This window comes from Spea bombifrons, chromosome 10 (genome assembly GCF_027358695.1).
Source record: "Spea bombifrons isolate aSpeBom1 chromosome 10, aSpeBom1.2.pri, whole genome shotgun sequence".
NCBI lineage: Eukaryota > Metazoa > Chordata > Amphibia > Anura > Pelobatidae > Spea > Spea bombifrons.
Window position 1 is genome coordinate 32,871,459 of NC_071096.1, and position 60,948 is coordinate 32,932,406.

Here is a 60,948-nt window from a genome sequence, read left to right on the forward strand (position 1 = left end):
TATTAAAATGTAACAAACATTTATACCATAAATCTGGAAGAGATTTACACAATTATAGCCTGGAATAGGCCATGTTCTTGCATCAAAGCTTCTGAAATAAACGTAAATAAACATTTTTAAAATTTGTAAAGCACCCAGCCCCCCCCCCCAGTTTTTATTCCCCCAATTGTTAAATATTAGATGTTTGACGCTTAGAAGTCTTTATTTAGGTCTGATCTTCCGGTGACCACTGCTTCCTGCATCTATTTATATCTCCAGCAATTAGACTAGTGGATTCTGGCCCTGCAGAAATTAGAGTTGTTGTGAATACAACGTGGTAAGTTTAATGCCACAATAATGTAGAAACAATGTATATATTATCTACAGAAAGAAACTGCTGTCAAAAGTTTCATTAAAAAGGACAAGTCTAATGAATAACCTGCAGTGGTCCGCTATGCTGGAAAAGTTGTAGCTAAAATGAACACCGTGGAAAATAAATGTAATTGTTTCCGGTATTTATTCCTTGCGTGGAGATCCCGATAACCTGTTGGTTTAGGTACAGCAAAGAGAAAAAAATATATATTAAAAGCAATATTTAAAGAAAAAGTACATTACAAAAAAGTAAAGTTGTGTATATACCTTCATGTTATATTTACCTGTCATGCCCCTTACACAGGTTTCCTTTTCATTTACCTTTCAGGCTCTGCCCTACGCACAGACCGGTGTATCATTGCTCCCTGTTTAAGCATCTTTACACACTTCCATGGGCATTGCTTCTGGTTTACAGAGTCAGTAGTACCTTGCCTGTTCTATGAACCATGTATCAGAACATTCGCAGGCCTTCCAGTGTTTGAATATCAGATGTAGCTTAATGCCATTCATTTCCCTCGCCGCCCGACTCCAGCTACAAGGACCAGGCAGCCAAACAGACCCAAGGGCTCAACCTGAGGGGGACACAGCTGTTACTGGTGAAGTTCAGTACTGATTATTGCATATCACTTCATTGAGTTTCCAATTTTATAAATCATAAAACCTAAACAGGTTTGTGTACTTCAGAACGCACTACAATATGCTACAACTCCTTTAATAATCTTTTTACAGCAGTTCTATTGCAATGACTCAATGGTGGCAAGTAAATGGTTCTGATGACCGTCCCTATGAACACCATGACTTGTAGGGAGCTACAGGTTTTCTATACTTTTCCACCTGTATTTAAGTTGATTCCAGCTGTGCTATACAAACCAGAATATAAAGGCAACTCTGGACTGCATGACCAGGAGACCCTGCCCATTCACATTTGGACCTGGAGATTGCCATCAACACCCTGATACAGGTGTGTCCAAGGTTCATATGGCTGGTGGGACTGTGACCCTACAGTGGTACTTACAGAAGGTAAGATGACGAGGCAGTACATACAGAAATAAGTAAATACATTCAGGTTCTGGTGTCTTTTGCATTTGATCTTTTTTATTTATCTCATTCCCCGGCCAATTCTTCGGTAATAAGTGGTGGTAGATGAGCTGGTTCTTAAGTCTTTACTCACATGTTTGTGTATAAAATCAGAAGACATTTTAAGAGCTTCAGTCTCCTTGGGCATATGGCAGGCATCCAAAATCCATTTGCGTTCAACATGCACAAAATAACCTATTAACTAGCCTTTTTTGGAAACAAATTGTATAACATGTTACATTTTATTTATAAATATTTTACAACAAACTCAAATAATTTTCTGACTATTCTATTTAACAATTAAATTCTTTTTATTTTAAATTTGTATATGTAGAACTCTGTAATAAATATAAAATGTGTTAAATATTCAACCTACAAACAAAAAGCTTGCAGATGACCTGCAGAGAGAAAATTGAATATTTTAATATACAGAGTTGGCAGTGCTGCCTGCGAAACTTCAACTGTCTGGTTAAGAGCAAAGATCATTTGTTTGGAATACATTATAATTAAAAGCCTGTACAAACACACGCCTTTATACACTACATAAAAAGTTTTTTTCCTCTGCTTAAACTTATATTAAGGGGGATCAAAATGAATTATGGCAAATATTTTCTAGATTTAAAGGTCAGAGGACACTATGATTATGCAATGAAGTTTATGTAATAGTGCATTAGTTCTGGCCGTGACTTTTTTTTAAAGTTACCAACAAGGAACACTTTGTGCTAATTACAAGTAAAAGCACAATGTTACAAACACAAGCTGGCAACAAAGCTTTGATTTTCATTCTACACAGAACACTTGTCATTCCCACTTTCATTTTAAGGTAGAGCCACCCCCCACTGAAAATATGAATAGTAACCTTTAGAATGCATTCTGTCTGCATAATTTATAACAAGTGTACAAATGGGCCAAAAACAGATTTCCGGTTGGTTTTTGGCTCATTTGTTTTTGTGACATTACATTTTTGGTGCTCACATTTACTCTCAATCACTCTTGCACTCCCTCATTCACTTGTTCATTCATGCTCTGAATGTCTCCTTACCTTCTTCTGCTGACCACTTTCGCTTCCATGTGTCACACGTTCTTTCCCCTTCTATCTTTGTCAGGCTAGTGTTCAGGAATGCAGTCAAGGATACCGAGTGCTGGGATTTAGCACAGAGAAGAAAAACTGATACACCAAATTTAGATACAAGAGGGATAATCCGCAAAAACAGTCAATAAACAGTCCAAGAGTCAAATGCAAGCAGAAGGAAATGTAATCTAGCCGAGGTTCGTAAGCCAAGAAGTCAATGGGGATACAATAGGACCAGGACTGCAGTGTATAAACATCAGAAACTGAGCAGACTTGGCTCAGGAAGTTCAGGGAGGCTTATATACAGGGTAAAGAGGTTGCAGGTTTTGGCCATTATGAGACGACCAGCAGGTGAGTATCACAAATGCAGCAAGCAAAAAAAAAACAGTTTGGATATATATATGTGCTGAAAAAAGCTCTGGCATGAGAAGCACCGGTGGCAGACCAACAAACAGCACATATTCCAGAGTGAACCTTGTTCAGGACTGGGACAGACAATATTTCTTTATCTGCACCCCCATAAACATGACCGCCTCACAAACTTCTGCCAAAAAAGTGGAGCTTCCAGCTATGTCCTCTCCTCCAATATTGAACTTGAGGGGAGAGATCACCAGAAGCTCCACCATTGTGGCAGAGGTTGACACAGGTTTATCTTCGGGTAAAATGTCATCTTCCGGTGACTTCCTCATGATTCTCCAATCAAGAAGAGGCTGACAACAGAGGCTCCATTTAGGTGGAGGTTCCTCAGGAGGTCATGTCTACAGAGTGGTGAAAGGAGGAACATGAAGTGTTAGGCATAGTAAGAGCAAATTTGGTAAAGATTATTCCTTTAATGGCTACAAGCTTTTGGGTCTAAGTATCTTCAGGCATTTTATAATTGGTACAATATACCTGAAACAAGGGTGTAACTATAAACCACAGGGCCCTGGTGCAAAAAAATTGCCCCGGGACCCCCCCAACTTAACTTGTCTGTGCCCCCCTTCCAACACCCCCCCCACTTACACACAAGCACATTTACACACATCCCACCCGCGTGACTATGCTCCGTTCTCCCTGTGCCAGTTCAAAATAGTCTAGGAACCAAACTTTTGAATCGGCACAAGGAGACAGGAGACCAGGTCAACCCCTGTAGCGACACCAGTGGCTTGGAGACCCAGTCTCAAAATTTGCATCCATAAGTCATTGGCCAATAAACACAATGGTGTGATTAAGGGTATCTATTCATAAATTGATAGATCAATTGGTAGTCAAGAACCTAAGCCTTTTCAGAATGCAGGTCTATAATAGATAGCTACAAGAAATAGAACTAACCAGACCCTGCAATGTTGAAAACAATACATATTTGATTAGAATTCTAAAAATTCTTTAAAATTGACTTTCCTAAAGATTTTGAATAGCCAGAGGAATCTCAAAAGTGTAATCTCAATAGAAAACAAGAATTTGAAATTTTCTTACATTCCAGAGGATTTAGTGTGCTTTGGCTGGAACTGTTGTGCTTAACATTTGATAACAGGCCATCAAAATTTGACATTAAATGTAGCTTTAGTGAGGCTATAGGGAGTGCAGGAAATCTGTGACTTCTCTAACTTCTCAGCTTCAATCACAGCACATGTCCTTATGATGGAATATCCATTCAGCATTTTCATCTTTTGGAAAAGATGTGCATCTGCTTTTTGCAGCAGTTATGTATTTCTTTAAATTATCTTCTATTGTTTCTCCATCTCAATAACAAATGGTCAAGGGGAAGAATGGTGTGTGTTCTGGTCGGAACCAAATCTCTATTGGCCATCTCTATTACAAATATGCAAAATGTAACAAAAATCCATTCATACAGCTTCCATATAGACTTGTGGAACCTAATCATTGCTTATTTATTGTAAAAAAAATTACTGATCACCTATAAGACCAAACCTTGATTGTCCCGAAGTCTAGAATTACACATTGGCAATTCTACATCTCCTCTGGTATTTCTAACTGGAAGTAATACAATCTGTTTCTGTAGTTTTATTTGGAAACAAATGTTACTGTAGTTAAATGTCAGACGGTTAAATTGTTTGGTTCCTTTCATCAACTTCAGTAATAATGTTATTGCTGGCTACAAAGTGATAAGCAGTAAAAAAAAAAAAAAATCAAAGTAGAATACATGCAACATTGCATTTTACCATTTTGACAATACTGTCACCTTTGTCCTGTAACGGAGGTGATGAGACCACCCTTACATTCTTAATTACAAGACCCTAATGATCCCCTGAAGGATGGTTATTTAAAAGGGGTGGATTATCCATTAGGCATGTGCCTAGCAGCTCCCAAGGTCTGACGGCCCTGGCGGTATAATACCACAGGTATACAATGGTATACACTGCCATAGGGTGAATAGCAGTAGCCTAGAGATTTACCCGAGATGAACGTTGCGTGTACGGAAGGATCTATTCATCTGATTTGCTACTTCACTTAATCACTACAATCAATGTGCCATTTAATAATCCTTATTGTATTTTCCCGGTAAGATCTCTATGTACTTTTTCTTTTACAGAACGTTCATATAATTTTGAAACAGCACTGAAACAATCCTGATTTTAACACCTTTGCCAAGACAAAATGCTAATTAGGGACAGAATGTCCCAAATACTTTACTGTTCTTCAATAAACCACCGGCACGTTATTGGGATTCTTTGCTTACAAAAAGGTGGGTGATTTGAACACTAGAACATTTTTAATGACGAAACATGGAAGATATACTACACATGTAAAGAATACCATGCTAATAATGTAACAAACATTTTTATGAATCAAGCATTTGGAAATGCATTATAGGTGAATTGTTAACTGATCATTTATGATGGGGTCATTAAAATGATTATATTGCATCACATTCTGATACCTCAAATTTTGTTTTTAACCATATCTACCAGAATCTGGGCTAAATATATGCATGAAGGGACAAGGGCTTCATGGACAGGCTGGAACATCTATGGGATTTGGACAGCGAAGGTGGTTGGAACAGATCTTGGCAGTGATGGATACATCCAAGTCACTCTACCCTCTTCGGAATAGTTTCATTGTGGCCAATACGGATAATTTGATAGGTATGGAGCAGACCAATCAGCTACTAGTAATCTAGACAGCCAATCAGAAAATAGTGCTGGTGTTGCCATTTTTTCACCATTGCCAGGTGGAATCCAAAGTAGTTTAACCATTGTAATTGTCCAAACAAGGATCAGGACTATACCTGTTCTCACGTCATTTAAAAAGCAATGGAATTTCTATAAATTCTCTTAATTTCAATAGGCGCTGGGGAAAAGGCTATGCGCTAATTTTGTTCCTAATTTGGCCCAAATATATAACATGTATTCAATAGATTTTAACTATGACTTTACACTTTATTTTAGTAAAAGCTTTGCCATCATACAATTGAGCCATTAACAGCATTCTTGAAAATAGAACATCTAAAGTTATTCATTAAGTTATGGGGTTTACCTCATTAAATTTCCTCTTTAGCCATCACAGGGTTAAAAAGATCATGCCAATTACATTATGGTGATTATGACACATCCCACCCAGGGAACACTACTGTTATTAACAAGTAACTGCTCACATGAAGATCACAAAATGTTCCAAGTGGAAATCTTCAAGTAACATCTGCTCAAGGTCAGAATGCAGATGAAGCAAGTGTCTGAGTAGATAGTAACGCTACTACTTTCAGTTTTCTCTGAAGGCATTAAAACCGATTGCGGACCCACGCTGTGCTTCCTGTTCCATGTCCTGCTGTTTAGGTGCCGCCCTGTCAACGTCAATAAAGTCATCAGTGGAAATTGCTGAAAGCCTCACTCCATACATGTCATGTGATGCCCTGTTTTGATCATTTAAAGGTCTGCCCTATGATTGAATTGCCAGAATTCTTATTTAACTCTGCTGAATTCACCTAATATTTACAGACAAATAAGCTTTTTTCATGCTTTTATCAAAATTACCGATTGGCTGATCCATATTACATGGCTCCGAACCTTTTTGCGAGGCAGTCCATGTTCTTGGACACTATCCTGCTAAGAAGCCCCAGGGTCGTGCTCCAACATGCACACCTTGTGATGCTCTAATGCTGAATATTGCAATTTGGCTCTAAGGAAGGAAGGGGGCAGTCTCTAAACATCTGGTGTCAGCATGCATATATGGGTGGTGTATGGTGTTAGTGTGTGTTGGCATATGGCATCAGAGGTAAGCCTAGTGTTGATGCAAGGGAAAGGAGGGAGATAGTGTGTGAAAGTGTTCTGTGTTAGAGTGAACAAGTGATAGTTTTTAGAGCATTAGTATATGCATGTATTTTAGTTCCAGGGGTACAAAAGGTATACCAGACCAAGGCACCACTAACCCTAGGCTCACTCAACCTTCACATAGCTGTTCTAGGACATCATTAGACTATAAGGCCAGGTCTTCACTCACTGAACATTCTAAATTCTTAAGAGAAAGGATGTACAGATAAAGCATAGTGTGAAAATATTCCAAGCACCATGCTATTACTCATCGCTAAAAATAGGGGCTGGCTGGGGTGGGGGGGCAATTGCCTCCCAGGCCGCCCTGAAAATAAATTAAACTGCCGCCCACTGAAGTGGCCGATTCAACCAAACCAGGGCCATCTTTAACGCAGGGCAAAAGTCTGCAGCACCCACAGTGGGCCGGCCAGTCACGCCGAGATGCCATTTTGGCCATAAGACACACCGGCTGCTTTAAAATCTTTAAGCAGCCAGCGTGCATGCACCATGCAGCTCAGTGCCTCAGTGAGGCTCTTCGTCCCACCCCTTTGAAGACGCAACGTGCTGCTCAAGGGGGTGGCGTCAGTTCCTCGTGACAGGGAGAAGAACACATCAGAGGAGAGCGGTCTGCAGGGAAGGCAGCAAAAAAGTATTTAAAAAAAGTAATTTGGGTGATAGGTGTAAGGGGACCAATATTCAAAGGAGGGGGCTGCCTTGGGACAACAATAAAATACAAAAAGGGGTGGCTGGGGGGGTATAAGTAGACAACAGGGTGGTTGGGGCATCACAAATCAACACACAAGGGGGTGGGTGGCTGGAGGCAATACACAGGTACATCACAAATCAATACACAAGGGTGTTAGGGCATTAATGCACAAAGGGGCCTGGCTGGGGGCACAAATGCACATTGGGGAAATACACAAGGGTGTAACAAAAAAACCAGGGTGGAAAGCATTTTTTTATGCTTTGTGTAGATTAACCTGTACTAATGAGGGTGTGTGTGGCAGAGCCCGTCCTGGTGTGTTTGGGTGTCTGAATGGCAGAGCCTGTCCTGATGCGTGTGTGTTTGGGTGTCGGAATGGCAGAGCCTGTCCTGGTGCGTGTGTGTTTGGGTGTCGGTGTGGCAGAGCCGGTCCTGGTGCGTGTGTGTTTGGGTGCCGGTGTGGCAGAGCCTGTCCTGGTGCGTGTGTGTTTGGGTGTCGGTGTGGCAGAGCCTGTCCTGGTGCGTGTGTTTGGGTGTCGGTGTGGCAGAGCCTGTCCTGGTGCATGTGTGTTTGGGTGTTGGCGTGGCAGAGCCTGTCCTGGTGCGTGTGGGTGTCAGTGTGGCAGAGCCTGTACAGGTGTGTGTGTGTGTTTGGGTGTGGGTGTTGCAGAGCATCCCCTGGTGTATGTGTTTGGGTGTGAGTGTTGCAGAGCCCGTACTGGTGTGTGTTGTGTCAGAGCCTGTCCTGGTGCGTGTGTATGAGTGTTTGGCAGAGCCTGTCCTGGTGTGTGTCGGTGTGGCAGAGTGTCCTGGTATGTGTGTGTGTTTGGGTGTCAGTGATGCAGAGCCTGTACTGGTGTGTTTTGTGCGTCTGTGTGGCAGAGCCTGTCCTGGTGTGTGTTTGGGTGTCTGTGATGCAGAGCCTGTACTGGTGTGTGTTTGGGTAACGATGTGGCAGAGCCTGTCCTGGTGTGTATGTGTGTGTTTGGGGGTCGGTGTGTGGCAGAGCCTGTCCTGGTGAGTGTGTTTGGGTGTCGGTGTTGCAGAGCCTGTACTGGTGTGTGTGTTTTGTGTCGGTGTGGCAGAGTCTGTCCTGGTCTGTGTTGTGTGTCGGTGTGGAAGAGCCTGTCCTGGTGTGTGTTTGGGTGTCGGTGTGGCAGAGCCTGTCCTGGTGTGTATGTGTGTGTTTGGGGGTCGGTGTGGCAGAGCCTGTCCTGGTGAGTGTGTTTGGGTGTCGGTGTTGCAGAGCCTGTACTGGTGTGTGTGTTTTGTGTCGGTGTGGCAGAGTCTGTCCTGGTGTGTGTTGTGTGGCAGAGCCTGTACTGGTGTGTTTTGTGTGTCAGTGTAGAAGAGCCTGTCCTGATGTGTGTTAGGGTGTCTGTGCGGCAGAGCCTGTCCTGGTGAGTGTGTTTGGGTGTCGGTGTTGCATAGCCTGTACTGGTGAGTGTGTTTGGGTGTTGGTGTTGCAGAGCCTGTACTGGTGTGTGTGTTTTGTGTGTCGGTGTGGCAGAGCCTGTACTGGTGTGTTTGTGTGGCAGAGCCTGTCCAGGTGTGTGTTTAGGCGTCTGTGTGGCAGAGCCTGTCCAGGTGTGTGTTTAGGTGTCTGTGTGGCAGAGCCTGTCCAGGTGTGTGTTTAGGTGTCTGTGTGGCAGATCCTGTCCTGGTGTGTGTTTGGGTGTCGGTGTTGCCGAGCCTGTACTGGTGTGTTTTGTGTGTCGGTGTGGCAGAGCCTGTCTTGGTGTGTGTGTTTGGGTGTTGGTGTTGCAGAGCCTGTACTGGTGTGTGTGTGTTTTGTATGTCTGTGTGGCAGAGCCTGTCCTGGTGTGTGTTTGGGTGCGGGTGTAAAAGAGCCTGTCCTGATGCGTGTTTAGGTGTCGGTGTTGCAGAGCCTTACTGGTGTGTTTGTCAGTGTGGCAGAGCCTGTCCTGGTGTGTATGGGTTTATTTTTCCACCCTAGGACCCATGCAAGGGCCAGCTGATTAGTGTAATTTTTGTATGCCTCTCCCTCTAAAGTCAGGCCCTAGGCCTGGATGGGCTAGGCCAAGATACAGCCATGCATACATGGTTTTCTTTAATCAGAGGATATTGCTGAACAAAGTGTTATTGCTCAGTAGTGGCACCTACCGTAGTAGAAGTAATCCTAAATGAAATTTGTTTAATTTTAATTCAGACTTTTACATATTACTGAATTTTTATCTTGTGTTTCCATGGTTTCAAAAGAAAACCTTAGTTACCCTGAAAAGGATATCAATTTGTGCAGGTACATCAAGCACGGAAAAAAGGATAAAGTATTTATACTTGTTGATACTGAAGTTATGTTTGAGTCTTTACAACCGGATTAATGGATAGACTTGATAACCCAAAAGCATCTGATCTGTTTCTAATCACCAATATTGTCCCATTTGTGACCCAAGTCACTCTTCTGCTATAGATTCCACATTTTATTAAGACCTGAGGATAACCAGATAAGAAAGTGTCAGGGGTCCAACTTAATGACCTTCTAAAAAAACCATAAAAGCTTGCATCTCTTGGCAAGTCTTGATATTCAAAAGATCTTCTCAGTTTCATACAATGGTTGTAAGACTTGCATGTACACAGCCATAGCTGACAATCCTATGAGCAGGTTATGAAAGGTCATTGCATGAAGGAAGCCTGGGGTCCCTGTCGGCAGTTCAGAATGGAGTTGGTAACCAATTGGTAACGGACCAATGGATAGCCAAGGAACATAAAAGACTGACAGATTCCTAGGATAATACTTAGAGAGTCAGCTAGACAGATGACTTGGATATAGTAACAATTAAAGGTAAACAGACAGATTGTGAGAAACTGACAGACCTAGGAAGAGAAAGCGTCTCAGTCAACAAAAAAGCAGAGGAAAGCAGACTGGAGGACCGGAAAGCAATATGCCAGTACAAAGACAACAACTGAATTAATATTTGGCAATTAAATACATACAGTTGGTGGTGAGATTATTAATCCTGGCTAGAGAGCAGGTGAGTAAAGGTTCTACAGCCGAGGGCAATCTTTGCTGTAGATGCAATGGCCGATTCATTTATGACTCATGGTGTGTGTGATCAGGGGCCAGCAGCAAATACCCCTTACCCCAGTCTAATATCCCCATCCGCTCCTCTGACTTTAAATGTTAATGTAAGCACAGCATAATTGGAATTTCTTTGTGTTGGCTAAAAGTACTTTTAATATATTTTCCAGTCAGTATTTTGCCACTAAAATTGGATTGCAACCCTCATCTTTTATCAGCAGAGGTGGATTTTCTTGGCTAGAGCCACTGCAGTTACAGACTGCCCCTAGCATGGTACCAAACACCAATCCTACCCAGCAATGAAACCTCCCTTAGAGGTGGCTTAATCAGATTCCCACACATGCTCTGCCTGGACCTGGGACAGCTGACCACATCTATTATATGTAGCAAACAGTTTAAAGTTGACAATAGGTGTCCAAAATGTCCACAGAAATATGCAGTCAGACCAATTACATGGGTTTTTTTTAAAGTGAAGTTTACCTTAAAAAAGAGCCAGATATAGCAAGCTTTAGAGAATGCACAGGCTTGTCTATAAGTAATATTAGAAAATGATTGATCTAGTTGATCTATGATCTATAGTTTCTAAAGGTTGTGTTCTCAGATAAAGTATCCTGAAACAAAATGCCATTGTAAACAAAGTATCTCACATCTAATTACTTTCCACCACTGTTTGATTATCAGAATTCCCCTAATTTTACTCTCCAACCGTAAACAGTTTTGAATATCCCTCCCAGTGATATTTAGTTTTACCAAACAGAATGACTCACGTACTGACTCAATCATAACGTAACAGAATGTGAGATCCAGCCAGTCTCCGTGGGACATCAAGTGAATATCTTACAGAATAATGCTGATCACAGCCATTCTTCTAATTGCCAACAAAATAATCAAAACTGAACATAAGTGTTAGTGACTCAATGCATAAACAAAAAAAACCCATGAAACTAACACGTTAACAGAAGCATTAAGACATGAGCATTAATTGTAGAAGCTAAACTGCAAAAATGTAACTTACTACATTCTGCTTGTTTTTGTTACATTTACGGTATATTAAAGGCTGTTCAGGGATGCAGTCTGTCGATGTGGCTACAGCGCTGTCTACATATTTAGATTTTGACTATTAGGTCCTAATAAAGATAACAGCTGAACAATGCGATAGCATGTGGCTCAATGCTTTCAGTGGGAATTCTCTCTGATAATTGGTAATCAGCCCGAGGCATCCACCTGTTCATTCCGCTGTCAATTAAGTAAACAGCTTCCAGGTTACCTCCTTAACTTATAAAGCAGGAGCTGTTTAAATTAAACAAGAGGTATGTAGGTTCTAGACAACATTCATTAGAATACCTGGGAACCTGCACTGATCCCCCTGAGATACTACAATTCCAATCCATCCCTGCATAGAGTAGAATTAACTGGAGCAGCCAGAAATAATCATATTATAAAAAGGATGGAAAGTGCCACTTACAGCTCAGAAGAAACTTCCACGGCCAGTTATGTCACTTAGTCTTTGGTATTTTTATGTCCTTATTGTCATGTAAACCTTTTTAGCATAAACCTGATTTGTTAAAGGGGTGGTTAAGCATTTTTAATTTACACACCATGCCTTGGAAGTCTCTGGTTTACCCTGAGGCTCTAGGTATTGCAGACGATTATGACTACTCCCGATCTCTAGATTAGCGACCTAGCACTGCCCGCCCGACCATGTGCTTCCCACTTAAAACACCTTGCATCAAGCCACACCCCTCTGTGAATAGCCCCACCTCCACATCTACATCAACTGGGATACCTAGGTCACAAACATAAGTGTTTCCTTAAGTATACATACATTACACTTATGAAATTAACTTAACTAGCAAATAGAGTAAAATATAAAAGCCTCATCATAGTAGCAATCCAATTTAATGACTAAAACAGCAGTCAATATCCTGACTGATTTTTTGTAACAGTTATATATTTATTTATAAATCTGGAGAGGTTCAGATTAAATCCATAAGCAACAAAAAAATTCTAAACAAATGTGATGAGCATACTTTACGGAGTTCCACAAATGCATAACATTAGATTTTTCAGTGTTGGGATCTCATCAGCCAACTGATTATACCCATTTGAACAAATGCACTGATAAAATATACAAGGGGATATTGCTGTAGATACCTCTTCAACTCAATTCAACCTGCTACTTGTTGTAAATCCACACCTTATAAGCCAAACAGGCCACATTATCATCAAACCTTCCAAAAGATATAAGCCAAACATCCCCTCCTTACAGTATACTCACTGCCAGCTCATACAAGAGTTCCAGAGATGTTTGAGATTCTGAGACTGAGATTGTGGACTCTCAAGGTTCTGGGCACCAGATTAGGTGGGCATCCTCCTACTGGAACAGACACACACAGAAGACCCTCCACAGTGCAACTGCTCTCACCCAGGGGTTATGTCCACAGTATTGAGGGCCACAGCAAAGCCTGGTCAATAACGAAGCACCTGCAAGAAAGAATCAGAAGCAAGCTTAGTCAGCAAGAAGACACCTTCATGAACCATAACCAAATGAAACAGAAGCACAGCTAGCAGTAGGTTTTTATAGGCAGCCCTCTAGTGATTAATTGGTAATAGCGCACAGGTGGAAAAACAGGTGTGCCTAAAGAGCTGGCAATCAAATGGGTGGGGCTTACAATACAAAAACACCCACTTGCACCATCAATATCCAGTGGCTACAGGGGTAAAGGAAGAAACCCCAAGACAACAGCTGTACCATGTCCACAGGCTCAAGCCCTGTTATCATAACACACGTTAATATTATGTTCTATTTTAACAAAACTACAATGTATTTATCACTTTGCAGATAATAAATCTTTATGACATATTTATGTGAACCACCAGTACAAGAGGTAGCAAAAACTTCGGACGTGTCTACGGTAAACAGCTAAAATGAAAACAGGCAGACTACTTATGGGACTATTACAGGCTGCTGGTACGTCTCCTATTCGGTAATAAGTATGTCCTGGACCGATCAGTTCTGTAAGGTTTAAGTTGCCAATCAAATTTCAAGTGTAATAACAACCACTTAATCCAATCCACTCAACAGCATCTGACAAAGTCAACTCGAAGTGTCACAAATGCTTCAGTTGCTGCCGAGTTGAGTGCAGGACTTGGAGAGCCAATGTTGTTGAGTTGTTGTTCAAATGGTCATCAAGCCCGTAAGTTGAGCTGGATATGCGAGTATGTCATACAGGGTCGGTGGACAAGTTAATAATCATGCCTGTCAGTCCTATGTAATTTCATGACTTTTGGGAAAATTCACCTTTTTCTTACAACTACAGTTTGGCCGATGTAGCACACTCTACTTGGCCTGAGCCAGTCCCACCGACTATGAATAGACACCACAGTCTTTCCAGATAAGACGTTATATATTTTTCCTTGGAAAGGGGCAAAATCTAATTTTGCTTAGGGCACCAAGAGTACTTCCCTCCTCACCCCACACATTTTTCGTGATTAAAGTCCCATAGACAGCTTAATTTCCTGGTCACTTAATAATGTAACCTTGAGCCAGAAGAGCCAAAGAGAACAATGACTAGTACTTTATTAGTAGCTAAAGTAGATCTGCACAGAAGCAAAAAATGGAAGATGATTGTGTAAAATGCCACCGATCTCAGCTCGGCCGAGGTGGACCTGTGTTTACATTTGCAATTCCAAATACAACCGGAACATTGATTTGTAAAAGTTACTCCAAACATCCAAGGTTCTTAGGTGCCGAGCACTTGCGCCACACTCCATACATGGATGATTAAAGGGTATTAACGATCCCCCTAACCTGTATCAGAATAAGCTGGTAGGGAACACATGGTTGAGTAGCAGTGTTATAGCTTTATAAGATTTATGGAGGAAATATGGCTTATGAGTCATATTTCTTACATGTTAACTTGACCACGGATGTCTACATACGTGTGGTATCCACCCCACAGCATTTCCTAGACATTTCCTAGCCTATTCTGCCTATGCCCCACCATTTGGATAAGGCTAGCTGGAAGAAGTTCTGTGGGCAGCCATGTAACTGATCGCCATTGAGGACACTCAACACATATTAGTCTTTTTTCCATGGTTCAAAACTAAACGATGAAAACTTTGCAAAATACTGGTAGGCAATGAATTCTTCTTTGACATCTTCTCAATGGCCATCTGAAGGATTTTGCTGACAATCGGGACTATCTCCGCTGCTTATAACAAAGGGGCTTATTCACTAACAGGAGAGTTGTGCTTCCCTTCCTTGACTTCACTATACTGTTTCATACTTGGGAGCGGATCCCACCAAGGTCACAGGACACACACTATTTTTAATGGGGCGTAGAGTGGGTCGTGCTTCACCTAGAGAATTTCCAGGTATGCTTGTCAGATTTCAACCCCAGTGAGCTCATGCCGCAGGAAGGGCTTGGCTGGCCCTGTTTAATGTATAGTTAAATCAGCAAAGTCTCCACACAATAACTGGAAACTGTATGGCTCTGGCTACCTGGAGCCCCCTGGCGGGATGAAGGAAGGAGGTCCCGGCGCTGTTGGTTGGCGGTCCAGCTGACATAACGGGACATGCTGCGGTTTATGGGTGAGGTGGGCGTTTAGTGGGGCGCGTCAGAACGCTACCGGGACCAAGAGTTCTCCGATGGTGACCCCAAGAAGAGCTGCTCTTCTCCTGGAGTCTCCGGGCAAGACCTGTTGAGTTCCCAGTTATGCGCCACACCCATTGAATTATGCATTATACAGGGCCAGCTCAACCCTTCTTTCTGGACACCCTTGCTGGTGTTGGCCCCTCATAGTGAAGTGAGTTAAAACCACCTTTAGTGGATGGACCCTGTGGTGTATCGGTTGGTGCTATAGGCATGGCTTCCCAAGAGTTTCTGCAACACCTGAGGCCTGATGAATGTCACACATGCAGGACATGGAACGCATGTTCATAGCTCTTTTCATATAACTGAGTGATGGGGGGCAGATACAGCTGGCCATAAACAACAATCCACGCTCTAAAGTTCTAAATGTGGAGCAGTCTCTATGGAAACCAATGGCACGTTCTCGCTTCCTGCTCCGCATGCAGCCTCTGTGAATAGGTCCTGCGCCTGGAGCTCCCCCTGGCGGCTGTCCCCGCACAGTGCGCAGGGCAGGAGCTGGGACTCCCCGTGGCTGCTCCGCTCCGCTGTGCTCCAGAGCCGGTTCTCCCAGCCGCCTGCGTGTGATTCTGCGCACACTGACACCCGGAGCCCTGTCATTTTCTACGATCGCAGCCCCGGTACAACGCGCAGCCCGGTCCCGGCATGGCTTCTGGGGACCTATACGAGGTACGGCGGCACCCCCGGGCACTGATCATCCAGTCGGGGGAGCAAAGGGGGCTGGAGGGGGTGGTAGTAGCTTGCAGCTTCTAAAGATAGGAGGGAGGAAAAGAGAGAGAGAGAGAGGAGAGAGGAGAAGGGGGGGGTGTTGAATGCACTTTTCATACGCAGGCCTTGGAAGGGGACAGGACTTATTGCACTGATGATGTATAGGGGTGCAGGTAGGAGGTGAGGAGTGGGCTTTTAAAGATCTGGCAAAGTGGGGCATGAGAGAGTGGGGAGAGACTGTCGGGAGAGGGCAGTTATAGCTTTGCGATGTGTTGCTTGCATGCCCATGGACCTTAAGTGATGCCCTTGTGCCCAGTGCTGACCAGTAACAATACCCACCTACTGGTCTGCTCTTAGAGGGCATGTATGGCGGTGCCCGGTAGTTTAGCTGCTGCAGCACCTCTTGTCTTAAGGCTAAGTTCTGCGTTACCCAGAACGGCCGCTTGGAAAGGGCCACCTGCTGCTGCTGCGGCACCTCTTGGGAAGATACGTCCCTTTTTATTTGAGGAGAGGCAGCTTCAGTTACTTTTCATGCAGAGGATTCGAGCTTTAATGCCCAAGGGTCTTTGATGGGTATGTTGGGATTCCAAGAGGTGCTGCAGCATCTGCAGCTTTCCTTTCCTGCGAAGTGGGATGATTAAAGTGGGTACATGCACACCGTACCTCAGTCTGCAGGAGCGCACACCCCAAAAACTGATTGTACTCTACATTTTGACATCACTATCAGCTAGGCGCCCAGCTATGAGGTCATCGGGTAATTAGAGGTTAGGTGGCATGATACAGTCCTGGCATAATAGCCCCGGGGTTGTTGGGATGTGTAAACTGGCTGGGTTATCTTTAGAACTGGTTTTAAGCTCTTGGAGCACCTGAAAGGTGACAGAACCCGGAGACATTGGCTCTTTCAGGGCATTCTAAAGCAGGGACTAGCCAACAGGTGTATCTCAGTCTGTTACTTCACTGCAGCTCCCATTATGTTCAGCCAGCCAAATGCAATTTCTTTTTAGGATCCTGCCTAGTGTGCAGTTACCGGGCAGTTACCTAGATTTTTTTGGGATGTTAAATTTACCGAATACATGTGCCAATTCCTAGCGTTCAGTAGCCACGTGCTCGTTTGCTATGAATGTTTCCAGCTCTGTAGTGTGGAGCCGTACAGATCATCCCCTGCGTGATGTGAATCCCCCTATAAAAAGAACGAGTGGTTTAATGGATACAATCTATACGGCATGGTTTAAATAACAAATAGTAACCCCCCCCGGTGTATTAATAATAAGAACGCACCCAAACCCGGCTACTGATTTTCCATGGGGAGCCACCGGCGGGGATTCCGCTGCAAAGGTTCCGTGTCTGTCGGTTATTTCACAGACACTGGGAGACGAGGGAGGATTGATCGGCTTCCCGTGATGTTCAGTAAACGTAATAATAGTCTGAGCAAAAATCAATTCATCCATAGAAGTATTCGTCACATAAATGCTTCGCGGTTCCAGCCGGTTAACCTTCTGTGTCATCTGGACTTCAAGTGTGCTTAGAGATGTGTCCTGTCTGATGGACCTCATTGTCAAGAATATCAAGTATGACATCATTGGCACCTGTACTAGAATCCTTATATATATATATATATATATATGTGTGTGTTTATAAATAACTCACCTTATTTACTAACGTATATAAGTGCGAATGTTGTTTGTATGAACATATGAATTTGTTACTTATTTTGTGATTGGATTTTCCATATGTTTACATATATTATGAACATACGGACAGCAGATGGATGTGGAGATATATTAAATTATTTAGGAATACATTTATATTTTATAAATGTAAATTATTTGTAAGTAAAGTCTATACAGAAAGGCTTGTTGTATACTTTTTAAAGGTTTGGTGATAAGCGCCCCCAGGATGCTTTATTGACCTTGTAGAACATGTCCTTTGTGAGCTAAGAGTTTCTTGTTGCAAGAGGTGTTGGGATTTTTGGGACAAATTACAAACCCAGATTATGTTTTAGGGACTAGAGCAGAAGTGGGAACCCCTATATAGTTAATAAAGAAATGATTTTTTAGAATGGAGGTGAATAGGTGACGTGGTTTAGCAAATATCGTACATTTCATCTGCCAAGGCATGTCCAGCATGGCTGAGGAGGACGTGTGGGTTAGAAAAAACCAAGAGTCCTAAGATTTCCATAGTAACATTATAATGGATTGAAATAAAGACACATGTCCATCAAGTTCAACCTTGATGAAGATTACACCTAGGGACGTCCATGAAGCGATGGTTTTCCTTTTGAGGAGAAGGTTGGTGGGATTCAGGTGGTCAGGGATAAGAGGAAGGGTGGCTTTATAAGAAGTGGTGGGTCACAGGAGTGAAGAGACTGTATGGGCAGGGCTTTACTCATCCCACCCAAAAAATAAAAGACCAACGAGTATTGGTATGAGAACTCATTGTTGGTATGAGAGCTCTCTTAGGAACACACTAGGAGATACCCTGGTATGTATGTAGAAGTGTTCTGGAATAACCATGACGTGTGCTGATGGTTGGTCTCCTTAAGCTCATGGAAGTAAGACATGGTCTCTAATACCAAGTCCGCCAAATGCTGACCGGTTTAACGTGTCACTTCTCAGTGATGTCACCATTCCATTGTATTTATTTCACGTGATATTTCTAACATGGTGGACAATTTATTCATGCGAAACCAAGGCTGCTACATGGTGCTCAATATGGAATAGCCAACACTAAATTATCATTCGATTTCTATGTGATATGACTCTTTTATGTGAGCTTTCTTAAAATCACCCCGGGTTTAAGTGCTGGAAATTTGCATTTATTTCGTGTATCGGGTGTATAGAGCGCGGAACACTCCGTAATACCTAATGGAATTTACAATTCTATTCTGTGTATTCTATTCCTGCCTGTGTCGGCTAAAATGAATGGTTTAAACACGTTTCTGTGTAGTACTATTACCCAGCAGGAGTAAATACTGCACATCTTACAGCTCATTGTTTAATGAAATTGTGCAGGTATTTACTGTAATAGCTCCCGAAATGGTATAATCAATGCGTCTCTGTAGCTTACAATAAATGCGTTGGCTATACAGAGATTTGTGACATAATAAACCCTTGTAGAGATCTGTATGAAGTCAGAAAAGTGGCATATGGACCCTGTAATCTTGGGGCTTATTCACACTTGTGAAAGTAGTTGGCATTATACCCCTTAAAAGAGGAGGAGAATGTTAGGAGGATTTACGTTATTTTGATATATATTTATATTTTTCACGTATTCGCATATATACCTACTAATTGAGCAATCATTGAATGATTTGGCTCTACATACTCTACATACTTACATAACAGAAATTAAATCAAGATTGCTCAAAACTTTAAGATACTTTGGGTACTTTGTCATAAATTATATTTTCATCACAGGGTGCTAATTATACCTCCTAAGGTGTGCACCCCCCCTACATTTGCTCTACTATCAGTGATAAAACATTCACAATGTCATACTAACACTATAGAAACTACTGATTGTAATGGATACTATGATGCCAGACAAACATAATATAGAATGAATGGAAAAATAAATACACTACATAGTCTGTACGGTTGTGTACATAAGTAAGTGGCATAAGTAGGAGAAACCACCATACTTGCTTGGATTGTACATTAATGCACAAAAGTATTCTTCTGTCTAAGAAACTATGGAATGTTCCAATCAAGCAGAGCATTTGAGTGAAGAAAGAATCAATTCTACTAAAGAAACGTGGACATTTTGGAGAACTTGACCCATTTCAGAAACCTGTTTGGCCAAAAACTATCAAGCTTGGCTGAGAGCAACTGAAGTTGAATGTTTTGATGGAACACAAATGATGGTCACCTGCTTAGACAGTTGCTGGAATATTCTCCATTAGAAAGGGTATCATGGCTGTTACGCCTTGTGAATAGGTTGGCATCTGTTTTCAGAAGGTGGTGAGGTTGGGAGAAGGAAAGACTAGACAATATCCAACTAAAGGACATAAGAGAGACATTTGGCCAACACCTTCTCATGGAGTAGGGTAAGTGAGCTAAATTATCTAGGCTTGGCACAGAGAAGGCTCCAGAAACCAACTATTTGGTTCCATTAAGATGGATTCCAATGAACAAAGATCCTCAATTGAAAATTATTTTTATACTTTAAACAAAATATTTTCTAGAGAGAAAAGCCACGACCTGTGGCTTGGTGTGGCAGTTTAGCTGATCTATATGCCCACAAAAGGTGAGACATCTGGCCTGCTAACAATGTCCTAATTTTATTATGTTCTTTAACTCTAGTAGTTTGCCCTTTTGTTGCCAACAAGTTCCCTTTTTATCATCCACTTTAAGGATAAAACATAACAATTTAGAGAAATATCTAGTGATGACATCAAGCAAAGAAATACCACGGTAATAACTGTAGAAGCAAAGCCCAACAAAAGTCTTGCTGGCAACTGATTAAAAACCAACTAAGTGTCATCGTTGACTTCTAAAGCCCCAGAAGCCTTTCATGTATCTCATGGAATCATACAATTATCTGCACCGTTCCATATTTATAAACATTTTTCATGAAACATGGAATAAAATGCACATATTTAAATGGACTCCCATTTAGTTTTCTGGGCACCGTTCCAATGAAGAAATTGTAAATCCCTCCAAAGGAAGCTTTCTTAATAATCCAGTAGCATCCTTTTCAAAGGCTTTCTGGACTTGTTCATGTCCTCTTTCCACCTTTTTTTTAATAGAGCCTTCCATCCTGGTTCGAATAAGTTTTAATTGGAAAGCTTGATTCAATTTCATTTGTTGTTATAACTCCACAGCATCCTCTTTGTAGCAGATGTCTAACTCCAGCTAATTGAGTCGTGATCAAGCCCTGTGCAACGTATACATAGTGTATTTACACTTTTACTTATCAAATGCGCAGCAGGTAGCCATTCCTTTTCATTTATTACCTTTGCATCCTTTTCAGAGACATCATACACCTTCTGATGTTTGTGATGGCCATTCATCGTTCACTTCAGTACCATTCGCTATGTAGACAAGGGCTTCATCTGCCAAGAGCTTAAATAAGAACACACGGTTCTGTATAGATCACTCCAAACCTGCTACAATGGCAAAAACAAATCAAAAAGCAAGGTTACTTTATCTTGCAGAATGCTTGCCGTCCATCTATTAACTGGTTGCTCTGCTTCTACTTTAAGGTGCGTGGTTCCTGAGTGAATGTGGTCCTCTGGGTGCTGTCATTTCTTAATCCCATGGACCCATGAGTTGGATTATTCACGTGTTAATGTCTGAAACTGTTCAAAAACACAACATGTTTGAAACCCAACGTAAACCCTATGGCTTACGTAGAGGGTCCCATACCATTCCGAGACATTGGCTGGGGTGAAACTTTTAAGGGTGGGATCAGTAAAAAAAAAAAAACCCAGAGGTCCACCTGTTAGACAGTAATGTCTTAGAGGTAATTGTATTTGAATAGCAGCATTTCTTGCTATATTCTAGAATATGTGGGCTGAGTAAAGACACCGTGGGAAACTTTGGTACAGATGATGGCAAGTGGTGATTCCTTGAATCCAAGATATTTATTGGAAAAAATATCTAAAATATTTTTGTAAATCTTGTAAATGTCTTTACATTTTAAAGACTTATTTATCCAACCTTTATATTTTTCTTTATATGGATAGAAAGTTGGATAGATGACTGTACAATGAAATGAGAAGCTTAATGGCGTGAGATTCATTTCCCATCAAACTATATAGTCATTGATATAACTCAACCACTCAGTAAAATTAAGGAAGACAGATCATTCACCAGCTCTTTCCTTTTGTGCCAAGTTCCCTATACATTTTGAACCCCTTACACCTAGTCCATTTCATCCACATATCCCTTCTTGTTTTAAGTTTTGGAGCTCCAGTGTTCCTTGGGTCTAGTGGAACCTAGAATCTGACCCTTGTTTATTGCAACAAGCATAAAACAATATTCCATCGATCCTTTTCTGTTCTGTGATCTCAATAATAGTTTCTTGGCTACTTCTGGAATGCATAGAATTACTCATTACTGAGGTTACTCATCTACGAGTCGGCTCTTTTACAACAATCCATGAAATAATTTACCAAGCGTCATCTACACAAACCCCACCGGTGACCTCCTCAAATAAATGTGCTCCATCGTTATACATACTTTGCACTCAGAGTACGAATAAATGTCATGTTCCTCAGCCATCTAAAAACCAGAATTTATCAATCTGCTCCTCACAAAATAATTTTATTATGTAGACATAAAAAGGACATATGATGTAAATGCAGACGTGAGCATGTCATAAAGAAAGACCTTCGTCTGTGTCTACCCTTTTCAGATCATTACAACACGATACTTAAGTTTACATTGTACTAAATGATTGAATTATAATAAAATATTTATCAGGAAATAAGCCAAATACTATATGTTTGACAAAATGTATACCTCTTCTAGAAGTATTAAGGGTTCCTGTGAATCCTAAACACGGATAGATGTCTTTTCAGTTGTAAAGAAGCGTTCTGGTTTGGAATCCCCTTGCTCCCAGTATATTTCTGTAGATGATCTCCTTTTAATATAGAAAGTGAAAACATAGACATTACATTTTTAAAGTCCGCTCTATACGCTTGACTTTGGTAGGCGTTTAATGGGTGGATGCTCTAAGCTTTCACTGTCCCTTTAAATAGTGAGCGACTGCAGTTTTAGAAAGGTTCATGTGTCATTCTGAAACCCATAAATAGCTGTAGCTTTATGTATTTTTTTTGCTTTAGGATGAGATGTGACTCCACATGCAGTTCTGAAAGCAGAAGCTATCCAGGAACAGAACATAAAATCACTTTCTGTGTCCTGCAGTGGGGTGTCCACGCTCTGTGGCCCTTTTCTTTAATGAACCATTTCACACATTACACCCTACCGTTGGGTACATATGCTCTTAAAATACCCTTTCCGGGGGTAATGAATTTAAATGTCAGACATATAATCAACCTCCTTACACCATGAGTTATTCTGGGTAAAAATACAAAAAAAAATTGTATTGTGTTAAAGCACTAATAATATCCTTAACCATTGTATATAAACAAAGCAACAATATCCACGTGTGTGTGTATATATATATATATATTTACCGTGGTACCCCACTGTACATTGCTTTGGATTATAATGCTATGTAAATCAAAAAAAATATATTATAGCTGACCCTCCGCTCCAGGTATTGGACTGTGATTGCCGTGATTCCCAGTGTTGGGCCAGCAAAAGCCTTGCAAAGGATCAGGGGGACTGGAATGGAACAACAGCTGTAGAGATTCCAGTTGGCTTTTCTGGTTTAAAGGGACTGATTTTAAGATTCCAAAGCTTCTCTGCAAACCATTACATTAATATGAAAGATCAAAGATCAACACAGTTAAGTCCTGTGGCATAGTAAATATTATTTAATAATTTCCATAGCAGAAACTTTGTTATGAGAGTGACTCTAAAACTGTGAATAAATCTGTATATAATCTCAATCTGTTTATATGCTCTCTGCTCAGTAATGGTGGTTGATGATCGGGGAGTTTTAGAAACGGTTGTTTGCCCTATTGCTGTAAATTGATTTATGGAAACATTTCATGTTGATGGCGTCATTCCCAATGTTATTCACGCCTTGACATATCTCCAGTTTACCTGACATTACAAACTCATTTACTAAACATCTACATTCTCTCATTCCCATCCACCGGTTACACAATTATTATTATGATTTTTTTTTATTATTTTTGGGTATGTACCTCAGCTTTACATTGTTGCTATTAACATTTTTATTATCTACAGTAACTGAGTTTTGTGCAGGTTTTTAGGCTCCCCTGTACATTGATTCATTGATCTGGATCTACAATTACCCGGTTGACCTATGTTTTCCTTAATGTATAGAAAACACAGCAACCTCTGGCCCCATTTGTTATAATACATGCCTATCCTATTACCAGTCGCATTGTAAATGCTCAATAATGGACTCCTTGCCTTTGTTCGAAGGGCAAACATCCAGGTTCCTAGGAAAGGCTGGTGAGTTATGTTCAAGCCAAGTCAAATATAGAGATTTGTGGGGCACTAAGGAGGTCCACAAGAGCATAGGTTGCCCACCTACCCTACTTGAGGCAACAATCCCTCTTTCGTCCCTGGATGTCCCTCTTTTCTAAGAATGTTTGCTGGGTATGAGGACATTACAGGGTTCTAAAGCCCTAAAAAATCACTACCATCTGTAGAGCAATAGCGGTTCATAATGGGTTCATAAATAACATTGTTTAAATAGAATGCGTTGTTATCAATGAGTTGCCTGAAAAGTATTGTAGTCACCCCGTCAGAGTAGGGACTATTTGCCCTTATTCATATTACGGTGCTTTTGACTCTTCGTTTTATGATCACGGTATTCAGCTGCGCTTTGACATAAACAGCCTCTTGCTTCCCGTGGAGCCGCTGCAAAGCCGTCCGGTCTCGTGGCAGGTGTGTTTCTGGCACAATTTGTATCAATACTAAAAAAAAAAAGACTACGAACAATAACCCTGATCTGGTTTCTTGATGTCGTTCGGAGAGGTTTCCTTTGTGCTTGGTAACCTAAATGAATTGTAGTTTGCCACCTACAGCTTGGCCCATTTACTGTAATGCTGAAGAGCACCATGAGACTATTGAAAGGAACTGTGAAGGATCTGTAGACTTCAGGGTTACATTATAAGACATGTCGGTAAAGTGTATACATTTTTTTGAAATGGGTAGTCAGACTTCAGCCACCCCAATCAGGGCAACCAACTGGTGACCAAGATAGATGGCCATTATCCATCTAGATGCCTACGTTAACCATGTACACACATCTGTTGCCTTTTTTTAAGGTGGCCAGAGGGCTGAACTGGCTGTAGATATATTCAGTAAGGGTTAATTGTCTTGCTTGTACCCTATATATGTTTCCACTGGAATCGGACTGTAATCACTAGGTCTCTGAGGATCCCTTGTATCTTTCAGTATCCAACTATATGGTTCTTTTATCCAGCCATGAGGAACATTTGGAGAACCAACTGCTGGCTACCTCCCATTTTTTAAGTGATTTATTATATGTTTGTTTTATCTCATTATAAAGAAGGTGGTAATAGTGAGTACACTCTCAGGGTGTAACTCCAGTACAGTTCATGCTAAGGCACTATGGTCACTGAATGGTTCAGGAAGACTTATCCAACAAATAAGGTAGATTGTCGGATTATATTGAAAGTGACATGTCACGTGCCAGTGTCTAAAAGGTATCCCTTGAGGTCTAGTTGAGAAACAGAGACATCAGTGTTTCACACTGGTCTGAACTCTGTTATTCGTCTCCTCATTTGTCTGTGTCCTAAAGGCTAAGGATTGAATTGTGCGATGCCAAGTACTTTGTTTCAATGTTCCTCTGCTGGACCACAAGATTGCAAGGAGCATCAGCTGTGGTCCTGATTCATACTTTCATTGTTACAGCATACCATGGACCTTCTCAACTCCTCCATTCCAAAGAGACAAATTAACTCTAGGGGAATTTCATCCGTCTTGAGATACATTGTAAACATATTTTTTATGACAAATAACGTTCTTTTTTATTAGAACAAAAACTCTATTTTGTTCTCTTGTCATTCTTCCTAATATCTAATGGATGAAAAGATGATTCTCTATTGTAGAAAAGTGCTTAGATAACAGTGCTGTGTCACAACTACAGAAAATGCGTAATTCTTCGCTATAAATGGACCTTGATTTATTTAAATGTCACTGTCTTTGGAAGTTGACTGACATAAGAAACATTATTGTGTTAAACAGAATTATATATGTTTTGTTCAAATGCTGCCTTGCTTCAAGAATTCTATAATTGTTAGCAGCATTGTACAGCACAAGGCTTTGTAATTGATGGCTCGTCCTCGTGGATGAATGAGTGTGCCAGAATGTAACAATCACTTAAGGATAAATGGGAGTTTATGATTATCTATTACGCTCTTATGAATGAAAGTTGATTCTGAATCATCCTCGGTTCTAGTTTACTCAAAATTCATTGTGTTAAGATAAAGAAAAGTGAGAACAACTAAATTCGGTGGGAGTCACGGTATAAGCTAGGGGGTTCGTTTTGATCCCCAGAGTTTGCTGTCTCACCTGCAACCTTAGCAGAAGATACAATAGAGCGTCTTCACTGAACTGAGAGTTTAAGGAGACAATGGAGCGTTTCACCTGAAACATGTAGCCATGAATTATTAAGATCTAACCTTGGTAAGTTTCTCCTGCTTTCAGGACCTAGGTGGACTTCCATAGTGCATTGCTAAATATATGAAGAATTGTCAATAATTACATTTTTCTTAACTCAACTGTTCCATCCACTCTGCTGAAGACAACGCAGATAGCTAAACATAGCACTGGCAATACCAATCCTGTTACCTTCAATCCACAAGCCCTTCCTAAAATTCCTTCTTTGTAGAAACATTTTGCCCCATTAATGCTTTCTCTAGGGGTAAGGGTAGCCTGTGGTCACATAACGAAAGGGCTATGTCATTGATGTGTTAAAAACCATTAAGGGTAGACTACAGTGACAGATATGATTAATGTTGTTAATATAGACGTCCTGCCTGTTGTTTGATTTTAGTTCTTTTTTATATCCCTCATTAGGTTGAAAGAATTGTAGACAAACGTAAGAATAAGAAAGGGAAGTGGGAATACTTGATTCGATGGAAAGGTTACGGTAGTAATGAAGACACTTGGGAGCCGGAACATCACCTGCTGCACTGTGAGGAATTTATAGATGAGTTTAATGGACTTTCCAGAGACAGGAGAGCGAAAACGGGAAGACAGGGAGTCGCTACAAAAATTTTACGAGGGTCTTCCGCCATTACCATGTCCCACAGGGCTAAAGGAACATCTCACAAACGTCGACGGATACACTCCTTCGCAAAACAGAAGAAGGTCTGCGCTGCCAAGTTTTCTTCCGGAGGCCGCGCCACAAAGACGGTGACTTATAGAACTACTCCTAGCGGGCTGCAAATAATGCCGCTGAGAAAACCCATGGAGAACGGGGACCACAATGGTCATAAAGAGCCGACGCATTTTGGGAATGGCTCCGAGAAAGACAAAACTGACATGTACGATGACAAAGGGAAGGAGGACTTGCCAAGCGGGATGGAAGTACCTGAATCTACAGAGGTGAACGGACTGGGTATGTAACGTTAAACCTGGGATTTGTAACTACAGGTCTAGGAAATATATTAACCTAAAATTGTGGTATTTTTTAGCTCTCCTGATTGGCTGCTCATTCTGTATCTTTTTTAAAATCTTTTTAACCGATTTTATTATTGGTGGAAACATAAAGAGATCGGAGCGGGGCTTAGCATATGACCTTAAAAATCCATTTTCTCTTATTTATTCTTCTATTGGTTGATTCAGTTTATGCGCGAATGATTCTGTTATATAGCCTATATCTTTTTGGCTGTTCTATTCTTTATCTAAATGCCTGACTCAGTTACAAGAATAAATATCAATCAATAGGCCACATAGTTCCCTAAAAAGTTATTGGGGAATCGCTAGTCACAACCTTTTAGGTGGCGTTTCACACTGATTGCACTAGTATGTTAAGCAAATATGTAATAAATAAATAAGGAATAAGTCACACAAACACAAAACAGAAGCTTTTAAGAACTTCTTTTTTTAACATTTCTATGGCAACAACCTATCAATGCCAGTTTTTCTGTGGCTTGACAATGAAATGCTCCCAGTAAAGATAATGAATTATGAGTCAGATTTTACCTTTTTAAATAACAGTACCTTTGCTCTTTGGCACATTGAAGGGTTGGGAAGTTCTGCGGGGTTTAAAGAGCTCCATTAGAGTTAACATTTTCTATTATTATTATTATTTATTGTTTTATATAGCGCCATCATATTCCGCAGCGATGTGCAAGTAGGGTATTATTATTTTTCTGATGTCAGCAAATTCAGAACGGAAGGATATTTGGTCAAAAATGTTTAAGACCATGTGTGGTGAGTGCCAAGTAATGTAACCGAAGATCAACCTGAAGTTGTTTCCAGAGACGTACCTACCAGCCGCCGCGGCCAGTGTCTTTCCTTTAAGACATGGAGCGCTGGCATATGATGTCATATCCCGTGTCACTAATGCAATCTATGGAGGCTGGGGTGTAAATGGGTCAGTCGCGATTTGCCCCGGTTTTGCAGCAGGGGAACTGCCACTGCCCTGGACCTAGTGAGCCAGGAGATATCACTAAACGATGCAAGGTCCTTGCGGAAATATCCTGTACCCATCAAAACTTATGTCATCTTAGCTTGCGTCATAAAACACCCCATATGAGTAAAACTTCTGGAAGAAGAAGAAAAAAATCATTTTTACCAGAGATGGAAATTCAGAAGAAATGATGACCAGAAGAACTCCACACAGTGGAGGCTGCAGAAATATCCACTCATGAGGCAGATGGTGGCATTCAGAGGTCCAAGAAGACATCACGTTCTAAAAGAAAGTAACAAGTAGTGACTCAAAGGGTCGATTCCAATAAACTTTGTCCATTTGTTTGTACTTATGTATGTTTAACAGGTTATTTGTTTTTACCAGAAGAGTACTATCCATAAAACAGTCATTAATGTGAAAAAGAGTATCTTGCTATGACATGGGCGACAGGAAACAATAGATCACTGTAGTTGGGATACGGTATTTATAATAGTGATGGACCATGTCAACCATGTCCTCTTCAGATTACTCTGTCAAGAGTATGTTCCTTGTGGCCAAGATTGTCTAAGCGAGTATGGAGTGGACTCCTTATCTCAGTGCAGGTAACACTAGAGTAGGTAGGGGTTAACCGCAAACCAGTGTGTCTAATAACACTCAATAATGGCAGTGGGTAAGGCTATTTGAACCCATAGTATGCTGTCCTTGCTACATGGGAATGAAATGTTTCCAGTTTGTTTACTGTAGCTTGGAACAACACACACAGATAAACTTTTGCCTGTATAACCCAGGAGATCTGTCGTCCCTCGGTAGTTACAAGATCATTCCGGATGAATTAGGGAGGTTTTCATAATAAAACAAAAGGAATTGGTTCAAGTACCCAAGTACGGGATGGCTCGGCTTATTTTTGATGTCATTTTGATGTTTTTAGAATATTATCTTCAACAAGATACCATAATGCTATTTACTGACCTTGGTGGGGTTCATCTTAACAAAGGCTTCTTTATTAATATTCTCCAAGCAAGTTTGGCAATAAAACAAGGCAATACTTTAACTATTTCTGCTTTTTTTTTTTAGTACACTGTTTCTATGTAAAGAAATCTATTTATTGGAAATACCTATAATGTATCCATGTATGCTTACGAAGTCATTTCGGTTATTAGTTTAAATGTAACATACATCTGGGTACAAAATGTTCCAAAATCAGTGTAACAATTTGACTTTCCCGTCTTTTTCTGAAATCAACCCTACAGAGCCAATCTTCTTTCTCCAAAGCGAAGCTTAAAAGTAACAGAAGAGTATGATGAACACATAGTGATTACTCGCATAATGCGAATACTATTCATATCAAGCTGGGTTCTAACCCATATATTGATTATTTTATCTTAAAAAAAATCACGTGGCTTTCGTTGATGCGCAGAACTGTAAGATTTGGGAAAGTAACTGCTCTACTTTTTAGTATGTTTTGAGCATATTGTGTTCATGATGTCATTGGTGAGGAGTTGATTGAGTCGGTCTGTGTAGGACATACATGGCCTGATATGAGGTGGCTTTGGCCGCCAGTATCTTCGTAAAGAAGTTGTGGAACAGACTTCCCAAAACGCCGATATGCTTTAGATATTCAGCCATTCCAGATACCTGTCATAACCAGTATGATAGTAGACTTTACTATCCCAATGCCAATATTAGCTCGCTCCACTCCATTTTTCAGTGTAGCCCTTCTGAAGTTGGATCCATGTGAACATTTTTGCAGAGATAACGGATTTGGAGGAAAATGGAGCCAAATGAAGGATATTAGAAATACGGGCTGATGAAAGAATTCCGCACAGATTGGGATTTTATAAGGACTGGTTGTGTGGCCACATGGAACCACTAAAAACTGGTTTGTAAACCCAAAATGGTGACAAGATCTGACAGATGAACCTTGGAAATTGTATACATATGGTGCTAGGTTTGCCCTTCTATATAAAAGTTTTTGTAACTTGTACTGAGTGTTTGGATAACCAATGGAATTGTGACTATATCCTATTTTAACATCAAAGCTGTAAACAAATGTACCTTCAGAACATCCCACCATATGGTTGTGCGCCTCCTCCTCCCCAATATTTATTGGTCCTTTTCTACATACACAGGAGAACCTTTGACCAACGGAGAGATGAACCCTCACAGCCCCGTGAAAAGGAAATTAGACATGGAGAAAGACTGCGCGTTTGATAAAAGACTGAGATACAGTGTACGCCAGAACGAGAGCAACTGTCGCTTTCGAGACATCGTGGTGAGAAAGGAAGACGGTTTCACTCACATCCTTCTGTCCAGCCAGACGTCCGACAACAACGCCTTGACTCCAGATGTAAGAACCTTACGGCTCTTTTAATAATGGATCGCCATTACTGTTAATAGAGTAAAGTGAGCAAATAATGATTTGATGCCGTGTAAATTAAGGAACAGTGAAAGAATGCAAAAGATGCATTTCGGGCTGGAAAGATACTGATTAAACACGTTTAGTGTTCAGTAGTAGTAGTTCAGAGGAACTACTAAACATTATTTAAGACTTTTTTTATGGTTATTTTTATTCCCCAAATAAATATCCTTCAACACAATATAAAATCAGGTATTTTCTTAATTTAATATACAATTAAAACTCAAAAAAAATCAATTAAAAAAAACAATATACTGTTAAACAACTTAAGTTTTGTATGTATTACAGGATCCAGTTTAGTCGCTCTACGTTGGGGGATAGGGAATGCATCTTTCGGTATATAGTACGGTGTAAACGGATATTCAAACTGAAATTAGTAAGAAGCCAGCCCGTATTCCCCGGAGCCCCGTAATAACGCTCTGCCACCTTTGGGTTTAAAGGGGCTGTCCCTCTTGGGACCAAATCAAATTCAGAAAATAGTTTAAATACAAGTAACCAGGCTTTTTTTGTTAAAGAGGACTCGTGTTTCCATAGCAGTGAAATGCTCCAGGGAAGCGACACAAGCTTCTGACAAGCTCTGCCGTGATCGCACGAAGAAATCGCTGTTTACAGAAGCATTGTCGTGAGAATTGGTGATTTTTATAAGCAATATGTCGCGGTGGCTGACCTGTACAGTCCTTCTATGTAGCGTCCACACCTTTTAGGAACAGGAACTTCAGTCAGCCTGCCGTCCACCCAAAAACACAAAGATTTTTGGTCAAATTTACATTTTTACGTCTGTCTGTACCTTGTTATGGTGTTTTGTTTTTTTTTAACTCTCTAAAAATATATCTATTTTCTATAGAAAATCTGTTTATAATTTTTTAAATAATTATATCCAGAGGGGAAATCGTGGAAAGGGAGGAATCCATGATGTGAATATTACAGAAACGTTTTTCTCCAAGAAAACTCGGTAGTAATAATAATAATAATAATAATAAAAAACACAATATACTGATAAAATGCATACTGTCAGATAAGGTGTGTCTGGATCTGTCCTGGAAGAGGAGGTATAGCACAACTCTCAGCGATGGCCAGCGTACATTTCACAAAAATTTGCCCAAATCTAGGAAAACTGTTGAGTTGACACTTAAATATTGTCTACTGTTGTACTGAAAAATGTTAAATTATCTTAGTTTTACATTTTATCTACTATTTACTCTGGAGCCACTCGATGTATGTTATAATATTTGGTGATTAAGCTTTCCGTCCGTGATCTGGATCCAAGAGTCTGAAGACGCGTCTTCAATGTTTTACCCCAAAAATGCAGCAAGACTGTGATTGAAATCGTATATCTTAATCCTTTAATCCCCGATTATGACTTTGTTTAGTTTATCTTTAAGAAAATCCAGATTGCCAATTAGTAAAATACTGAGTGTCTGTATCTCGGTTCTCAGATTATGATGGAGGTCCGACGGGCTCTCTGTAACGCCTCCTCCGATGACAGCAAGTTGTTGCTGTTGAGCGCCGTCGGCAGCGTATTCTGCAGTGGATTAGACTATTCGTACCTCATTGGGAGGTTATCTACAGACAGGAGAAAAGAAAGTTCCCGAATTGCAGAAGCAATAAGGTACCCAACATGTGTCCATATCAGTGGCCTTGGTGAGGAGACATGTATTCACATGAAGGGCTTAAAGTGACAGAATTTGGTAATACGAATAAATATGTTGATTTCCGCTTGGGCAGTCGCCATGGAATCTTCTTGATGGATGCTGTACATTTCACATAGAATGCCTTTGTGTGAATATGTCGTCATAAAGTTCACTGCTGATGAGCCTACAGCTTATGTTAGATAACCAGAAGTTCAAAGCACGTGGAAGGTCATGGTTAAAAAAAAAAAAGAGTGTTTTGTCTGGAAAATTGTGGAATGGAGAGAAATGCTGGTGATATTTAAATCCCACACAAAAAGTGCCGGGAACTCCTGTTTTAGAGGAAAAAAGGGTTCGTGAACTTTCCTATTGTTACAAACGGGTTCATGAACTATTTGTAGAATGGATAAGTTCAGGAACGTTCTTATTTTTTTATAGGTACAAAGGCACGCTAAGTCACTTTATTGGGGTACAATATACCAATTTCTCTTTGTTTTAGGCCTGTATAAAGAAAAATAAATAAATAAAACATTTCGAAAGATGTAATCCTCCATGTACTTGCCTGCGCTGAATGCATCTAATCATGGCCCAGGTCCAACCATTGACGTGTATTTCTTTTAAGGGATTTTGTGAAGGCTTTTATCCAGTTCAAGAAACCCATCGTGGTCGCCATCAATGGCCCTGCTCTTGGATTGGGAGCGTCTATTTTGCCCCTGTGCGATATAGTCTGGGCAAGTGAAAAGGCCTGGTTTCAGACTCCCTATGCCACTATCCGCCTAACACCCGCTGGGTGTTCATCGTACACATTCCCCCAGATTCTTGGAGTTGCTCTGGTAAGCTCTCTACCAACAGATGTCTTCATTGTTCTTCATTGTTCTTCTTCGTTTTGCTTCTCATCCGTCTAGTAAAATAATTCTGATTTCACCTTCTGCCTTTCCACCGTCTGGACAATCTTACCATTTTCTGCAGGCAAATGAAATGCTGTTTTGTGGGAGGAAACTCACTGCGCAAGAGGCATGCAGCAGAGGACTCGTCTCCCAGGTATTCTGGCCCACCACCTTCAGCCAGGAGGTTATGCTTCGAGTTAAAGAAATGGCCGCCTGCAGTGCTGTGGTAAGATTGGGTTGAAGTTCATGTTTTTCATTGACAGTATTGTACTGTTACCATATAATAATGATAATAATATAACCAGTATAACTTTATGAAGCCATAGACCACATTTATCCGGCATCTTCAGGGGTCTTTATCTGTGTGTTATTGCTCCAAGCTGCAATATGGTTAGGCAAGTCAAGCCGTTGACCATCCATGTTTCTCCAGTTCAAACTCCAATCGTAACTTTGTGACAGCCTGTATCATGAATCTTTTAAAACCCTGCTTACCTGCGCCTTCACACCGAGTGTAACGTTGCTCCGCTGTTTCACGCCTTCAGGTTTTAGAAGAATCCAAATGTTTAGTTAGAAGTTTCCTCAAGTCAGTTCTTGAAGACGTCAACGAGAGGGAGTGTCAGATGCTAAAGCAGTTGTGGAGCTCCCCTAAGGGCTTGGACTCCTTATTCAGCTACCTACAGGACAAGATTTACGAAGTCTAACGTCGCTCGTTTAGAAAACGCAACGGGATTTCCCTCCTCACTTCAAACGCAAGAATACTTTGTATGGAGTTTTGGACCTTGCGTAGGCTCGATTATGCAATGAGGTATTCCACCAAATCTTTCTTACTCCTTCCAGGTTTTGCTTTCTTGTTGGAGACAAATCCTGACCTTGATTTTTTTTCAACCTCCACATTCCATGAAAAAAGAAACCTTTTTACAATATAACAAAAATATTTTCATCTGTAGAAAATCATTTTCTTCTCTGTATCGACTTTATGTGGACACTGCTTAGCCTGCAAATCCATTTGAAGTAACAATGTGAGAATTGCACTTTGTATCTATATTTTTTTTATTATTTTGTTGTTTCTTGTACTGAAGTGTAAGGGTGATTTTGTGTAATTAATATTCTATTATTTCCATTGCGGATTTTTTTTTTTATTACGATTAATTTATTTAAGTCTATTTCCATATCTCAGTTGTGCTGCCCATGCATTTCTTTACAATGCAACTTAAAAATTGTTAGAAATGTAACAAACGGAGGTTACGATCGGTTCGGTAGTCACCGTTTATCGGCTTGTTTCTTTTTTGCTTTATTAGTAATGTGAAAGTAGTACTACTTGCGTGAAAAAAAAATTGCTTATATACTGAAGCTTGAATGTATAGTTTTAAACATTTCTGCAAAAAAATAGGCAGAGTTAGATTTTTTTGTTGTCTTTTTGCTATTTATTTAACGTATAAATTGTTAAAAGGGGAATGGAGGCGCCGTAGCCTTTGCTCCACCTTCCTATAATGAGAACAGATATATATTTATTTTTTTGCGGGTTCGATTTTTCAGTGTGAACATATCTGACCAGACGAGAGGTCTTGTAGTAAAACCACAAATACATACTTTAGGGAAGCCTCTTGCAGAACGATGCATTAGCCATGCCAAAAAAGTTAATTTCCAAGAAAATGTATGAACTAATGCTGCCGTGCTCACCTGTTCAGGTGAGTCCCCTTCAAAAAGTCTCTTTGGGGACATAACCCATGTCACTCACCCTACGCCATGGAGTCAAAGCTCCAAATATTTGGGCATCTTTATTATACGTGCTTCCATAAGTGTAGTTGCTTGGTTTGGTAAAATATGCAAGCTCAACAAAAATATGTTTTCCATGCCTTATGAGGCATTCTATATGGCCTGGGATACACTATAAAGCAATCAATTGACAATGTCTCTATTTCTAAAAATTACATTTTTTTTTAATGGGATTACTGAGACTGGATCGACGCTCTGTAAAACCAATATATATATATTTTTTTTTGCAATTTAAATGCTTGATAAAAAAATATATATATATTTTTTTGCCGATGTCTCATGGTATGGTATCCAGGGTCCTGAAAGTTTGGCCAACTTTGAACAGAGGGTTTTTGGGCCGACCTTCCAGAAACAAAAGCCCCCCCGCCCAAAAAAAACCCAAGCATCCTATAACCCAGATACCATACTCAAGCGATCATAGCACTCCTTAGTGCATACCCACTGCAAAGACAGCTAAAATATTTTCTAGAAAGTCAAAGAGAGCAGTCAAACTAGAATATATATAATTTTTGTAGTAGCGTATTTTTATAGTGTGTTGTATAAAGAGAATAATAGAGCTATAATTTAGATTTATCTAGCTAAAATATGCTAAGGTTTGGTTATAAAAGGATTGTAGAATTTCTGGCTGCCGCCTTCGCCTTGGTAATGCGTTTTCTCACCCGGATTGCATCGTATCGCTCTCCCCTGACTATATGTTAAAGGTGATATCGGTGGATTTTATTTTACGGCGGGTGCCGACGAGATACTGTCCAGATTCCCAGATTGCTGTTAGTTTACATGTTCTAGAATGAGTTGCTGTTTTCCGCGCCAATGTTCTAAATACTTGTTTAAGACGTTCATGTGATGAAGCATCAATGCCGTCCCGGTACTTGTAGGTAGGACTTTCCAGGAGCGGATACGTTGAGTGAACTCACATTGATCTATACGTTATAATGGAATGGAGTCATCTTGAGAGGTTCCATAAGACAAATGGCAAAAGGGACTTCCATGAATCGTTGTTTCGTCCCGTAAAGTTTAGTAAATTCAGGATTTTGTTCTATTCTTCCAGAACCACGTTTGGTTATTAACTAAGATGAAGTTAAATTGACAGGTAGATGTTTCTGTACCCATTGAGCCACGCACTTTTAGTGACAAAGTGTTGTATCCTTAGGAATAAACCGGATTGAATTGGTTTCTATGGTGATTGCTCCACAAGAGGCGCCTCTTGAATGTTCATTGAAAAGCTCCGGACCGATAAAGATACAGCAGGAAGAGTCATACTATTGTTTTATTCACTAAAGAGGGAGTTGGCCGGAGAGTTTGTTGGAGAGTTGAGGTTTCTTCTCACTGATTTCACTATGAGGGCTCATTCCTGGTAGATTTCTCTGCTAGAACGTCTAGCTGGCCCTGCATAATGTATAGCTCAAACAGTAATGACACGTCAAGAGATGTAAATATGCTTTCTAAACCGAGATGAAACTGCAACTCTCCTGCCAACACCCGCTTTAATGAATAACCCCCCTTTTTTGCATGACAATCAGAGAAGTAGCCAAGACTCACATAAAATAAGTATTTATAAGATATGATTTTCTCCCAAGGCACAATTGTGTTAGTAACAGTCACATATAATGGCTTGTATGCTTGAGGCTTGAATAGGAAGTATATGTGATGTGATATTTGGTTTTCAGTTAACCGAAGCGGCCCTTTTCTGCCTGCGATCGTTCACGTGAACGGCGGAAGTTTCCGTATGGAGCGCAGTGTCTCTGCTGTTCTGTAAACTTATTACATGGGGTTCAAGAACAATGTCTGTGTCTGCGCTGTCCTTAGACTCTGTTGGAACCGAATGGCGTGGCGGTAATATTACAGACATTATAATAAGGTATAGTATGTTATCTACGTGGGTCATGCAGTTTGCAAGCCTCCAGCAGACAGTAAGTTCTCCCCTAAACCTGGAGTTTGGGGGGGGGTTGAATATTTTAGCTAGTAGGCTGTGTGTCTAATGAATGGCCGTCTCCTGCACTCAAGCTGAAGAAGTGAGATGGGTTTCAATAAATCTTCATTAACTATGCATTATACTGGGCCATCTCTTGTCTTCAGTTAGGAGATACCGTCTGGAATGGACACTTTATAACGCCAAGACGTTCCTACAAAGTCCCACTTAACACGCTTCTCTGCTTCCATTCGTAAAATAACTGAACAAAAATAAAATAATTGAGACTGAGTGCTCTGTTCACATAAATGGGCATATGGAGACATAATGATGGGCTCTATAGGATAACATAGAAACTGGAAAGGTTCATCTCTCTAAAAGTTACAAAATTACTTATAAGCTAGTTTCTTCTGTAATCACCTTAAGTGATCTTTTCTTCTTCTTCTTTATCTCCGTATCCTTACAGAACATTAAATAACGAGGATTACAAATCTAGCCTTTACCATTGTGTTTGGCAGTCTATAATGTCCTGCGCCGCTCAGTCAATGTTGCTCTGTTTCTAGAATGCGCAGAAGAAATAATATATCTATCTTCGTGTATTGTTGTTATTTTTCTGTGCAGGTCTAAAGGATGGTTCATTTAGGGATAATACTGTCATAAATAGCAACAAAATGGTAATAAAAGCCCTCAAAATTGACATTAATTTTATGAAATAATAGGGATGTATTTTGCTGTAACTTCAGCAGCCGTACCTCCTACCTACCCGGATTTATTATTTAAGCACGTTCTAGTTTAAAGGAAACATGCTGTACGGCCAAAGGCATTTTAGAAGTGTGAACCACAACTCTCATCACGCCTGATTTATTATTTATAGAAATGTGAAATTGCTTTGCAAAGCGCTCTTGCTTTCGTTATTGTTGGAGAAAACGGGAACGTTAAGTGAAATATTTTACCCACCGCGTGTGAAACTTACCTGCTATTCTTTCAAATGTTACATATGATCATAAAGCTAAACCGCTGGCTTATAAATGGCCTTTGGGCTTAGAATTAATTACAGAAATATTTCTTTTCGGTAGACATCTGGGTGTTTATTCACTAAACTGTGTGCTGTGGTAATTTGGATAAAACAACAATCACATTAATTATACCCTCCTTGCAAGGCTAAATCCATAAGATGAAATGTTTCATCTCTGATGGCTCACCTGCCATCAGCTTAGTGAATAAATCTGCCCCCAAACCAAAGGGTTAACATCACCCCTTCAGTGGGTAAAGCCCCCTTTTCACGGGGTCGCAATGAATAATTACAGCGGCTGCCGCAAATAAAACCGGTGCTTAGTTACAATTATATACCAGAACTATTAAGGATTATGTATAAAGTGCAATTCTGGTGCAGAACGGAGAGCAATCAGAAGGGACTTTCTATTGGCTGCTATGGCAACCGCACCACTTTTATGAATTTAAACCAGAACTGTACTTTATATAAAATCCTGATGGGGATTTTAGTTATTTTTTTATATTTATAGATTTTTCTATTCTGCTACGCACTTGCTGTATTAGGTTTGTGTTTACATTGGTCTCCAGAAAAGGTTTCATAGATTTCGATAAGCCGTGTTACGTGATGTTACTTACCTTTGGATCAAACATAAAGAACTGTGTTGTCCTTCTCCAGAAATATCTCTTGACGTGCAGAATATATTGGGCTATATTTAATAAATTGCGATTGTTGTGGAGCAATCACACTGGAAACCAACCAAACCTTCTTGTTAATTACTTAACATTTTCAGCTTTACAAATACACCGCGGCGTTCTTCCCACATCAGCAATGCATATTCCCAATAATTCTTTAATGCAAAATAGAGCATTTGCACATAATGTGGGCATGTTTAAATTCTGTCATATGTATAAATCCAACGTACAATGGAACTGAATCGTAAATGCAGCATGTACGACACACTGATATTTAGTAGATAATGGCCTAATAAAAAAAAAGAGAGAAAAGTTTCCATAACATGTATGTAGTTTATTTTCCCCTATAACTTATTTTTATTTAAAGTATTTTTTTTCTATTTCGATCTGGGATTTTGTCAGCCCGAGGGTCAGCAAAATGAAGAAAAAGAAAGCCAGGTTACATTAATTAATTTTAAGGGGTTAAAATCAAATACGTGTTGTAGTGTTTTTACTGGAACCCTGTAAGCAGTGCAAGGGTTAAAAAGTAGGGTGCCTACTTTGGTGTATCTGCGCCCTTTAACTCCCAAAAAACCAGAGCAGTAAGCAATCCTCTAGGTCTAAAAGAATTAAAATAGTAATAATTTCTCTATTTTCTTTTTTTTGATAAAGGATATACGGCAGGCGAAGAATATCTATACTTTATATAATATCACTAGGGGTTCCGGCCCCTTCTCCCAGCGATGTAAATACTTTCCCACAGCCGTGCATATATTTACTGTGTTAATTGTCCTGTAACTGGTGAATGGACACATTTCTGGGTGCCTTAGAAGTCGTATTTTTCATGTGTGTTAAAATACAGTATTTATACATTGTGGAAAAAGCTGCTTTGAATAAAAACTCTCAAATTTCCCCGCTTGGCATTTTTTCTTTTTTGTTTGTCGTCGCTTATATTAATATCGGTGCAATTGATTATCTTTGAATCATCTTAAAGGTGCTGTACCACTTGGTAAAGCATTACGTGTTTTAGCATGTTAAGCAAACAGAATTGGCATGGTATGCTTTCCTATACGGCCTGAGCACCATTCTGCTACTATGGCAACAAACCTTTTTAAACCTTTCGCCAACATTAAGACCTCAGTGTTCTATTACTTGTTGTGTGTCTGTCTCTAATAGGGCAGATATAGCTTTGTATTGATTCTAATCTGTCCTGCGATGCTAATTCTCGGAGGATCAGTTGGCATCTGTGTAGTCTAATCATGTCTCTATAATCGTCCGCTGTCTGATATGTGTGCGGAGAGTTCCACGTGCTGCCTACGTTCCCAGAAGGGAAGACGTTCTGGGGATTAAGGTGAATTGTAAGGAGAGAGGAGCTATAAAGAGAGGGTTTTGTGAAAGTAAAAGGGAAGAAGGTGAGTGAAGGGTGGTATGGAGAGAAAGAGAGACAGTAAGTCTAAGCAGAGTCTAGAGACTAAGGTATTGGTGGGCAGGGAGGAGAAATGAAAGCTTGAACGAATCTAAGCTAATTTAAAGGCAGCATGCAGCTTTCCCACGCATACAATGGCTGAAGAGTCTCTTTAAACGGCCGACGTGTGGCTTTAGTGCCCGCGTCAATGGTACGAGTAACGGAGACCCCAACTCACAAGGTCAGTACATCTTCTTGCCGGTAGTCATGTGACTTGGTGAAAAACTTTTTTTTTCTTTCTAAGCTTTACCCTGACTCTCTCTCTAGCGTTACGTCCTTCTGTTATCGTCGTTCACCAGGCACAATGGGGGTAGGTTGCGCTCCCTAAATGTCTTTTCTATTTCTTTACCAAACCCAAACGGGTATTGTGAAGCTTCTGTCCCGGTGAATCGAGTGAGAGTTGTGTTATACGGAGACTTAACTCATAAAGTAAAAGAAACTCACAGGTGTTGAGAACAATAGAAGGCGCTTCTTCTTTCACTTCCTTCAATTTGCTGAACTCCTGAGGGGAGATGCCGTTCCCGAGTCTCTTACCGAGGTGAATACACGGTGGAACGTCTAATTACTCTCTATTAATAACTCTTTCTCTTGTTATGTCTGCGCCTGTAACGAGACTAGAGTGAATCCCATGGACGCTAATCCAGATTCCAATCGTAACATGGAAAGAAATATTTTCACATCTTTACTGTTAGTTTAGAACAAGATCTTCTTTTTCAGCCTACTGATGGACGAATTTAATGAATAATAGTAAAAAAAAAAATAGTATTCACCTTATTAACCTATACTATACGTGAGGGAATTAGGTGTGAGAATAGCATTTCGATGTGTAATTATCTAAATGGCAATGGTTTAATTACAGATGGATCTTGGATTCCCCTGGGTCTCTCTTTTCACATGCCCTTCTGTTTATTCGTATGGGTGTGAGATACCTCTAGGATTTATGCTGCGTACACGTTTATCTATGAGCTGGTTCCAGGCTAGTCTAACAAAGCAGGTTTCTAAGAATTGGGGGAATCTCCCCTTATTAAGTTGGGTTCCTATACCTGATGATTTACAAATAGCCTTGTTTTTCCAAACTTTTTCCAGACTTCTTACTTGGGGAGTCATTTAAGTAAATGCTTAGTTGTCTCATATGTATTATAAAACTAATATTTCATTAAGCCCAAACATTCTGAATGAACAATAGAATGGCTCAGTCTTATTCACACTGTGACCATTGAAAGTCTATGGGCTAACAGACTTAATTAGATAATCGGGACTTCATTAGCACTGCCGTAACGAGTCAGCTCAGTGTGGTGTATGACCATGGAAAGTCACCTAAAATATCACATGACCGACAGCGATGGTGGCCTCCAGGTCTGAGGATAAAGGACGTTTATTGGTGAAGAATAAAATAAAACCAGTTTTTCTAAACTACATTACTGCCTGCACAAAAAATGTGTTTTTAAGATGTAGAAATGACCAGTAAATAAAATCAAACAAAGTCCACTTGCAATAAGAAAAAATCCAAATAAACTTTATGATCGCTTTGCCATAAATACAAAACGCCAGGCGAGGTCTCACACGGGGAGGAGGAGGATGGTTGGGCCGGAGTCCGTATCTTGTTGACCCTTTTCACTTGCTTTGGGTTTCGGCTTCTCTCTGAGCCTGTATATGCCTTTGTCTCATCTCTTCAGACTTGGCACGGTTTTTGGCTCTGTTGTCTTCATACTGAGGTCAGGTAGAAGAATGGGCACCAATATCACAACCAAAATGTATTTTTTAGGGGATTACGGTAAACACAGATACAGAACTATAAATATGGATTTTAAATTTAACCCACATTTTGACTTAAGATCAATTTGTTTCAAGTTATATACAGAGAACGGGGCAGATGCAGTAATATTTGTGTCTTGGCACAGAAAAAAAATCCCTTTAGGGTGTATTTTCTGAAATATTTTTCATGTTTTACTTAATTTGGCCTGTGGATATTTCTTTTTTTTTTTTAAACAGACAACATTTCGGAGACTAATAAAAAGCGTCGATACAGCCATGAATGGTTTATTATTCTTTTTAGCAAAGATACTTCTCACGCTTACCTCTTTTTTCAGGCACTTCAACATTTCTCGGTTTATATCATTACACTGGCCAAAATACTTCAGAAATTTGTTCTGCAAATGCAAACATTCGGCTTAATAAACGCTTGGAAATTCATCAACATATCTATCAATGTTTGTGTTTGTATATACAAACATCAAATAGATGTGAAAAAAATATATATAAATGATATACACACACCTTTAAAATATTGTAACAAATACTATGTTATTTCTAGTTACATTATCTCTATGTCCATTTATCTTTTGACACATTGAGTAGCATATACAACCTCTACATCACTATACTGTAAAGGCTTCTGGACTGGATGGACCTCGCAAACAATGCCATAAAGCAAAGCCTTTCTGATGGAAAGACTGCTCGGGGTTTGTATCGCTGATCTTTCACATAATAGGAAATCATGATAAATGATACTCACATCGAGGTGACACTGCTTCAGCATGTTAATGACCACGTTGCATTCGTCGGTGTGAAGATGGGGGGACAAGTCTGGATGCATTTTAAATTAAGGAGCAACTGCGTAATTGAAGCATAAATGAGGAAAAAAGAACAACATTAAAAGGGGGAAATCAACCTTAAGAGAACTTAAAGCATTAGAATGTTCCTAGATACAAAGTATTTATCTATACTAATTCCAGCAGAGAGGGTGCATGTGGCATGGGGGGATCCTTGGGTCTGTATTGGGTCTGTATTCAAGAACCAAGGTTTCTATTGGCCCCTGTGATATTACGAGCAACCAGCAGGAGTATCACATGATGCATATAGCCCCTTGCATGCAAATGAAGCGGTATTACCTTGTATGAGGTGTAAAGGATACGGGCCCCACCCCAGGCCATGCCTTCACTGGAGCTCATATTTATTGTGACCGGGACCTTTTATTGGCAAAAAGCCAACCAATCCATGTCAGAATGTAAAAGGAACAGGGGTTAGAGCTTCCTGGGTCACTGAATGTATTCTGATCACAACTAGACTAGAATGGTCACCACTAAGGACCACGTTGGCTTGAGGTCAAATAACGCTTAAGACTCCAAATCTACCCGTGCCCATCTTCCTGAGTTTGGAGGGAAGAAGGATTAAACCTGTGTCTGGATGCAGAGTAAAGGCTCACTTTTTACCAAGGGCACTTGTCTTAGTTTCACAGATTGCGAAATCTGCCATGAAATTAGTTGTTGCGTTCATCTAAAGACTCAACAGAACCTACGTGTCTCAATAGCGGAAAAACTAATTATTTCACAGACCCTCAACTACAGGCAATTGAAAATGTTCCTAAAGCATAGCCTCTACAGGACGCCATGCATCTACGTCTGGCTGGTAGCCTCTATTCAAATACACTGCGGCTCCTTACATATACATGCGGCGATCGCGGAAACTCTGCTTATTTACCAATGGATTTGCATTTCAAACAATCCTGTTTTGTTCATGTGTTAATAGACTAAATGGAGATAAATGACGGTGACCTGACCTCTTTTTTGTATGTGCAGATCTAGAAAACACAGCCTTTCCACCGTGATGTTGTTGAGTTCTTTTTGACGATCTGCCATTCAAAAGCATGACAAAGGAAAAGGTCTACTTTAACATAAAACTTAAGAGAATGTAAAGAAACATTTAGATGCTCTGTATCCGGCAGGTCCCCACTAGGTGGTATAGAGTCTTAAACTGCATGGAAATAAGACCCTGTAACTGCTCTGACTCCTCGGAGATTAAAGAATGCATCAATCAAACCTCAGTTACTCAAACTGTGAACTTCAGGGGAATGACGGTGTCTAAAAGCAATATTACAAGCGGATGCTTAGATCAAAACGGTAAGGAGTTCAGCTACAGGTCTCTGAGATATTACCCTCTAGTCTTATTTGCCCATCAGTTCTGTTGCGTGACGGTTTCTAAAACTGGGAGAAAAACTTGAACTATACACTTGTTTTTCATTTTATAAAATCAATAAATCACAGATTTGAGGACCGATATGCAAGGTTAAGAGCTTTTAGTTGCTGGTTTGTCAGGTGATTTTCCTCTCTCACTATAAAACAATTGGTATTTCTGGCAACCCCATCATGTGCGTTTCTAGTGAAAGTGATGCAGTCACCATAGCAACCAATACAATGTTCTTAACTGACCGCGTACCACTTTGCCTTTCTGTCTGCATGTTTTGCCCCTTGTACATAATCGTGATTTATATAGCGCCGCGATATTCCGCAGGGCTGTACAACGGGTAAACAGCTGGGTCCTCTCGGAAAGTTGGTATGATTGGTCAGCTAATAATCACTTATGGATGAGGTTGGGGGTACTTTCTAATTTGGACCGGCACAAAGACCCACACACACATATAATAATCTCTTTAGCTGTCATACTATTAACTCTAGTTAATACCTCACTCTATTAACAATGCTAAGTGATATATTACTGGATTAACCCCTTATTGTCCCAGGAGTGATTTCCAATGCATACTCGGGGTTCAGGCATCCAGGAACCCCAAGGGTTAAAACACAAATTCTATAAACTTTGAGAATTATATAAAAGTCTGCTGAACAAAACTGCGAGATCGAATCAGACATAACAACCAACTTGAGAAAAACTGCTATTGACCTTGCAGGAGTCAATGGACACTCCGTAGCATGAATGTAAATGGCCCACTGTGAAAACTCTACCCTTTTTCAAGCAAATACCCTTTAAATAAGTATATAAGGAACACTCACCTTTAATACCCCTGGCATACAAACCAATAAGCGCTGCCCTACACCTTACATAACACTATAGAGACCCTGCAAGCGAACGCTGCATATCATTCCCGTCATGGGACTTTCCTCCAATCAAGAAGCGAATGGATACGCCCCCAGCCAATCGGGGACTAAAGGAGGCGGTTTTACTAGAGACAGCCGAAAAAGCAAAACTTTCACGTGCATTGTGGTGGGGGTGGCTTGACGTCAGAAGCAAGCGACAGAGGGCCGGGTAATGATTGGCTGGTTTGAAGTTGAGGGTTGTTGGCGCTATGGCACCGGCTACCGGGAGCGTTCGGAAGCGGCAGGGGCGAGGGTAGGTATAGCGATCCAATGGGGGTAGTGAAGGGGCGTCAGCTTTTCCATTTTATTAAGGAAGGGGCCGAGTGGCAGATAAGCTGCTCTTGAACCCCTATGATCCTCAGCCAAATATTTTTTTTTTTTTTTTTTTTTTAAAAAGCAACAGCATTGAAGATCAATTTAAGCCTCAGAATCAGAATAATGGCTGGGCGTTATGGGTGATAATAACTGAAAACCAGTCTAGATCAGGGGTGGCCAGCAGGCAGCTTTCTCTCTCGGGTCATTAAAGAATGAATACACTCTCTTTTGGGGAGTTATGGCTGAGCATCATGGGAGTTCTGCACCAGCTCGGGTGCTTCCCTGTGCCAACCACTTATTTAGTGTGTAGTATTTTCTATACAGACTCTTTGGAGTACTTGTCATCCCTTCCTCTGCATATCTCTTCTGTAACGTGCTGTCACATACTTCTTTATTCCAGCACCACATTGATGGATGAATGGGTCGCCGAATTTATAAGACGCACAATACTGAAAATCTCGCTTTCCGAGGCCTTAACCACGTTAAAGGCGTGGGGTTTCCTATCAGAAGGAGAGTTACAAACTCTGAATCTGCGGCCAAAGGAGCTCCTGGCCATGGAAGTGGTCCAGCTGTGTGAGGTAATACACCAAAAAAAGGCGTTTTATCAGATTCCAGCATTTCTGTCTATTTGTAAACGTGTTGGCAGAACGCAGAGGAAGCCGTGATGGGGAGGATTCTTGGGTAATGATGTGTGAAGTCATTATTCAGTAATATAGTGGACTGCTGACAGTCTACACGTGGTACTGGAATCTGCAGATGACTCCGTTTGCCATGGGATTGGGGCTAGGAGTAAACTTTGGAGTATTTAGCGGATGGAGGAAGTTGAAGGAAAGGTGATACTGAAAGATCGATGGGAAATATAGAATGACAAGCATTGGAGGAAAATGTCACACAGGCCAAAGAGGTGGAGAAGAATGATCCAAAGTTGAATAATTATTTGGCGAAACAATATGGTTGTTCGTTTTGGTAAGAGGAGAATTGAGAATGATTCAGGAAGAGCATTGGAATCCGCAAAAGAGAGCCAGCTGCATTAAGTCAAGATGCTGGAAGACCTTAGAGGTCCCTAGTTGTAACGAGGAATGGCCTGATCCTGGCAAGAGGATGTTGAGCTGTGAGGGGAACTTGCAAAGCCGGGTGAATGACACGGGTTACACGTTATCGTATGAAGTGACATTTCCCAAGTTATAGTCAAGGTAACAATGCTGGTGATCAGATGAGTTATTCCACTGTATGGAACGCAGCTGTCAGTAATAAGACTTAGTAGGTGTCTAAACTGGCATTCGATGGGGATACTGAAGTAGCCAAACAGGATAGAGAGAATGCCAGCCTGATACAGAGACGATATGACATATGCCAGGGAGGTGGCATCGATCCACCTTGTCACATGCAAAACCGGTTAGATGAGGTGACGGTGGGGAGAGACCACCAATTCCTGTTGGGTACTTAATAGACATACACTGCTGTGTACGTAACTATGAGGACCTCAAAGTGATCTTTAGTGAATGTGAAATATAAGAAGATTTTGAGTTCAATCCTGAAGCACGCAGGCAATGAAAAGAAGAGAGGTGATAGTCATGGCAGGGAAGATAAGCCTGGCAGCAGCATTTATGATGGATTTTAAGGGGTGAAGACGGATAAGAGGAAGATCAGGTAAGACTGAGTTCCAGTAGCTGAGATCTGACGTAATGAGGGCAGGTAGACCACCACTGCTTTGCTTAAAAGGTTTGTGAGGTGCATGGCACAGGAATGGATTTTATCATCTGCAGTGAAGAGAAGGGTATTGATACAAAACTTGTAACATGATGTTTAATATGTTTATCCACATGTCCTGTGCGCTTGGTTCTCATGCAATTCTAACATTTGTTTATTTTTAGGGTAAAAATGCAACAATGAAGGATGCAGCTAATCTTGATTTTGTCTGTAAGTATACGTTACATTTAACTTCACATGGATGATCAGGTTATTACTAGCAGGGCAGACGAAGAAGAATTGTAAATGTTTGCCAGTCCTTTTCCTAAACCCAGCGGCTTACTGGAAATGTAGAGTCCAGCTAACAAAGTGTAACTCCTATGCAGTGTATCGTCCAGCCACCAAACTGTTGTCTATGCCTGAACATTGCTGAAGCCCCATGTAGGTGGCAACCTTCATCCGCTTCCCATACTTTGTGGCAAAGCCTATAGCAAGACCTCGCTCTATATATTTAGAACATTCACATTGTGAAATGTGTATATTTTAATACAGATCACAATGCTGGTCATCCTTTGTCTTAGGCTTTTAAAAGACAAATGTATGTCTTGTTGCAGGAAGACTTGTGGCAAAGGCTATAGCAAGACCTCGCTCTATATATTTAGAACATTCTCATATCAGGGGTTGTAGTCATTTCCTTCCTGGTCTTAATAATAAAGAAAGACTTGTCACTTGACTACCTTGCATCAAACCTATGGGATGGCATCTGCTAGTAAGGTGATGTGCCCATGATGCCCTGTGAGCATCTACCATCGGGCCACTTCCCAGAGGCTTATCTGGACACTCCAGATGCAACAACTGGGTCTCTTGCTTAGGTGCATTCTGGGACAATATGCTCCAAAGGAAGCGTCCCATTTAACCTAGATGAGGAGGGTTAGAAATGTATTCTGTCCTTTTATTAGAATATTTTATATCACCGAACAGTTTATTAAAATGGTAACATAACGCAGAGATGTTTTTATAAATTCACGCTGAAAATGTTATTTGGTTGTATTTTTACATTTAATTAAGGCATTTTTCTCACCTCGCCCTCTCCTAGTTAATCACGCCAATTCAGAAAAGAAGAGTTGGAGTGTTTATCAAATGTCCAAAACGTCAGGTAAGTTTGGGATGGGCAGACTGTATATGATATATAAATTAAATAACACATATATATATATATATATATATATATATATATCGATGCATTATCGATGCATTAAAAATTCATTTATGTTGTTTTGCAGACTCTGAAATTGATTTCTTCGACTTGTCAGAATACAAGCTTCAGTTTAGAAAAGCCATTCACTCTGTGTCCAAAAATGTAAGTTATGGGTCTTGGAAGAAATTATTGTTATCGTTTCAGTGCCCACTAAAACATTGCGATTCTATTAAACAAAAATGTCTCCGTGGCAGGTGACCATTCACTTCAAAGAGTTTGGAGAAGCCGTGTGGATCCGAATAGCTTGGGGCAAGAACCATATCCAGCCAAATCAGTACAAGCCAACATTCGTGGTATATCACTCGCAGACTCCATATGTCTTTGTGACCAACTTGGGCAAGAGTTTCCGACCGTTGCTATGCCAGGTAAATTTCATTGTGTTTCAAGCCTTTTCTCCAAAAAAAAAACATGAATCTTTAGTGTTTAAGAGAACTTGCCTGTTCTTCTGTATCCAATGATGTTTTTCCTGTTTGGACGTAATTTCTTGCGTTGAAATGTGTATATTTTTTAATACGGATCACAATGCTGGTCATCCTTTGTTTTAGGCTTTTAACCCCTTAAGGACAATGGGCGGTCCCTAAACCCATTGAAAACAATGCATTTTGTCATTAAGGGGTTAAAAGACAAATGTATGTCTTGTTGCAGGAAGACTTGTCCTGAACGTTGTGTTACAAACATCTGTGTAATCTGGTCAGTCTCCAAATACATTTCTTTTCCCTTTGCAAGGCCCTTGTAGTTGCAGCCAGTTATAGTCAGATTCAAGAGCTGGAACTGAAGAGTCGAAGTCTGGAGTCCTTAAAGGATATAGTGTTCAAGAGATTTCACCAGGTGAGCAGCGTGGGTTTAAATTTTATTTTATTAAAGCCGATTTGTCTCTATACCCAAAACCTGCTTCTTATGGTACTTCGCACTGAATAAACAAGTGTAATGGTGCTTGCGTAATAAGTAACGCGTTATGTACTATATCATGGGGGTCTTCATCTCTTCTTCTCCCATCATCTCTCTCTGTTAAGTTACTGATTCTTGTTGATTGGTATAGGTAGCCTATGTATGGGTGGTAGGAAAGATGCAAGATAAAATTAGATAATTCTGGTTTTGTCACCTTTCCTAACCTTGGTTTTCAACATATGTCCAAAGCAAATAAAATGCACGGATATGTTTGACACGTTTCTGTAGTAATGGAGCTCCTTGATGGATAATATATAGGTTTAAAATGCCTATAGAAAAAGTGTTTTTCCTTATCTGATGATATCACTTCCCTGGTTGGAGGCGTTCTAGACCTTTAATCTGTCACGTTGAGTACTTTTTATGCTTCCACTGTTGCCCATTAGAACCCGTTGGTCCTTTCCAGGCCATGTCCTGAGATAAGTCTTTTCCTTTTTCAGGCCTGATTCTAGACCCTACCAGCAGGTGGGGAAAAAAGCCCCCCTTTCCCAAGAGGAAATCCTGAGCTGTTAGTAATCTAACATGCGCAGCTTTCAATAAGGTAACCAACCAGGATTTTTTTCCCACCTACTGCCTATGTTTTTAGAATCAATCTTAAATCTGATCCTAAAATGCGGATGAGTTTGGCGCGTGGAGCATCAAATTGAAGCCTCTTACACACGTGGGGTATTGGTGGTGTTTGTTTCTAGTTTGGTCCGGTGTTGTGGCTTCCATAACATCCGTGGACAACTGGCAGGCTTTTCTGTGGGAAGTCTGATAGTTCCAGGGAAAGGAGAATGTCCTTCATCCAATGTCCAAACAACTTAGATTTGATTCTGTGTCCTGTCTCCCTCGTATACTGTGGCTGTACGAATGCACCTCTAGAAGCGTGAACCTGGCTTTGCTCCTGCGGTGCTTCTAGATCTTTTTTTTTTCTTTTTTCACATTTTAATAATCTGCATATTTTTGTTTGCATCACAGCCTTTCCAGTCTTATCATCCTCGGCCGCTTCAGGAAGGAAATTATAATCCGGCAATAGGTACGTACTTCTGCGATGGTTTGCGCTCGTTACCAAACCTTCTCTCTACCATCAAATACAGAGTAGCCACAGTTGATGCTTACACGACATTTTTGTCCGATTATCTTAGGAGGGTTTTGTTTTTTGCTACCTGAATCCTTATCCAGCACCAGACCACAAAAACCTCTTACCTTTGCTTTAAATCGACTAATTATAAAGTATTTTTGGTTTTCGTAGTTGATCCGAGGGTTACTTACGAAAACATGAGAGAAAAGGAAAGGATCCATCACATTACTCGGGAGACCTTCGGAGATGGACAGCTGCCAAAGCTAGAATTTGCTTCGTACAAGGTACTATGGCAGACATCTAGTGTTTCCTAATGTTAGTGTATGTTTTTATGTAGTAGTCCCGTGACTTATTCCACATATGTGCAAGAGGGGAATGCGTGAAATTAAAGGGTAATTGGGAGAGGGTCCCAGATAAAGAACTGGTTTGTTGCTTTTCTCCACTTGCGTACCAGATACCGGTGGGACTGACCGTCGTGTGTTGGGAACACTAGGGGTTTGTGTGTAAACCACTCATTGCACATTGTCAGAAGTAATGCTTAAATTCACACATCAGTATGTAATATATCCGCTTTAAATGACAGTATGTAGAATAATGCTATTAAGGTAAAAGCTCCTCTCCAGTAATTAGACCGCAAGTATTGATAGAGACTCCCTGCAGATGAAGGACCAAGTCCAACTATCTCAAATGATGATCTACGTCACACTTATATTAATAATTATTTCTAATCCTACATCTTCAGCCAAACAGCTCATGATTCTGCAGCGTTTTGTCTAGATATTGATGACAAATTGTCACCTGGCCTTGTTTGTTAAACAGCTGGAAACCACGTTTAAAAGCACAGGCGCTGTCCCTCCCCGACCCGAACCCTACCGCTGTGTTGTGAAGTTCTCCAGTCCTCATCTTCTGGAATCCATCCGATCCTTGGCACGAGCAGGTGGGTTATTTTCCAGCAAGCTGTTAATAAAGCAAATCGGTTATGTTCCCAAACTAAATGTTAACAAAATGGTGTTTAATTATACTTTAAATCGCAAAGCTGTAATCAGCTGGTTACAAGACAGGGACAGTCGCAGGGTAAGGCTGACGGTTCGTCACGTGACCTTCAGAATCCTGCACGTTAAATTACAACGCGGGTAATCTATATTATTAATATCCGGGGTTTATGTACGTTTTTTTTTTTTCTTTCAAAAATTACATTTTTAATTGGAATTGATATGTCATTTTATTTCCTCTGACACTATGTTTTTCCTTCCCTTTCAGGCATCTCAGATGCTCCGGTTTCCAATTTATTGACATGCATCCCCCAAAAAGCCAGAAATATATTTAAAATCACTGAAAAGCAGCGAGCCTTGCACCCCACCCCGAGCCAGCAGCCCCCGTTGTGACGTTTGGAAGGACAATCTCTGACAGAAATTGCTTTTATGACCTGTTCGAGTCCCTTTGTACAGTTCCACAGTACTGGCTGTGCTCACCGGAGCGATACTCACCAGAGCGATGCTCACCTGAGTGTTGGACACTTTTTTTTTTTTTTTTTGCATTTTGCACCTAAACATTGTAATATTTATACAGTATTCTAAAGCTTTTATTGACTTTCGATTTTGATACTTTTCAGGGTGCCAGAATGCACACATCTCACCGTCCTTTCATTTCTATATGTTATTAATTGTGCGTGTCCAGTAGGAACGGGTGTTTATTTTACTGTTACCGTATAAAAGGCCGTTACTGATAATATCACAAGTCTTTATGATGGATTGATTCTTATTGTTCTGCTTTCATACTTGGCCATTAGAAAGATAGGGTGTGATCAGATGTTAATACATTGCACACCGTATCTGTAACTTAAAAGGCATATTCCCCTCTTTTTTTAATTCATTTTAAGCAGAAAGTATATCTGGGGTCCACCAGATGTGCTACAACAGCCTGTCCAGCCTGTGAGTACGCGAGTCGGGTCACAAGCATGTTCTAAGGGACATTCTGTAGAGGAAAACTCCTAATGTTTGCCTGAAATTCTATCACAATGTACAACAAATACAATTTGGGGGTTTTATAAATAATATATAAAAAGTGATCCTATAATGAGCACAAACAAATACATTGGTTGCTATGGTAACAAGCCATCTTAAAATATGTAACTCCCAATGTGTGTTAATGAATGGGTTCAGCCTCTCGTCGCTCCATTAAGACCATATGCGAATGAATTACAACAGCTGTAGAATCTGCATTCGTCGGCTGAAGTTTTTATCTCTTTTTTTTTGGGGGGGGGGGCAAACCAGCTTTTTATGCTCCATATCTGTGATATAAACACTGCTGCATGTTTTATTGCATATTGTGTATCAGAATGGATTGCGGGTAATAGCCTGTTACCATAGGGCTTGTCTTGTGTATTTTTACACATTTTAATAAAGTAATCGTAAGCTTCGCTTTTTTTTAAATGGATGAAATAATTGAGTGATGCCATCATGACAACCGGATTTTTATTTTCAAGGGTGTGGAACCAAAAATTCTTCACCAGATGCTTTGTTGTCCAATAAAAATAGGCATTTATGGAAACAAATATCTAATAGCTGCCTTTGCTTAACCTTTAGGTTAGTTGGGCATTTCGACGACTACATCTTACAGTTGCGGGGGGTGGAAGGGTACAATGACCATATATTGTCTAATGGTTAGCTTATTTCTAGTACATAAAGAATAGGTAGACATGCACCAGGAACTGTTTGCCCCATCATGGTCACTCAATACTTATTACATAGAGATGATGATGATGGTTTGGTCAAGCCAGAGATCCCGAGCCATGGTGTATCTACTGCAGAAAATTTTTTTTTTTGTCGTGAAGATAACCTTTAGTCCAATCAGAATCAAGGGATAACACCATGTGGCCATGCAATGGTAAGCAACTCCTTACAATATTATATATTTAGAAACACAGAATTGTTACGTAGGTCATTGGTCACGGTTGGTATGGGAAAGCATATGGATACATTGTCCTGGCTTGTCAGAGGTTCCATTATTTTAATTATTCGTTTTAATGGCAGCCATAGATAAATTCTATAAATTTAATAACATTGATTTTTCTCAATCACCGGCATCTGAATAATTTGTGCTACAAAGCTGCGCATGTTTCTGGTACTTTTCTAGAACTTTTGTTTGTTTTTGTACATGTATTCTTTTAAAAAGGTGTTATGTACACATTTAAGTGTTTTCTTTAACTCAACTATTTCTCGTTATAATAAAAAACTACATATTTATGATTATCGGGTCAGTGTTTTTTTTTTGTTTTTTTTTTATGAATTTCTTAGCATGGGGTTTAAGCAATTTGGTACTCGGGAGCAACCCTGATTCAAGGAGTCTGAGATATGCACGGGGAGGGTAGCTTTACCACCTCTAGAGATTAAAGGGACTGGGGTGGTCGCCATGGCAAACCGGGAGCTTCTGGGGCAAATCCAAAGAGGTAATTGGTAAATTGAGAAAAAATGGTGCCACATTAGGATATAATGTTATTCTCCACTCATGGTTCTGGCCCTGCCCTAAATGCATGCGCAATATTCATTTCACAAATGGGGCAGGTGCCAGCGTGACACGTTCTGTTCCAATATATGTTATTTTAAACATTCCCTGACTGGGTTACCTGCCGCCGGACTGGGAATAGGTACTATCAGACTGAGACTGCACTGGGGAAATAGACTGGCCATAATGGGAATGGCTAAGTGGGCCTGCAGTTTAAACAGCCGCTGACAGGATATGCTCAGCTACATATGAAGTATAGGGCACTATCAAACGGCGGCCCGCCAGGTGTTTCCTCAGTTTACTTTAGAGCCAGTCTGGACAGACAGTCCCCCTCAGATGCCCCAAAAAGTCCCAGTAATGTGTAGAGAACCAGGGCGAAATTATAACTGATAACCCGTGTGAATAAAATGTATTATATTCTACTTTGTGAATACTTACAGTATTGTATAAAGGTTAGTGGGCCGGACTGTCACATAATGCCACAGTAACCATACACCCAGAGCCGAACTCCCATGTCTGAGGCGTGCACGTCGCACAATAGAGAGGCCAGGCCCAGGAGACACATAAAGCAGTTATCGCCCCGACTGTCCGGGCCCGCCACACGGAAAGAACTTGCCTGTGAACTATTTCTCAGGTGTAACACCGCGGAAGGGTACTGTCACCGCGCAAAGTGTTTTATTTCGCGCCTGCCGCAGTACAGCGTACTAGTAGACAAACCACTCTCCCCATAAGCGTAAATCCGCCTCTTTATGTAAATATGGATTTCTCCAGCCAATGAACTTGTTGCTGTCTGCAGTCCCCGCCCCCGGAAGTAGTTCTCTAGCGGCCTCGGGGGACTCACGCCGGGCTGTGTCTGCGGCACCGAGCTGGCGGTGCCATGGCGGCCCGGATGGATGGGGGCGGGGCTAGGGTCCGCTCGCCGTACTCGTGCGAGCACTGGGAGATTGTGAAGCCGTCCGTGAGCGAGCTGTCCCGGGAGGTCCGCAACAACATCTTGTGCACTGTGAATGGATGTGGGAAAGTGCTGCCCAACCCCCCGGCTCTCAACATGCACCTGGTGAAGTCCCATGGAGTGCAGGTGAGGGCTGGGGTCCAGGGGGTGGGGAGGCGATAAACCACGCCCACACGGTCACAGGCACTGTGAATGGGGTGACACAGAGCAGTGAGGGTGTGAAGGTGGGGGCATCCAGGGGCAGATGCTGCAGGGTAATAGGGAGGGTCCTGTAGAGTGTGGGGGCAGTGAGTGCCAATGATCATGGAATTGCCACTTAATAAAGTGTGGACACAGAGGGCGCAGCGTTATGAGCCCCGTGTTAAACTATTACATTTCACACTTATCGGTGACATCAATACTTTTTGGTTAGGGAGCCCATCGCTCAGTAATGATGTTCTTTATGCAGAAGAATATGGAACCCCTCTTCCAGGACTCCCCCGTGCCATACACAATGAAGAACCTAAAATGCTGCTGCCCACCCTAATTGGCTTATTCGGGACCCCCACCTGGGGTTCAGTGCTGTGGGAAACGCGCAAGGAGCATCCCTGAAGAGTAAATCCTGAACACAGTTGTTCCTAGAGGAATGTGAGCCACACAACTGTCCAGCAGTCTGTGTTTGGCTCACTAATGGTTAAGGACTACAACTCTAACAATCCATCACATCCTAGCATTGCCAACGCTTACTGATCAGTTTGAGTAAAACTAGATAAACGCAGGTTAAAGTGGTATTAAAGCTCAAGCTTGGGGACGTTTTTCAGTGGAACATGATGTTTAGAAATGAAAACATAATAATGTACCAAATGTGATAGGGGGGCTCCAAAGTACAAGAAGAACAGGGGTTGCTGAAAGGTGTTAGGAGGGGTTGGGGGCAGGAGAAGAGCGTGAGTCGGAGGGCAAGGAAAGGAAAATTCTTGAGGATAATGCATTTAGTTTTTTAAAATGCGAAGGAATAACAAGGAAAAAGGAAACTGAAAAGGATGGAGAGGAGAACAGATGGTAGAAAGGAAAGTATAAAGAACAGGATGCTGAAGAGGACTGGGAGGAAGAGCATGGTGCGGGATAAAGGAAATATGAGAGAAGAGGGAGCTGCGGCCAATATGTTAATGAGAATTCATGAACGAGGAGGAGATGCTGGCGTGGACATGGTGACCCATAACTGAGTTGCAGGAATAGTGAGGGACTTCAGTTGCAGACAATACCAGGTTGTGCCTAAAAGAGACCACATTTTTAACCTGGCGTGATTCTGCTGAAAATCAGCACTGGGCCAAAAGTATGGGATGAAGAAGATGAATGGGGACATATGAGATGATGGTGTGTCGGAGGTCCCACAGCCTTACATTTATGCTGGGTCTCAAAATTTCCTGATGTGAACCTGAAGAAGACCCCATGGACTATCTAATGAACAATTTCCAGATCTTTTATTCAAAGCAGACCCTTTCTGGAGGAACATAGTTGAGAGATTTGTTGTATATTCAGTGCAAGGAAGTATTGTTGGGGAGCTATTGTCTTTAGCGATTCTGTTTGTGGGCCTTCTTCAGATGCTTCTCTGTCACCTCTGCTCAATCCACCTCAAGGAAAGCAACAGTTGTCAACAACGTCTTCTACTAGCTTTAAAGTATCCGTAATGACAAAAAACACACTTCCCGTCCATGCGGCAAAGGGGGCAAGAGAAGAATTATAGCAATAGGTGCATTGTTTCTTCTAATATTCAGTATTATTACCAATTACGATTACTAAATGAATTGTCCTCCATTATCATGCTGGTTGGGTATCTGGAGGACTGACTACACCTTGCTGCAGAGAAAGCCGGTGATGTTATGCTCTGGATATTGTGTTTGTTTGAGATACTCGAGTTGGAAACCGAGCAAGACGCCTCAAACGCTTCGTTCTATGTATTCAATCGTTATCAGAGGAAATGTCCCTTTAAGGCCTGTGGCTCCACTAATCTAGTGACATTAGTGACATGACATTGAGTTGAGTTTGTAATTATAACCTCTATGGTTGCGTTTGGCCTTCAGGTTTTTCTCGTTTTTGCACATCAAAGAATCTCACCTGATCTTTGTGTTTGAAGCCCCCGGCTTTTGAAGCTTTACAGTGTGTTGGTGATTACACCGTTGCATTGTTCCGTTCAGTAACTGGTAGCAGCGGATATAATGTAATAATAATGTAATTAATCATATAATTATTATGATCTCAGGTGTCTCCTGCAGCGGTGTCGCTAGCCGCTCATTATAGCAGGAGTGATACAGTAGCAGAGTCAATGGATACAATGCCAAACCAAACATGGTTTACTTTCCAAGAAGGAGCAGCGTGACCTCCTTGGCTAAGACATCCCAGCATGCGTTCCAAGTATTAGCTTCAGGAAAGCCTGTGTTATTAGACGAGCAAGTGTGATCTTCAACAGCAGAATTCTAGCAAAGTAATAAAATCTGGCATTATATATATTAATATATTATATTATATTGAGTTTGTCGACTTATACTTTCTATTTCCCGACAAAACATGACTTGGTCTTCATGTGTCTTCCTGACTCCTCATCTACTGCTTTGCACCAGAATTCTACTTCACTAAGTAACCTTGGAGTGTTTCTTTGGAAGAATTTGGTTTAAATGAAACAATTCACCATGGAAAACAGCGGGATGCTTTGTTAATCCACAAGGAGGACAATCTGGCTATTAAATGTCTAAGAAATGATTTAAGATTTAATAAACCGCCCTGTACAATAATCTGTGCAGGGAGTTTCCAGAGCCAGGGTTGGTGCCATATATATATATAATTTTATTATTATTATTATGTTTACTGCACTGAGAGGATCGGCTACAAGGTGTCTAAATATTATTTTGCGGTATTTCACGTTTTCTCCCCCCCCCCTCGCAGGATGGGATTGTCAATCCTACGTTAAGAAAAGATTTAAAAGCATCTCAGAAGTTATACTGCTGCCCGATTGAAGGTTGCCCCAGAGGGACAAACAGGCCTTTTTCTCAGTTCTCTCGTGTAAAACAGGTAGGTTTGGCTGTTTTTTTGCTTTTGCTATATTTTTTTTATTTTTTTTTGTAGGATTGATTTATAAAGTTAATTTTTTTTATCACTCCATGATTTGTTTGTGTACATATAATAAAAATGACATTATACATTTTTATTGCTTTTAAACTTACAACAGTTTAATTGACTCTTTTGCTTTAAAACCAGGTAATGCGATATCAATGCCGTCCACGTGTCTGCTTTCCAATCGTAATCCAACGAATGTGTTTATCACGTGTATTTTAGCATTTCATGAAGATGCACGCTGAAAAAAAGCACAAGTGCGACAAGTGTGGAAACAGCTACGGCACGGAATGGGATCTAAAGAGACACGAGGGCTACTGCGGGAAGATTTTCCGCTGTACCTGCGGCTGTCCCTACGCGAGCAGGACGGCTCTGCTCTCGCATACCCACCGGATGGGCCATGAGATTCCCATTGAGCACAGGTGAGACGCGTGCACTGGGATTGACTACAATCATACTGGGTGGGAAACGCTGAGCGGAAGTCTCAACTTTATGTGATCTTCTTTAAATGCGTTCATGAAAACTTTGCGTCATTTGAAATATTAAGTCGTACAATAAACTACCTTGTGATTTTATGGGTTTTCTCAAGGTTCTTGTAGCAGATACAGTATTTCTGTTGCTCAGATCTCTGGATCACGGAGAGCTGATGGTCTTTCTGTAGAGATGAGATGTTGGCTTCAGTGTGATGCAGCTCTGGGGTCAGGACCTTTCTCCATCTCTTAATGTCTTCAGCTGTCTGTGATGCTGGAAGCAGAAGCACAAAATGCATTATCTGCTAAACGGTGGCCCAAACTGCACCTATCTGCCATTTACCTGAGCAAATATCCCCATCATCTCCTTAAACAATTAACTCTTGGTTTGAGATAACCCTAAAAGCTGAGGTGTTCGTATGAATGCTCTTTTTGCACCCCATAATCTCAAGCATGGTTATTTTATAAATTGTATTACCCTTCTGTAATACCTCTCCATCTCTCACTCCCTCTTTATTTCTAAATTAAATTTCTTGTTAACGTAACTGTTTCTTCTCGCTTGCAGAGACCCCCCTGTTAAGAAAAGAAAACTTGAAGCTTCCGTGCAAAACCAGAAAACTGTAAATGAGGAAAGTGTTGTGAAACATGACTTACCCGCTGTGTACGCTACTGAAGACAAGCACATTGAACGTTCGAGATCCCCACCCTCGACGGAAACCAGCAGCGATGTCACAGAAAGCTCCCATTCACAACCAAATCCCTCTCAGAAGCTGCTCCTGCCCAAGCCGAAGTTGGCTTTCATTAAGTTACCGGTAATGCAAGTCGCTCACTTGCCGGTTTTGCTGTCGTCCTCTGCGTGTTCTGTGAAACCGGTGGTCGTTGCAGTAAATGATCGCGGCTCGGTAATGACTACCGTGCAAATAGTGCCTCACTACAATGGAGCCGTTCTTCAGACCGTGGAGAACGAAGTCCCCGTGCCTGCCAACCTCTCGCTTTCTAGGAATGCAAGTTACGGCTCCCTTGATCCCATGAACTCTTTTGTCCAAGTCAGTCTGGATAAACCGCTGTCTAACGGGTCGGACGTCAACGGCGTCTCTTCTAAAAACAGTATCACATCTGACGTTCAGACCGATTTATCCTATTTTGCACACAATATTTTGTCAGGGGGTTCCTGGCCTGCTGAATCTTCGATATCCTCTTGTTCTCAGACAGACTTATCGTTCGGTGCTCAGGTTTCTCTGCCGATTAACGTCGAGACCCAGACTTTTCAACAAAATTCTGACCTAACTTCAACTGCTCGGTCAGAGACCAATAGGAATCCTTGCTTTCCAGGTGGGATTTCTCGAGAGACTCAGACGAACGGCGATCTCTCAAGAGAGAGCACCCTGCATGTGGACCAAGCTGTCATGTGCGAAAACCTTTTTAACGGAGGTAACTCTCTTTACACTGTGTCAACCCAAACCAGCCAGACGGAAAATGATTTCATGTCTGGATCTCTGGACCAAAATCTACTTAACGCAGATGATCTTAAAGAAATAAGGGAAGAGTCTATTAAGTCTGCACCTTACATAAACTTTCACGCGCACAATGGCGCGTTCGCCAACAGTAATATGACCGATAACCAAACCCAAACAATGGAACTTTTGAGTGACCTTGAAAAAATCTTATCCGATAACATGTCCACCCAATCTCTGGACAATCGAAGTCTGCTGACGGATGTTGGGACAGGAGCAGAAACCAATTTAGCCTCAAACTGCCCTCCCAATCCTGGAATAGATTTTGATATAGAGGAGTTCTTTTCCGCGTCCAACATCCAGACGCAAACGGAGGAGAGCGAGCTGGGCAACCTCAACTCAGAATATCTAGACATCGAAACCCAAACGGACTTTCTGTTCTCCGAAGATTCTGCTCAGTCCTATTCTAACAAAGGAAACTCTGGTCTTCTCGGGATGGAGATGTTTGATACGCAGACGCAAACGGATCTGAACTTCTTTCTTGACAATAGTTCTCACTTGCCTTTAGGTGGCATCCTGAAACAATCTAGCTTTTCGCTGAACCACGAACTGTCAGACTGCGAAAGCAACGCCGATGTTACGCCAGACACTAAAAACATGGCGTGTCACGGCCTGGAAAGCCAGGTACAGCTAAACAGTGCCGAGACCCAGACTACCGACAGCTGCTTCGATCACCTCGGGAACTTATTCCTGACGAGTAACGAGACTCAGACGGCCATGGGCGACTTTCTTCTCGCAGACCTGGCATGGAACACGATCGAGTCTCAATTCAGTTCCGTGGAAACTCAAACCTGTGAAGAGCTCTTCTCTCTGTTCTCTGAAAAGTCACAGAACTGATCTTTACTCCTCAAAACTGACAATGCCGATGAATAAATAAGCGATATTTAACAACCGCAAATCATTGTATCTCCACTGCTTCTATTTCAGGTCTTGGCTTGCATGCTTTACTGTGCTGTCCAAAAGAACAAAGCTCTTTTGAATCTTTCCATAGTGTGTTGAAAGCCAGATCACTTCATGCACGTTTTCTCTTGTAGGAGAGGAGTGCTATAGAACAGTGGCTTGCAAAAGACCGTTTTAAATTATTGAAATGTGATGACGGGAAACGCATGTATATTTATATGGATGCCATACATTGTAGAGGTCTGGTCTATTTTGTATAATGGCTGTACCCTAGAGAAAGCACTTTATTTATTTTTGTTGTTTTTTTTGGTGTAAATTATTTATATGGTGATAAAGAATATATGGTCTGAACAATACAGCGTTGTGTGTGTTTTTTATTAATCAGCTTTTGACTGTCAATGCATCAGCTGCTTGGATCATGAGCTGTGCCGATAGAAAATATGTTTGGTTGTTTTACTTTATAAACGCTAGGATACTTAATATCGGTGCTAAAAGAAATATATTCAGAATACAACCTTACTTTTTATGGGAGCAAAAAGAGCGACAAAGACGAGTTGAAAAGGCAGAACGT

The 60,948-nt window shown here is 40.9% G+C and overlaps 4 protein-coding genes and 2 long non-coding RNA genes across 9 annotated transcripts; 4 read left to right on the plus strand and 2 right to left on the minus strand.

The window, feature by feature from the left end:
• The first annotated feature begins 15,547 nt into the window (after positions 1-15,547).
• On the plus strand, positions 15,548-34,253 carry CDYL2 (chromodomain Y like 2). 2 transcript variants are annotated; one of them, XM_053448870.1, is made up of 7 exons: positions 15,548-15,811; positions 26,503-27,046; positions 30,193-30,410; positions 31,916-32,088; positions 32,730-32,940; positions 33,077-33,220; positions 33,537-34,253. In XM_053448870.1, exons 1-7 carry the CDS (start codon positions 15,788-15,790, stop codon positions 33,693-33,695), a joined length of 1,473 nt encoding a protein of 490 aa, XP_053304845.1. In that variant the 5' UTR covers positions 15,548-15,787; the 3' UTR covers positions 33,696-34,253. The 2 variants fall into 2 exon arrangements, with proteins under 2 accessions (XP_053304845.1, XP_053304846.1); XM_053448871.1 differs by lacking the exons at positions 15,548-15,811; positions 26,503-27,046 and adding an exon at positions 28,865-28,944.
• Positions 22,393-40,450, minus strand: LOC128467289 (uncharacterized). The gene is made up of 3 exons (XR_008345705.1): positions 40,254-40,450; positions 28,229-28,345; positions 22,393-22,435 (listed from the first exon to the last, which is right to left on the minus strand). It is a non-coding gene; the product is annotated as an uncharacterized LOC128467289 (long non-coding RNA).
• Positions 38,230-39,256, plus strand: LOC128467287 (uncharacterized). Its single transcript, XR_008345704.1, has 2 exons — positions 38,230-38,910; positions 38,952-39,256. It is a non-coding gene; the product is annotated as an uncharacterized LOC128467287 (long non-coding RNA).
• Positions 40,451-41,298: 848 nt separating the features above from the next.
• Positions 41,299-54,053, minus strand: CMC2 (C-X9-C motif containing 2). Of its 3 annotated transcripts, XM_053448984.1 has the most exons (6): positions 53,893-54,053; positions 50,824-50,907; positions 42,724-42,778; positions 42,325-42,395; positions 41,888-41,959; positions 41,299-41,519 (listed from the first exon to the last, which is right to left on the minus strand). In XM_053448984.1, the coding sequence occupies exons 2-6, from the start codon at positions 50,851-50,853 to the stop codon at positions 41,424-41,426; spliced, it is 324 nt and encodes a 107-aa protein (XP_053304959.1). In that variant the 5' UTR covers positions 50,854-50,907; positions 53,893-54,053; the 3' UTR covers positions 41,299-41,423. The 3 variants fall into 3 exon arrangements, with proteins under 3 accessions (XP_053304959.1, XP_053304960.1, XP_053304961.1); XM_053448985.1 differs by lacking the exons at positions 42,724-42,778; positions 53,893-54,053 and having other exon boundaries at positions 42,325-42,422; XM_053448986.1 differs by lacking the exons at positions 42,724-42,778; positions 50,824-50,907; positions 53,893-54,053 and adding an exon at positions 44,597-44,616 and having other exon boundaries at positions 42,325-42,422.
• On the plus strand, positions 44,681-51,690 carry CENPN (centromere protein N). The gene is made up of 11 exons (XM_053448983.1): positions 44,681-44,933; positions 45,396-45,573; positions 46,870-46,915; positions 47,781-47,840; positions 47,968-48,044; positions 48,137-48,307; positions 48,669-48,770; positions 49,848-49,905; positions 50,122-50,234; positions 50,770-50,887; positions 51,211-51,690. The coding sequence occupies exons 1-11, from the start codon at positions 44,890-44,892 to the stop codon at positions 51,333-51,335; spliced, it is 1,092 nt and encodes a 363-aa protein (XP_053304958.1). The 5' UTR covers positions 44,681-44,889; the 3' UTR covers positions 51,336-51,690.
• A 243-nt stretch (positions 54,054-54,296) lies between the features above and the next one.
• ATMIN (ATM interactor) lies at positions 54,297-60,733 on the plus strand. The gene is made up of 4 exons (XM_053449473.1): positions 54,297-54,532; positions 57,326-57,451; positions 57,716-57,915; positions 58,529-60,733. Exons 1-4 carry the CDS (start codon positions 54,332-54,334, stop codon positions 60,312-60,314), a joined length of 2,313 nt encoding a protein of 770 aa, XP_053305448.1. The 5' UTR covers positions 54,297-54,331; the 3' UTR covers positions 60,315-60,733.
• Positions 60,734-60,948: the final 215 nt, after the last annotated feature.

What these genes read in the sequence shown, in the direction of transcription:
- CDYL2 (XM_053448870.1), top strand. Translation starts at nt 15,788, where the DNA reads ATGGCTTCTGGGGACCTATACGAG. An exon ending in ACAACGCCTTGACTCCAGAT is followed by an intron (nt 30,411 to 31,915) that starts GTAAGAACCTTA and finishes CTCGGTTCTCAG; the next exon opens with ATTATGATGGAGGTCCGACG. An exon ending in CGAATTGCAGAAGCAATAAG is followed by an intron (nt 32,089 to 32,729) that starts GTACCCAACATG and finishes ATTTCTTTTAAG; the next exon opens with GGATTTTGTGAAGGCTTTTA.
- CENPN (XM_053448983.1), top strand. Translation starts at nt 44,890, where the DNA reads ATGGCACCGGCTACCGGGAGCGTTCGGAAGCGGCAGGGGCGAGG. An exon ending in CGGAAGCGGCAGGGGCGAGG is followed by an intron (nt 44,934 to 45,395) that starts GTAGGTATAGCG and finishes TCTTTATTCCAG; the next exon opens with CACCACATTGATGGATGAAT. An exon ending in TAGAATTTGCTTCGTACAAG is followed by an intron (nt 50,235 to 50,769) that starts GTACTATGGCAG and finishes TTTGTTAAACAG; the next exon opens with CTGGAAACCACGTTTAAAAG.
- CMC2 (XM_053448984.1), bottom strand. Translation starts at nt 50,853, where the DNA reads ATGAGGACTGGAGAACTTCACAACACAGCG. An exon ending in GAGAACTTCACAACACAGCG is followed by an intron (nt 42,779 to 50,823) that starts GTAGGGTTCGGG and finishes TGCCAATAAAAG; the next exon opens with GTCCCGGTCACAATAAATAT. An exon ending in TGAAGCAGTGTCACCTCGAT is followed by an intron (nt 41,960 to 42,324) that starts GTGAGTATCATT and finishes TTGCATTTGCAG; the next exon opens with AACAAATTTCTGAAGTATTT.
- ATMIN (XM_053449473.1), top strand. Translation starts at nt 54,332, where the DNA reads ATGGCGGCCCGGATGGATGGGGGCGGGGCTAGGGTCCGCTCGCCGTAC. An exon ending in TGAAGTCCCATGGAGTGCAG is followed by an intron (nt 54,533 to 57,325) that starts GTGAGGGCTGGG and finishes CCCCCCTCGCAG; the next exon opens with GATGGGATTGTCAATCCTAC. An exon ending in GAGATTCCCATTGAGCACAG is followed by an intron (nt 57,916 to 58,528) that starts GTGAGACGCGTG and finishes TCTCGCTTGCAG; the next exon opens with AGACCCCCCTGTTAAGAAAA.